General features: G+C 31.2%; 3 protein-coding genes across 3 annotated transcripts; 2 read left to right on the top strand and 1 right to left on the bottom strand.

The window, feature by feature from the left end:
* The first annotated feature begins 4,880 nt into the window (after window positions 1–4,880).
* On the top strand, window positions 4,881–8,531 carry LOC149375393 (uncharacterized). Its single transcript, XM_089589091.1, has 3 exons — window positions 4,881–5,498; window positions 7,671–7,707; window positions 7,838–8,531. Exons 1-3 carry the CDS (start codon window positions 4,943–4,945, stop codon window positions 8,484–8,486), a joined length of 1,242 nt encoding a protein of 413 aa, XP_089445217.1. The 5' UTR covers window positions 4,881–4,942; the 3' UTR covers window positions 8,487–8,531.
* A 2,081-nt stretch (window positions 8,532–10,612) lies between these two features.
* On the top strand, window positions 10,613–13,268 carry LOC149375392 (uncharacterized). Its single transcript, XM_089588544.1, has 2 exons — window positions 10,613–10,657; window positions 11,822–13,268. Exon 2 carries the CDS (start codon window positions 12,100–12,102, stop codon window positions 13,150–13,152), a length of 1,053 nt encoding a protein of 350 aa, XP_089444670.1. The 5' UTR covers window positions 10,613–10,657; window positions 11,822–12,099; the 3' UTR covers window positions 13,153–13,268.
* Window positions 13,269–32,108: 18,840 nt separating this feature from the next.
* On the bottom strand, window positions 32,109–67,657 carry Mctp (multiple C2 domain and transmembrane region protein). The gene is made up of 14 exons (XM_023392639.2): window positions 67,489–67,657; window positions 60,478–60,930; window positions 58,139–58,281; window positions 57,907–58,078; window positions 56,066–56,208; window positions 55,170–55,361; window positions 38,473–38,621; window positions 37,470–37,875; window positions 35,891–36,033; window positions 35,394–35,753; window positions 34,883–35,012; window positions 33,625–33,756; window positions 33,236–33,561; window positions 32,109–32,830 (listed from the first exon to the last, which is right to left on the bottom strand). The coding sequence occupies exons 1-14, from the start codon at window positions 67,541–67,543 to the stop codon at window positions 32,704–32,706; spliced, it is 2,931 nt and encodes a 976-aa protein (XP_023248407.2). The 5' UTR covers window positions 67,544–67,657; the 3' UTR covers window positions 32,109–32,703.
* Between the last annotated feature and the right edge of the window lie 4,432 nt (window positions 67,658–72,089).

Below are 72,089 nucleotides of genomic sequence, written 5' to 3'. Positions count from 1 at the left end.
ATTTTTCGTTATGCTGAAAATTTTTTCTTTATCCAAATAAAAAATCGTCGTGTATCACTGAAACACGCGAACGAATGCAAGATAGCGAGAGTTTGGTTGAACCTAATTAACCAGGAAGGAGACAAGTTTAAAAGTTCCACCCTTGAATCATACGGGCACTTGAGAACTTTCGAAACAGCCTCTGTTTCGTGAATTATACCACGCACCGAACAGCATGGTAATCCCTTGAAGTTTCGTGTATAATTAAGGAGCTGTGTGCATACCCAACTTTTGGAGTATCAACGTTTCGGTGATAACGAAACTACGAACTGTTATTGCTATTGTAACCGCGTTGCTTCGAATGTACAAAAATAATGTAAAAAAGCAGGGTATATCGGTCAGCAGGCAAAGTACATGGAATCAGGTGCGTCTTATCTGCCGGCGAATGATTAAAATTACGTCGACCGGCTCTCGAGCACCGGTGCACCTGAAACTCTCGATTTCTATTTTTATCTCGGGCTCACACGCGGGACTAAAGTTTTTCTTCAGCTGGGACGAAAGTTTCGAGAAAAAATTTCCGATGTAGTTTCTCGCATTTTTCCTTCGGCCTCGCTCGAAACATAAAGTTAAAAGCCAAAATGTCTCGGTGATAAGGACTTTCTCCTCCCATTTGAATACTGCAAGTATTGCTATAAAGCAACTGACTATCTTGTTTTGTTGGAGCAAAGTGCCATTTTCGAACCGTGTAATTAAAGAAACGCGTCAAGTAAATCAATCGATGACTTTCAAGGACCCCATGTAATTGCGGCTATTACAAGAATTAAACGCAAATAGGCAACAAAAAAAACATCAATCTTGAAGCACCTCGTTTTCCAACAATAAGCCGCAAAAAACCGAGCAAACTACAACTCGCGTGTAATCAGCGAAATTATAATATATTACGTACTTCTAAACAACAAAAAAAAAGGTCGAAGCAGCCGAACAACAATGGCAAACGGATTCGACTCTCTGGTTCTCACATACGTGCGTTTATGAAGCGCGCGAGGTGCGAGCTTTCTCTTTCGCATTGTTCGCAAGAGTTATGTCGAGCAATTATTATCAGCAACCTGAGCTTCTCACGATTTCTCAGCCCGTGTTTTCGGCAATTCTTCCCTTCGCGGCGCGTCCTTTTGTTACCCACTTGCCGACTCTCTATGCAAAGATTCTTTTACGTAATACTCCTCGGATGATGTACTGTCGTGCAGCGGAAAGTTCCTCTTTTGATAAAAATTTTGACAGGTTCGGTATCTTTTTTTTCCATACCAAGTGTTTTGCGTTGTTTTTTCAGCACACTATAATGCAATAGGTCAATGATTTGTGAGTACTTTCTTAACTTTCTTTGGGCAAGTAATTTGTCAAGTTATTTTGATACGCTCGCACGTAATGATGTTCGGGCTGATAACTGTGCGATTCTTATAATACGTAAGTATTCACGATTTGTGCGGAGTAAAAGTGATTTCTTGTTAAATTGTCCTGAACGCTTGACGAAAGCGAAAAAAAATTTCCATGCGCCTCGGTATTGCGTTTTGTTGGATGATGGTAATTTCATGTTGGATTTTTTTTTTTTCATCATCTGAATGTTTTTTTACGAAACTCGGTTTGTGACTGTTTTGAAAGCATAGACGATTCTTTTGAGGTGGTTTCATCCCAAAGTTTAAGCTTTGGTCAAAAAGAGCATCTTGCCCAGTCAAATGAAATGTTTCAGCTGTGATTTTAATTAGTGCCAATGTCAAATAAATTTTAGACTATTTTCAAACTTTTTTCGAATTTGTGTAACAATACGAGAAAATAACTATCTGTAATGAAAAATGTTTTAATCTTAACAAGCCAATACTGATTTTGTTGTTCACATAAACAGCTATAAGTTGACGAGCCTTAATTTATCAGAAAAAAACGTGTTCATCGTTAATAAGGAACGTTTATGAAAATTCAAAAAATAATTATATAAAAATTGTCTTATAACGAATGGAATTTTTTAAAATAAATCATAACTCATTACTCTTAAGTTTATTATTATTAATTACTAGCTCATTACTACAACTATTAAGTATTTAGTTATATAGTAAAAATCAGCCTTTGTTTATTCATATCTAATTGTGGTTGGAAAGTATTGTTTTCTTAAAAAATTGTAATCATGATGCATGATCAAAAGAAAACTTTTAAAAAAATCAACGATTTTCCTCATTAATGTGACCTATCATTTTTACCTAAACACGAATTTAATATTGAAATTTAAAAATTCAAAATAGTAGACTAAATGTTGTGTTAGTTCAAAAGAAGTAAACAATTATTGTATCTGACATCGACTCGACAACCAGTACCCGAAAAACAATGAAGACATATCAACTAGGGATATAATTTTACGAAATTACACCAAGATCCATAAATCCCTCAACTATATCGACACCTAACAACAAAGCGAGCTTTTGGCGTCTTCGATCGAATTGTGGGTACTTTACAGGAGTACACGCAACAGAGCCTGTCTACTAATACACAATATACCAGGTCAGATTTGAAATTGGGGGACACTGACACGTAATTCACGCAAATTATGGATCAGAAATTGGAGCCATTCCTCCTCCTGGTTCGGCTTTTTTAACCGGAAACTAAGTTACGGCGGAGTAAGTAAACACATACACTTATACCATTCGTGCGGTTATTAAATGCCTGGAAAATGAGAGAGAAATACGTGCGTTGTTACCGAATCGTATTCGGACACGTCACGTGGTCGGCTCCCTCGTTTCGCTATAGAAAACCACATGTAATTGCACGTCTCGATGAATACATGCATGAGCCGCACTATACGTGCTTTTTTGGGCCTCTTACTCGGAGCATAGGATAAGTCGTTTCTTGAAATATAACTGACCAACATTGACCATACTCTTGGGGAAGCCGTCCGCTTGAGGAAGGTGTCCTCTGGTTACGTAGCGTATAAATTACATCGTGGAAATATTGTCCTAATTATAAGACATGTGACTTACTATAATGTCACAAAATTTATAATAAACCTATGTATTACAAAATAAAATGGTGATTATGCATTTGCTGACAATTTTTTTTTCTACTAGACCTATTTTTAATAAAAATTATGATAATATTCACACTCGATCTTTATATATGAAATACAAAAACATAAAATAATAATAATTTATAAAAAATAACATTAATAAAGTAAATAAACCGAACAATTCTTCATTTTAACATACTAATCTTAACTTTTTTCAAACAACTTACAACTTAACCTGAAAAACACATTTTCTAGAACTAAGAAAATATTTTTTTATAACTGTTCCAAGAGTAAATATTTCTTTAAAAACAATATAACGTATTTTGTTACAACTTGAGTATTTATTTGTTAGAAATAAAAGTCTTGTGGAAATGAAAAAATGTAATCTTAATTCAAAAGAATATTGTGTTGGACCTTAATTTTTTTTGCGAAGAAATCAATTTTTTTGTACTATTATACTTTAGGAATTTTTTTGTGTGGATATTACACACTTGGTGGGTCTAATGAGTATTTTTGTTCCATACCACAAAACAAAGGTATATAATGGTTTAATTATCAGTACACGTATACTGAGAAAAAAAATCACTGTGCTACAATGGTAATCTGGTGTCACTCCGACATCCAGTGACCTTTTATACTTTGCAACTTAATTTTTACCACATTGGATGGTAATTCCTATTGTACAAACAGGGCAAACGATGACATCTTTTGAGATGGGACTTGAAGAACATGCTATTATTCTTTTCGACTGATTTCTTAAGTGTAACCAATATTTTACAACTATTTTTGTTTTAATACTATTAATATTTCTTTAACAGTTACTCTAAGGAACGTTTATTAAATTTTTTTGTTTTATCTACGAAATACAAAAAAAAATGTGATTATTAAACAAGCAGCAATAAATGCAGTGTTTTTAAGACTCAAAACTTGCTTACTGTCCAACAGTAAAACGTACAAGAATACCTATTAAAATATCATTATTATTATCACTTCAGTCGCTAGAAGTGTGCGATGCTTGAAAAAATGTTCACCATCAATGTATTTGTTCTTCAGTACCGTTGCAACTGCATAACCATATCTATCATTATGATTTCTCATTTGATTGCACAAAAAGAACATACTGTCTAGAATCACGTGGTAATTATTACTAAATTTAAATTTTTTAAATCAATATAATTTAACGTATGCGTGTGTATGTATATAATTTTAGTGTATACATGTATCTAGCGGCTGTGACGTGTGGAATGACAAGAGAGTTATGACATACATTTTAGGATTGTTCAGGTTAGAGGCAATTATAATTAAACAAAGAGACGAAAGCCCAATTTATTTTACGAAAAAATGTACACAGTAAGACTAGACAAACATCATTTTATTTTGTTTTAAAGTCTAAAAAATAATATTCTTGCCTCATACTTTGAAAAGTAGCCTTTATGGTCATATGTTTTTAAAAGTAGCTTTATTCTGTTAGACCAAGGATTTAACAATACTTAGTTTAAGTCTCGACTTTTATTGTGTGATACCTATGAGGTTTCTTTAATATACGTCTTAATAAATGAAAAGTACTTATTGAAAAAAATTTTTTTTGTTACGGTAAAAAATATCTTTTCTTTACATTATTGCAGCAACAGCATCTCCATATCAAAACATTATCAGCAAAGGCACTAAAAAGACTAGTCCAATCAATTGAACGGCGTAAAATTTTGTAGAATAAATATGGCTGACAGCTATAGAACTTATCTTTGCAACGTATGTGAAAAAAGTTATAGAAAGAACTATGAACTCAAGAGACACCAACGGATCCACACAGGTGATAGGCCCTTTGCTTGTGAAAATTGTTTCAAATCCTTTTCCCACAAAGGACATCTTACAGTGCACCAGCGAATCCATTCAGGCGACAAGCCCTTTACTTGCAAAATGTGTTTCAAAACCTTTACCCAAAGGAGTAATCTTATAAGGCATGAAAGAATCCATACTGGGACTAAAGCCTTCAGTTGTAACTTGTGTTCCAAAACCTTTTCCCGCAAGAAAAATCTTACAGTGCATGAGAGGATCCATTCAGGCAACAAGCCCTTCACTTGCAAAATGTGTTTCAAAACCTTTACCCAAAGGAGTAATCTTATAAGGCATGAAAGAATCCATACTGGGACTAAACCCTTTAGTTGTAACTTGTGTTCCAAAACCTTTTCCCAAAAAGGACATCTTACCATGCACGAGTGGACCCATATGGGCATCAAGCCCTTCAGGTGCGATTTGTGTTCCAATACTTTTATCCAAAAAAACAACCTAACAAGACATATGTTGGTACACACAAGAGTAAAGCCATACAAATGCGACGAGTGTTTACGAACCTTCGCCCTAAAATGTAATTTTGAAAGACACATGGGATATGTACACGCCCACTACTGCACCGAGTGTGAACTAATCTTCGTCCAACTCAGAGAATTGAAAAATCATTTGAGTCAACAGCATTGCTTCTTCATCTAGAAACTGAATTAACGAAGTAACGAAACTTCTTATAATTACAGTTTTAATTTTCTAGTTAGGTTGATCTCCTTATAATTATAATAAAAAGTTTTTTGAATTTATAGTTAGAATAACATTACGAAGATGTTGTTTCATGATTGCAGTGTGAAGCTGTTCTTGTTGATCATGTATATCTTTTTTTGTAATAAACGAGTCTAATCATAGTGTTTCTTTATGTACTTTTTATTAAACCATCTCTATTTCAGAAAAATAAAAAAGTAATTTTAAAAATCTAGGTAAAGCATCACGCAACAAATAGACGCAGCAGACCTTTTTCATGCAAAAGTTAAAATTATCGTTTGAGCGAGGCCAAAATAATTAAAAGTATAATTATGACTATTAGCTTACGCACAAGTTGTATAGACTGATTTTGACAGTAACTTGAAGTAAAAAATATTGTCAAGCCATACGAAAATAAAAAATATAACGAAGCAAGATTTATACCATAGCAAGAATTTCTAATTAGGTATAGATATTTTACTGAAATTATAGACAAGCTTTGTCATTGGACATACAACTCTGTTTTTTAACTAAATAATACGTTATGTAAAAAGATATTTTTTTATTGGAATTAACTTGGTTCTTACTATTTGATTACAGTTCTTACAATTGAAATTATATTCTCAATTTCTTCGATTTTTGGACCCACACGAAAGCCATCAATAAAAGTCATAAGTTTTAAGATTTTTCTTCGAAAAAATTCATTTCAATGCTTTCGCTAAAAAAAAAAAACTAAAAAAATCTTCTTTAGGAGTATGATTTCGTAGATTTTTTAACGCAGGATAAAATAAAAATGTTTTTATTAATTTTTAAGGTTATGTTACCTCTTTTTTGGAGGTTGCTGGGCTACAAAAAATCGAGTTAAAATTAGTCAGAAAAAAATTTTGAACATTAAAAAAAGACGTAACATAACCTCTCAAATCATTGAAAATTTTTTTTAGTTACTGCTACATTAAAAAATCTATGAAATAATAGTCCTAGTTACAATTTTTTTTGTTTTTTAGCAAAGAAAGAATTATTGTGGCACAGAAAAAATTCATTATTGGAATATCGACAACAATAACCTCGAAACAATAAACCTTATTAAAAGAACACGAAAAATCGGTGAATCGTAAAATATTCGTCAATTGAACATTTTTTTGCCTTGGTAAAACTTTTTTTTTTTTTTACGCACAGAAATGTAATTAACTAGAATTTAAATAATTTTAAGTACAAATAAAGTAAATAATGAACGTCAAAAGTTTACGTTTTTAATTAATATCTTGATACAAAACTTTAATCGATATTTTATTATTGTTATCTTACGATTGCAATTTCAGTAGTATTTAAATAAAATAAAAAAAAATTTTTTTAAATACCTGAAACACTTTTGATAAAACTCTAAAGTGCGTTGAAACCGTTATTTGTTATATTAATTAACAATTTATACATTTAATCACGCTAACATTTTCAAAAAGCGAGAAGTGATTGCTGTTCAACTGCATGTGGTGTGAACGCAAAAACATACCTATTAAGATATCATTATCAATATCACTACAACCATTATGAGATAACATTTTACAGTATGTTCTCTAACATAAAAGTATTTTCTGTTTAGTGTTTTTACAACTGCCTAACCATATTTAACACAAATCGTAATGTATCATTTCTTATCCATCTGCATAAAAAGGATCTTAAGAATAACCAGTAAGATTTTTTGTTCACCTAATACAAGTGATAATTATGTTCAGATATTTATATGTGTATATGTACGTATGTATATTTGTTAAAATCAGGAATGAAAAGAAGTTATATTCAAAAACAGTTTTAAGTTTGTTCAAATATAAAAAGTATTTAAGTCCGTAATAATAAACATACTACTTACAAATACGTAATTATACATACTGCATTCAAAATTGCTGTATAATTAACTTAGTGTGCATGTAGAAAAACTTTATTTAATTTTGTATCTATTGTTAGTGAATATCTTTATATTAATTTATCATATACAAAGTAAAAAGTGTTTTTCAATAATTTAATTTTGTTGAAAATTAAAGGCAATTGTTGTTAAACAAGTGGACAAAAAGCAGAACTGATTTCACTCATAATTCCACACAAAAACATCTTAGACAGTAAAAAGCACCCAATATATTTAACAGGAACACAGAAATAAAATGGTGAGTCTTATTGCAATAATCAAAAATATTATTGTTCCGTCACACAGTTTCAAAAGTCTAATGATCACGTTACAAAATTTATCTACATTAAAAATTGTCAGCAATAATAATGTCATATATTCTCAATCAGGTTAATCATAGCTGACATTCCAAGCTTCTGCAAAATATCGTTCATGAAAATGGCTGACAGTTGCGGTTCTCACGTTTGCGAAGTTTGTGGAAAAGCTTGCAAATGTAACTCTCAACTCAAAATACACCAAAGGATTCACACAGGCGACAGGCCTTTTACTTGTAAAAATTGTTTCAAATGCTTTTCCCAAAAAGCACATCTTACGGTGCATGAGAGGATCCATTCAGGCGACAGACCCTTCACTTGCAAAACGTGTTTCAAAACTTTCATCATGAAGAGCCATCTTACAAGGCATGAAAAGTTTCACATTGGTAAACTCTTAAGCTGTAACTTATGTTCCAAAACTTTTTTCCAAAAAGGACATCTTACCATGCACGAGTGGACCCATATGGGCATCAAGCCCTTCAGGTGCGATTTGTGTTCCAAAACCTTCACCCAAAAAAACAATCTAACAAGACATATGTTGGTACACACAAGAGTAAAGTCATTCAAATGCGACGAGTGTTTACGAACCTTTGCCCTAAAATGTAATTTTGAAAGACACATGGGATATGTACACGCCCACTACTGCACCGAGTGTGAACTAATCTTCGTCCGACTCAGAGAATTGAAAAATCATTTGAGTCAACAGCATGGCTTCTTCATCTAGAAATTGAATCAACAGAGTTACAAATAGTTTTAGTTTGATTTTCTACGAAGGTTAATTCATATTTTTACATGTATCATGATGGATTTTTCAATTTAAAGTTTGACGATAATGTTACTTTTTTTTTTTATCATTGCAATGTAAAGCTGTTGTTCTTAATCTTAATTAAAAAAGTAAAATCAGTATCTACTTTATTACTTTTTTTAAATCACGCCCATGCCTTGAAAGTTAAAAAGAATCTAAATATCGTATTACGCAATAAATGCCCGAATCAAGTGATTTTTGCAAGGGTGCAATTATATGATTACAACACTCCGAGGGAACGTGAACGTGAAAGAATGTTCCGTCTCTTAGTGTTGGGTTGACGAATAATCGTATACAATCCACGAGAGAAAACAAAGAACACCTCAGATTACATTTTTGTCTAATTTTAGTGATCTGAAATTTATCTTATCTTTTTTTCCTATAGGTGAGTAGTATACTATTTGAGTAGAGTGAAGGTAATTATAATACAAGTACTACTAAAAACACTATGTCCCACACCATATACTAAAATAAGGATCTTCACAGACTTTTTTCAGGTATGAGAAGTTAAACTTTACTCACTAATGTGGTATGAGACATAGTTCTTTATATAACTTTTATAACTTTCACTTTAAACCTACGTGTGGACAAAAATAGTGGTAAATCTTCCAAAATCAAAATGCTTTTCTGTCAACTCTAGGATTTTATTAAAAAAAGGATAAATAAAAAAAATTAAAAACAATTGAACATTGATTTAACACAGGAATACTAAAATTTGACGTGAGAAAATTTCGTTATCCATACATGATTTTTTCCTTGAAACAGAATGTGCTTAGCTGATATCATAGCTACAACGATGAATAAAAACAGATAAGAAAAGATATAATAATCAATGTACGCTTACCTTCAACATGGTATTGTATTTACTTTACTTTATCATTGACTTTAGAAAAAAGGAATGAAAGGCAAAAAGGTACAGTAACTCTTGCTCGTATTTACTGTCGATAAAGTGGATCATAGATGGACAACATGGCGATATCCTGGAGAGCAATATCCTAAAGTTGGCGAGGCCTCTCCTTTTTCAAAACATTAATAAAATTAAAACTTGACATTATATTAAATATATTAGATTTAACCTTCGTATTCGGCACGTGGTGTATTATAATCACTTTAAACGTACTCATTTGAAAGAAGCGTAATCTTACATCAAACTCTCTATGAGCATCAAACACGATAAATATGGTTTTGTAGTTTAAAATTTATTGGTACCTCATTGGATGGATAATCATAAGTTTAGTCTAAGCTGAATTACACCAATTTATTAGTATGATACAAGAGTGAATTTAATTGACAACTATTTATATGACAACTGTTTTTTTTTTTTTTTTTTTTTTTTTTTTTAATGATGGTATTATTTACTGGTTAACATTAACTAAAAGAGTTTTGATTTTATTTTAAATAAGAACGTTATTCTCACGTTGTTTCGACGTAACTTTTTTATGAGCGTTGATAAAAACTTTTTTAAATTGTTGAAGTTCTTAAAAATGACATGCTTTGACGTTTCGTTACTAAAACCATTGAATAAATTTGTTACTAAAAATTTTAAAAATTTTATGACTTTGATGTAATTTCCTAATACTAGAGCTGTAAGCTAATTTTTTCAGAACCTATACTTCGTATACTCATTCTTGTTTTCTAATTTTAGGTATGAACAACACCTATTATCATATCATTAGACTCACTATTCTAATCAGCATAAATGTGACACTTTTTTGGAATATTCTGAAATGTGTATGCAGTTAGAACTCTTACAACTGTTAAACTGCATGTATTAAAAATTCTCATCAACAAATAATTTTAAGAATATGTTGTTAAGTTCCCTGGTGATACCATATAAAATATATAATTATATAAATATAAAACAAACTGTCACAATTTTTTCGTTAGTGCATACATGCAATAATTCGACTCTTGAAGAATCAAAAGAAAATTTTGGTTTAAGTTTTTGAATTTGTTTTGTACAGATATAACGTATATTATTAAAGAGTCTGAAGTCCATTTAATTTTATAAAAATGCAATCCAATGATGTTAGCAAGAGCTTGTACATCACAAAAACTATTTAATCCATCATAAATTGTGAAACAAACGGGTAAGTTTTACTATTATACTAAAAAAATTTTTTTTAATCCAAAAAAAATTGTCAAATACTATTTATATACTAAGTATTTGAGTTAATTGCGTATTTCTTCATAGTCAGATAATACTAACCTCACTTCCGACATTTTTAAGCACGTGTAGCTATTTATGACCATTGGTGTAATGTTTAGTATACATTTATTTATTCCTCAGCTTATAAACACTTTTTCTACTTTGTTTTCATGAGCCTCAATTTTTTATTGAAGTATGTTTCATACTTATCGTAATCTACCATATTTAACAGTGCAAAAGCATAGTGTTCAAAATGATAACGTATAAAAAGTACAACACAAATAAATGAAAACTGCTTTTAAACAATGTAATAGATAACAAAAATTTAACTAACTTTTTTTCATACTCATGATCAGTAATACATTAAATTTTGTAAATAAACTTTTATAAAATGTCACCACATATATTATATTTTTACTCAACCAGTAGCATTTTGGTATTTTTAAGAGAATTTAAAAAAAATAAAAAAACTTAATGTTCTCGAATTTTTCAAATTTTAATTTATCTAAACTCATACACAATAGTTTTTTTGTTTTGTTTTGAAAATAAGCTTTATTAAGACCTTAAAGGCTTTTATAGCTCTCATACACAATAAATAGTAAGTATCAGACGGTATTTGTTAACAATCATAGGAAAATTTTATAGCTCAAAATTTAAACGATCAAATTCACAAAGTTTGTCTCGTTTTTGTCTCCCGTTCTTTAAAAAAAGTTTTTTTTAAGACACACCCTCAAGATAGAAATTATTCTAATATATATGTCTCTTTCTACTCACATATAATTTTTTCATGTAAATTATGGAAAAATCGTGTTACCTTCACTTAAATTTGTGATCACGATTTTTTCTTAATAGTATATGTACATGACATAGCGGGAAAAAAAACCCGATTTCAAGGATGTGGCTCGAAAAAATTTTTTATTAAAAACGACGGACAAAAATAGGATACTTTATTGGATTTACTCATACCTCTTTTTAAAAAAGTGATTTACTTTTAGAATAGAATAAATTTTCTACCTCTTAAAAAAACCTCTTTAACACAGATAAAACTCTTTCACCATGAACAAAAAAATTCAATTTATCGAACCGTTCTTATTATTCATTGCAGAAAAGGCACTTCCACATCATAAAATAGTCAGTAAAGCATCAATCAAAAATCTACTCTCAAACAGCCAACTGTGCATCAGCTTCTGCAGAATATCGTTCATGAATATGGCCAGCTGCTGCGCTTCTCACGTTTGCGAAGTTTCTGAAAAAGCTTGCAAATGTAACTCTGAACTCAAGGTACACCAAAGGATTCACACAGGTGACAGGCCCTTTACTTGTAAAAATTTTCTCTAAACTTACATCACAAAGAGAAATCTTACTAGTCATGAGATAATCCATATGGGTAGTAAACCCTTCAGCTGTAACTCATGTTCCAAAACCTTTTTCAAAAAAGGACATCTAACAGTGCATGAGAGGATCCATTCAGGCGACAAGCCCTTTATTTGCAAAATGTGTTTTAAAACTTTTACCCATAGCAGTAATCTCATAGCACATGAAAGGATCCACACTGGGACTAAACCCTTCAGTTGTAACTTGTGTGCCAAAACCTTTTCCCACAAGAAAAATCTCACAGTGCATGAGAGCATCCATTCAGGCAACAAGCCCTTTACTTGCAAAATGTGTTTCAAAACCTTTACCCAAAGGAGTAATCTTATAAGGCATGAAAGAATCCATACTGGGACTAAACCCTTCAGTTGTAACTTGTGTTCCAAAACCTTTTCCCACAAGAAAAATCTCACAGTGCATGAGAGGATCCATTCAGGCAACAAGCCCTTTACTTGCAAAATGTGTTTCAAAACCTTTACCCAAAGGAGTAATCTTATAGCACATGAAAGGATCCACACTGGGACTAAACCCTTCAGTTGTAACTTGTGTTCCAAAACCTTTTCCCACAAGAAAAATCTCACAGTGCATGAGAGGATCCATTCAGGCGACAAGCCCTTCACTTGCAAAACGTGTTTTAAAACTTTTACCTATAGCAGTAATCTCATAGTGCATGAAAGGATCCACACTGGGACTAAACCTTTCAGTTGTAACTTGTGTTCCAAAACCTTTTCCCAAAAAGGACATCTTACCATGCACGAGTGGACCCATATGGGCATCAAGCCCTTCAGGTGCGATTTGTGTTCCAAAACCTTCACCCAAAAAAACAACCTAACAAGACATAATATGCTGATACACACAATAGTAAAGCCATACAAATGTGACGAGTGTTTACGAACTTTCGCCCTAAAATGTAATTTTGAAAGACACATGGGATATGTACACGCCCACCACTGCACCGAGTGCGAACTAATCTTCGTCCGACTCAGAGAATTGAAAAATCATTTGAGTCAACAGCATTGCTTCTTTATCGAGAAAACGAATCAACAAAGTAACGAAACTTCGTAAATCATGATCGATTCTTTTTGATTCCGAGTGGTTTTGGTATGATGAGAAAAATTATTCAATTGGATGTGAAGTTTAAGTATCTTTTGCGGCTATTACTTTATTATTTCAATCTGATACTCCTACAATTATTCTTTATTTAATTATATACTTTAGTTCTTATTTTTGTACTTATTACATCGATAGATGTAAACCGTAATCTGAAATGTTTTTCATAATAAAGTTGTAAGAAGATATAAATGTTTGTTTTATAAACTTTTATCCACGAAATAAAATCCCCATGGTCTAAACAGCAAAATGCATTTGCCAAAACTCAACACTTGAGTAAAAAATAAGCAACAAAACTTATTTTTCGTCAGTAACATAATTTTTTGAAATTGAATGAAAAAACAGAAAGTTACGATCTCAACCAGTCAAGGTCAGCGAAAGAGAAAGTTCGTTCAGCCAAACGAGTGTCACGAGACATTCGTGATAATATGGGAAGAACCAAAGCCCGTGCATGAATAAACCAATACACGAGAAAATGTATTCCATCTGCGACCACGTCAGCCACACCTGTGCGCGCCAAAGTCAAGTCTAAGAAGGAGTAAATCTTAAGGCAGCGCTCGGTTAAGATTTCTTTCACGCATTTACAGTTATTTGGACCGGTCGAAAGCGAAAGAGAGAGTGAGGAGAGCACTGAGGACAGGTTCGCGTGGCCCTCGCAGGCATTTCGTATTATGACTCGCTTTTTATCAAATTAAACCGTGGAATGGTAATGTGCGAGTTAATTTAGCGTGCCGATCAAATTTTCCATACGGAAAATCGTTTTTGCGTTGACCGTGACGACAAAGGAGGTCAGGAGCATGGGCGCACAATTTGTTCAGTTTCGCGTCTCATACTCTTAACAAGTCCATGTGGCAATTTTTTAAAAGCGATTCAAGTAGGAAATATTTATTCGTCTGTTTGCGAATCTAACGTTTTATTGTTCTTTTCATCCATTACCTCAATCACTGTCCCGTCGCCGATCAACGTACACGTATCACTCAAGTTTGGAATTGAACTTGCCTTTTTAAAAGATACATAATCATCTTGAGAACTAAATAATTTTAGCATGAAAATTTTCTCCCAACTCATGGATGAAGACTTCAAAAATACTTTTCTTCGATGTACACAGCAGTTCAACCATGCATGAATATGTAAGAACGAACAAAATTCCCACGTGGAAAGTTAAATTAATGTCTTTATGCACGATTCACAATAAAATATGATAGTTCGGAAGAATTAGAAATCTTTGGGTGTAGTCGAAAGAGTCAAGACCAGCTACCCGGTTCACTGATCAACAGACTCTCGAAGAATTTAGCCGCGCGCTGCTGCTTAGGCACTGGATGGTACAGGATTGCCATTACAAAGTAGATCGACCGGATCTCCACTCCGACTTTCCACTCGCTACTGCTTTGAGATCGACATTGTGGGTTATATGTCGAGTGGTTGCCTTTCGTGTTAAATCTTTCTTTCTGTCGTACAAACTGCGGCCGTCGCTCATTTTGGTACTTAAGGAATAATGAGTTGAGCCCCTAGAAATACCTGTTTTATTCGAGGGTATGAAAATTAATTCGCAAAATTTTATTATATCCCCAAAACTTGTGTGAAAAAATGTTTTTGTTTTTTTTACCGAGAAAAGTACTGCACAAATTCAGGTTACTGAAAAAAAACCTATACTGTTTTCGTACACTATAAATTTTATTTGCTTTTGAGTAAAAAAAAGTGTAATGAAAATAATGCTTTTTATACGTACGTAAACACGAAAATTAATAAAAAGCGTATGACAAACATTATCTAGAGTTACCGATTTTCTTATCGTAAATTATTTCTAATTTAGCTTTATATTAAACAAATAAAGATTATTTTCATGTGTTTTTTTATCAATGTCAAAGTGAAGTTTGATGACAATTCATAGTATTCAAATTTGTTCGATGCTCCTGAGAAGTAAGTATACACGTCTTCGACGTCAGTAAAATTAAACACTTTTTATTTTCAAAGCTGCACAAAAAACTTGAATGTTTTACATTATCGAATGCATTAATGACATTAATGGGTTGGTCCGACATTTTCTCCAAATACAACAAATATGCCTTCTCTTTTTATACCTGTGAACATTTCGTTGATAAATTCAACAAGTCTTTGATGGCGTGCTACATGATAGAAATTCTTGAGGTTATAAATCGATAAACCAATTTAGATCGCGGTCGAGGTTATTACTTTCACCTTCCCGCAAGGTCGAGGACGTACTTTCTCAAATTTCATCTTGATTGTTTTCTCACCTGTGTTTCGATCAGCTTGACATTTACTATCTAAGATCATTATCCTTTTTCTTGGCATCGGTACGTTTTTTATATTTGTCATAAAGATAATACTTGACAACATAAACTTATTGTAGGAATACTTACAAGTTTTATAAATAAAAATATGATGACTGGTTTAACTCCTTAAAAACATTTTTTTTAAGTTTTTGAGAATATTGATTTTTTGCTGTTACAATTCTTCCTAAATAAGAAAAAAAAAATTTTTTATATTAAGAGATTATTTTAGGAACCTTAGTAAGATATAAGACTACTTATTAAAGCTATAATAAATGTACATTTTAGATCCTAAGCCAAAATTTTTATACAGAATACTAAAATATGTTTTTAATTTAATTTAGTATTTTGTTAATCGGATAGTTCAAAACTATCGTTAAAATATTATTATGTTTCGTAAATAAAATAATTTTGAAAATAAAATAAGAATAATTTTACTTCAAACATGTAAAGAAAACTGTTTATTAAGAACTATAAAATCATAACAATAAATTATAACAAGACTTTATTTGCTCACGAGCCAATAATCGAGTGAAAAGAAACAAAAATTTTCATCTTTAAGTCATTGAATTAGATCGAGTGACACATGCGACTGATTATATTTTCTTCACTTACATTAAATAACTACTTATTCAATAGAAATAAGATATAGCATCAAATTTTTATAGAAACAAAAAAATTACAGCGTGGAATAAAACATATTTAAAATACATAACTATGGGTTATTTTATGTTCTAACATAATTTTCCATGGCCTAGTCTATTGTAAGTAATTTTCTATTAAAGTTACAACAGAAATTGAACAATAAAAATCTATTGATTTTGTTTTAAGTGGAAAAAGAGCCAAATTGCCGTTGTAAACTTGTATCCCATTAAAAAGTTACTACTTTTGATGACACCCAGAAGCAAAGTATGACATAATACACATTTTATAATAAAAAAAAGAGTTTTTCAAAGAGTTTTAGACTATGAAGCTGGTGGTCCCAAAATCTGCTGAAACCAATATATCAACAAAAATTGCTCTTGTGGATGCACACTATTAAATTTGGGTTCTCAATTTTGAGTACTTTGTATTCTATGGAAGTCAGTATATTGCAAAAATTTTTTTCTATTTTTTCATACCAATAAGCCAATGCTATTGCCTCGCAAATTAGTAAGGTCAATCTTTTTAAAATAAAACCTTAGAGCCCGTTACGCTAAAGAACGTCATGTATTTTTCGAAGCGCTTGGTTTTCAGCTCAGAAGATGATGGGATTAAAATATAATTATTACGTACATGATACATAAAATACATTAAATTAAACAAATTAGGACGAAAAATTAATTTTTATGAGAAAATCATTTTAAAGGAATGGGTATCCAACGTCCGTTAGTTGCAAAGTATTTAAAAATAAAGTTTGCTTATATAATTTAAATCTATAGATATCAAAACATTAAATAGAGTCGTAACATTTTAATTCTATAGACTATTTAGACGATTTAAATTTTTTCTAATTAATAATTGTTTTTACGTGATTTTTAAAACGTAAAAAAATTATAATAATAAAATAAAATAAAATTCAAAATTCGTAGTTTAAAGTATTAGTTGTAACGACTGCCACATTAGCAATATGAGACATACCGAACAAAGACTAAATTAGATCAAGACAAAGACTGTACATCGAAGTTACATAATAGATATGTTTTGTCACAAAATGCTGTTTACTAATAGTGTCTCATTTAACTTGGACACAATAAAAATTTTAAATTCAATTTAGATTTATTTTGATGCTAGAAAAAAATTAATGTCACTCATTAAAGGTATGTTTGACAGAGTAACATTTTTTTCCTTTACAGAGTCTGTATTGATAAAAGTCGAAAATTTTCATCAATAAAAGGATTTTTGTTAAAATACTTCCATTATTTAAACTTTAAGGGTACAGCAGTATAAACAATTTTACTTTTAATCATAAAAAAGGTACTATGACGTGAATTTTCATGATGTGAAGCATGTACAATTATTTAAAAAGACCATCAATTGAAATTTTGCAGCTATCAATCATCTGCTATGTATTGAAACATAGAATTGTTATTATTTTGAAAATAGTATATGCAGTGTAACCGTATATGATAGAGTCACACTTATCATCTGAAAAAAATATATACTTTGTTCATAATAAATGCAATTTTTTTCATACTCGTTTTAGTCTAACATTAGAAAATTAAAAAAACACTCACCGATACTAGAAGTGACTCGTTTATTTGAAAAATATTCAAAGCTTTAAACTTAATATTTGAACTTTTGCATCGGTAGGAAAATATCAGCAGCTAGAAACAAGTATTCTAATTTATCAATTACTTTTCTGCAAAATTCTTTATCTTTGAATTCTTACCTGATGTGTTATATCCCGATATTTTACACTATCATTGCATATCAAACAATTAATCAACGTGACGTTAATTTTTTCACTCTGCATAATTAAAAAAGTTGTACAAAATTTCATCTTTAAAAATAAATATTTGTGATTAGTATTGTGTTACCTGTTTGATTACCGAACTTGCAGACCTTATTAACAGTAACGATGTAATAGAGAAGTGAATAAAATATAATATTTTCATTGTTATTTTCTGCATTGGAGGAGTAGTTTCAACAAGCAGTTTTATTAATTTACTAATATAATACATACAAAACATGAAATTATTCGCGATGGATAAAAATATTGGTAAAGAGTAAAAATCAGACAGATTATTAGATATTTCCACTAATGACATGTACATTTTCTGTAATTTTTTTATGATTAGTAACTTTTCTTGTTCATTGACACAGTCCAATGAATTGGTACTTATTGCAATACTAGACTTTACATAAAAAATTTTTAAATTATGATTAACTATTTTAAATAAATCTTGAATGAAAATAGTGAAAAATATATATTGCAACATGGTTACATCTATTATTAAATGGCAAATCACTTTTATTATAAGGTAGATTATTTTCTTTGCCTTTGGGATACGTACAATTCTTTCAATCGGTCCATGTGTGATTATAATGTATTTCAACATTAGAAAACAAACGTACATATTATTTTGTGATATCCAGTCCTTATTTTTCTTGTACTTAGTTAACTCTCCTATTGATTCTTTGATGGAATTAAATTTTGTAAAAAATTTTATGGCTGATTTTTGTTTAACAATACTTTGTATTAAAATCAAATCCACTGATACAAATTTAGATGTGGTGTAAATTTCTCTACAAACTTTTATGATACTTAAAGTGTGATGTCTAGCTAGGATTTTATTCAAATGTTGAAAATTGTAATACTGTCTTATTATGATTACTGTTAGTAAGCAAATATTGTAGGCTGTCCCAATGTAAGTATAACCAAACGACCAACGTTTGAAAGTATTATTTCTTATGGGGGTCTCTTGAAAACTCATAGTTATAGTCCCAAGCATTCGACTACAAAAGAAAAATAATTTTAGTAATGAAAGTTTGAAATTCCTTGTCCTCATTCTTGACACCAAGTTAGAAAACATCGCAGTTTTTGACTGAAAAAACAGAAGTAACCTAATTATGAGAAAATAATTCGGATATAACACTTAGTTTTTAAAGTAAAAATAGTCACATAAAATGACGTATGTTACAGAGAACAAGAATGTTGAATGAAAAAAAGTAGATATGTTATACACTGCTGACTGTTATTATTGATTAGTTTTATTCTATTTTTATTAGTCCAGTTCACTTGAATTCTAAAAGGTAACTAAGTTTGAAAAATACACCGAAAGAATATTATGAATCCACTTATTTTTTGATAACTCTTTTTCATTACGTCGGTTCATGAATTATTAACGTTGTTCTGAGACAGCATAAAAGGCATTGAAGAACAATTTTAGGTACTACGTACAATTATTTATGATACATAGAATATCATAATAATTTGGGACTCCCCAAGATTTTAGATTTTATTGTTAAGCCTAGATGTATAACTATGCTGTACGGTGTTATTAAAGTTGAGAGGGAAATGAAAAAAATCAAATAAAAGTGTTTCCATTATTCTGATTGTTTAAATTCTCATGTCTAATATTGATTGTTTAAGCAGGCAAATAACAAGTCCACGTTTTAATAAAAAAAAAATTAGGTGCTATCTCTACGAAAGCCATATCTAGGCCAAGAACGTCACTCATTTAATTATATCTACTTTTACTCATCTATTGTATTATTAACAAAAACCTATTTTCTAAATGATATAAGCACTGTGAAGTATAAACTCACTATAAATACTGATACATTTATGTTTGGTGACTCAAAGTTTTTGTAAAATTAAAAAATGTTAAATTATATAAAAAAAAAAAATTAAAAAAGTTGTCGACAGTATTTCTAACCCATTTGTTTCTCATCGGCTCTTTTTAGTTAATACACGTGTATTGATTTATAAATTATTTGTATACTTGAGTGCACATCGTATATTGCAGCACATCTAGTATATCTTCCAGTACATACCAGACATGAGTAACGAGTAACAACAACAGTATATTAGCGTCATTAATCCTTAAAATTTTACACTAAACTATGCAATTTAGGGGTGAATAATTGCACTATCGAGTCTATTTCTACAATATCGAGAGTATGAACCATAATTCATGCACAATTATCAACAATAGTGTGATGCATGTACACAAAATATTTTTCTCTATAATTTTACTCAGTACTATAGCTTAGAGAATTCTCAACATTTCAAACACTGTTTACTTTTAACACAAAGCATATTCAATACGTAATAAAAAAATTAAAACTAGTTTGGATCCAGACAAAATATATGTCAAAAGTACGTTTGTTTTGGTATAAGATGTTAGTTAGTAATGGTCTTCTGTTTAACTTTAGATTAAATTTTAATTTTTAATATCAGAAAAAAATTGATATGATGAATAAAAGGTGTGTTGAACAAAGTGAAAACATTGTTGATACTTTACACAGTTTATCTTTATTACTAAAAGATAAAAATATTTAGGAATATAAGGATGTTGACTAAAATATTTCAATTATTTAAAATTAAAAGTTGCAATAGCATAATATAATTTTGCTTAAACATCATACAAAAGATACTGTGCTATATTACCTAAGATTCAATGATTAAGAGAATGGAACACTATTTGAAAAGCCCATGCTTCAAGATTTTGCTATCAATCATCTGATACATATTTAAATATAGAATTGTCATTATTTTGAAAAAGTCTATGCAGTGCAACCGCATATGATAGAGTCACACTTAGCATCTGAAAAAAAAGATAATATACTTTTTTATAATAAATGCACCAATTTTTTTCATACTCCAATAATTTTTGACATTAACATCTAATTTTAAGATGTTACACATACTATGATTACTGATACATTTATACCTCATGACGCCTGATGACTTAAAATAGTCGTAAAATTAAAAAATTTATTATTTATAGAGTATCGGGTTTTAACAAGTCCTGCAATTTTTATTTTTTTCGCTTCTCCCTCCATGGGCTTCACTGTGATTTTTTTACATCTTTAACGACTTGCACACAGCGAATATCCTGCTGATGATGAGGGTGTAGCAATACACAATGGCACCTAGAGCTTGCATTCGTGTTTTATACATATGTATACAATTGTATACTATATTACAGCCATTTGAAGGCTTTACACTGTAAATCCAAGCGTGTTAAATTACATGTTAAAAGTGTGTAGCTAATGTTTTTGTTTTTCATAAGATACATGGTGGTGACGTGGATAAGAATTTTAAGAACAACTAAATCTATGGTACACCAAGTGGTTAATCAGTTCTATTAAATTGGACACATTTGACTGGAGAAGAATTAATGTAGGAAAGCTGTGGAGTGAAAAAACTTGTCAGTCAAAGATTTAACATGCTTACAAGTGTGTGGAATTTGTGATAAAAATTTATTTGTGTAACTATGTTAACGTAAAGTCTTACATTTTATTTATGAGTTTTTCATTCTCTAATTCAAGAAATGGTTTTGAAATCCTTAATACCGTATAAAACTTCATTAATTTCTTCTTAAGCCACTGTAAGCATATAAAAGAAAATTTACCTTTTTGACTTACCTTCACAAGACGCGACTCATATCTCTCTACTTTGCTCTGGATATAATTTCACTCTCTCCACCCCTCAAACAGGGCCCAGAGCAGGTACCATGACCAGAAAGACTTTTTAACCCCAACCTGTGCCCAAACTTGTCAGCCTGCATTAGTCCAAGCTATCTATCTGGTTTTGACGTTTAATTTATTTCTTATAGTATTAAGCAAAAAAGCCAAAACTCTGATTAAAATTTAAGTTATATTTAGAGGATCGGTTTCTGTTTACTGGACTCATAAGAACGTAACATAAAAAAAAATAGAAAATTTAATTGTTTGGATGTAAGTATTAAATTTAGTAACATGTATTTATCTCATTCAAAACAAACAAATCCATCCTCACCATGGCCTTTCCTAAGTGTTTCCAAAGGAAAAGGTAACTTTGGCCAGTGCTCATCAGTGGAAAAGTTATATCAGTTTTCCTATCGATGGTAAAATAAACATCATAGTATTTTAAAATTGATCAGGGTAAAAAAACTGGTTTAAAAAAATTAAAAATGTGCAAAACTTAATTTTATTTTTACGTGGCACTGAGGATAATATTTAAAAAAATTAAATTAAAACTATGTAACCTTATAAAAAAAAAAAAAAAACTTTTGTCAAATCACTGTTTAACATTCAAATGTATAGAACAACAAAAAATGTTCTGAAAAATAATAATTTTTAAATGATTTATAAAGCTAGAATCAATGGTACTTTGGCATTAAAACCCTCTAAGGATCAAGTAAAAAAGGAAGAAAATGAATTAAAAATCGGTGGTTTTTAAATAAGGTGCAATAACTGACTCATCCATTATTTGGGACAGACCGTACGAAAACTTAAAACTTGATTAGATTCAGATAAAAATATACGTCGAAGTTAGATACTATGTTTATTTTGGGTTAGATTTATGTTTTATTTTTAATATCAGAAAAAAATCAATTTGATAAATAAAAGGTGTGTTCAACAGAGTGACAACATTTTTCATATTTCACACAATTTATCTTTATTAATAAAGGACGAAAATTTTCATGAATGTAAAGATGTTGATTAAAATATTTCAATTATTTAAAATGAAAGGGTGCAATAGTATGAAATAATTTTGCTTTAACATCATAAAAGGGATACTGTGCTATGGTACGTGAGATTCAATGATTTAGAGGATACAATACTATTTGAAAAGCCCATGCTTTAAGATTTTGCAGCCATCCATCATCCGATAAGTGTTCTAATCATATAATTAATATTAATTCAAAAATAGTCCGTGGAGTGTAACCGCATACGATAGAGTCACGCTTAGCATCTGAAAAAAAGATAATATACTTTGTTTATAATAAATGCAATTTTTGTATACTCTATAATTTTTGACGTTATAGTCTAACTTTGAAAAATTAAAAAATCACTCACCGATACTATTAGTGACTCGTTTATTTGAAAAAAATTCAGAGCTTCAAACTTGATTTCTGAACTTTTGCATCGGTAGAGAAAAATCAGTAGCTAGAGATAAATATTGTAATTAATTAATCATTTGTCGATTAAATTATTTATCTTAAAATTTTTACCGGGTATGTTATACTTTGATGTTTTGCTCCATCATTATACTTGAGACAATTATTCAATGTGACGTGAATTGTTTTACTCTGTACAATTTAAAAAATCGCATGAAATTTTTGACTTAAAAATAAACATTTTAATCTAGTATTGTGTTACCTGTTCGGTTACCGAACTTGCAGACTTAAATAACAGTAAGGACAAAATGGCAGAGTCAATAATAAATAATGATAGCTTAGCTATGCTATATACTGGAGGATGAATTTTAACAAGCATTTTTATCATTCTGCTGATAAAAAACAAAAAAAACATAAAATTTACCACAATTGATAAGAATATTGGCAACGTGTAAAGACCAGACAAATCATTAGATATTTCAACTAATGACGTGTACATTTTTTGCAGTTTTATTATGGTCAATGACTTTTCTTGTTTACTGGTACAATCCAATGAATTTATTTGTGCCACACTATTGGAGCTTACAAAAACTTTTTTCAAATGACGATCAACAGTTTTAAATAGATCTTTTAATAAAATAGTGAAAAATATATACTGCAACACAGTTACATCAATAATTAATTGACGAGCTACGTTTATAATAAATAAAACTGTTTCCATTAGCTGTGGGTTACGTACAATCAGTCTAACCGGTTCAAATAGGATGATAGTATACTTCAATAATAGATAACAAACATATATTTTTTCTTGTGATATCCTTAACTTATTTTTCTTGTACTTTTTCAACCCTTCTATTGATTCTTTTATCGAATTAAATTTTGTAAAAATTGTTATTGCTGCTTTTTGTTTCACAATACTGTGTATTACAATCACATTGACTGATACATATTTAAGTGTGAAGTAAATGTCTTTGCAACGTTCGACGATACTTAAAATATGATTGCCAGCTATTACTTCGAGTAAATATTGTATATGAGAACTTTGCCTTGCTATTAATATTGTCAATAAACAAATATTGTAGGCTATCCCAATGTAAGAAAAACCAAACGACCAACGGTTAAAAGTATTATTTCTTATGGGGGTCTCTTGAAAACTCATAGTTATAGTCCCAAGCATTCGACTGTAGAAGTAAAATAGTTTTAGTAGTGAAAATTTGAAATTCCTTGTCCTCATTCTTGACATTAGTTTAGAAAACATCTCAACAATAGAAGTTTTTAACTGAAAAAATAGAGGTAACATATTCACAAGAATATAATCTGTAGATAACACTTACTTTACAGAGTTTTTGAAGTAATAATAGTTACATGGAATGACGTATGTTGTGAAGAATAAGAATGTTTATTTCAAAATAAGTAGATGAGCTATGCGATATTGACAGTTAGTATTGACTTGTTCTATTCTGTTGGCATCAGTCTGGTTGACTTGAAATCCAAAACATGACTAAGCTTGGAAACTACGTCGAAACAAAAAACATTTATTCCTCAATAACTCTTATTTCTTATTGTGTCGATTCATCAATTGGAACTTGATTAGAGTTTTAACGTCAAGAGACAAGATTTAATTATTAAACCTATATTATGCTGTATCTTGTTATTGAAATTCATAGAGGGATGAAAAAAATAGAAGTTTTTCCATTATCCTAATTGTTAATATACTGATGTATCGTATTGACACTTTCGTCTTTGACACATTCATCTTTTGCATTAGTAAGAAACCTCTTTTCTATCAATAGGACCAGTGAGGCATACACTTACTATGATTGCTGATACATTTATGTCTGGTGACTGAAATTAGTAGTAAAATCAAAAAATGTATTATTGATGAAGCAATAAGTCTTTGTTGTAGTTTTTTCGCACCCCTCAGCTACTTATACACAGCGAATATTCTTCTATACGCCAGGGTAAAGCTTGGATCAAAATTTCACTCCTTTATGAATTACCAGAATATTAAAAATAGTTTTTGTGCAGATGAATACAGTATCCAATAATTTTTCACACAATACAATGCACTGATCTTCCAATCAGTAAAAAAAATTTCAACAAATCTCTTAAACACTTTTATAGTACGAATTTTGTTTTCTCAACTTAATTCAGACTACTTAGTATGGTTCGTCCTACAACTTTCTCACCCCAATTGGCAAATGCTCTTTTAATTCAAGCAATATTCTAATTTTTTTTTTCTTCAAAATTTTAAATTTTCATTGCATTTATTTAATTATTTCATCATGAAGTCTTACATTTTATTTATGAGTTTTTTATTCTCTCATTCAAGAAATGGTTTTTAAGTCCTTAATACCGTATAAAACTACATTAATTTCTTCTTGAGCCACTGTAAGCATATAAAAGAAAATTCACCTGTTTGACTTACCTTCGCAAGATGGAGCTCATTTATCTACTTTGCTCTGGATATAATTTCACTCTCTCCACCCCTCAAACAGGGCCTAAAGTAGGTGCCCTAATTGTCCTAACATTTTTTGTTGTGAAGTAAATCGTAGGCTGATCTGACCCATTACCAGCCTGACTTTTTAGCTGCAATCTGCGTTGGCTCAAGCTATAGTTATCATTTAAATTATATTAAGACAATGGGTGTCTGTTAAATGCACATTGCTAAGTATTAAAATTTTTTTCAGCATAAATAAATTGATAAAATAAAAAATTTCAAAAATTATCAAAAGCAGTGAAAGTTGAAATATTTGATTCCATAACTCGAAACCATCTCCTTCGAAACGGCCAAATCATTCCTTGCGATCGCCCTTGCAAGGCATATTTGAAGGAATAGCTGTTATCACTCTAGCCAATGGGTATCTGTGGAAAACGCTATTTTTGCTACTAATTGAAAAAATAAACATAATTATGTTGAAACAACGACAAAGTTAGAAAATACGAATTTATAAATACTAATAACGTACAAATCAAAACAAAATCACAATAATAATTAAAAATTGTAAGAAATCAAACTATAATGTTTTAACATTGAAAATCGCAAAAAATCGTACATGACTTTTTTCTTTGCCGAGAGTGCAAAGTGATTAAAGGTCGCAAAAGCAAGCCCGAGGGCGCAAAGAGCTTGCCGCACTTTGTGCTCATAGTGAAAAAGAAAATTGGTTCCTTCCACTGAGAAAACTAAACATATTATCATTAGGTTTGGTAAGTTTGTAAACAAAAGCTATTATTTAGTTTTGCAAACAGATAACCAAAGATTGCAATTTTCTCATACAAAGAACTATTTTTATAATAGAAAATAGGTATTTATTTCTTTAATAATATAACGTTTCATTTAAATATATTTTGGTGATTGGTGTAAAAAGTATTTGTAAATATTTTCTGATTTACAGAATAAAGCTAAAATACCCATGTTTTAAAAGCTTTATTTATTTCGATGTATATATAATTAAATATTTTTCAATATTTTTTTATATTAAAACTTCCACCACTGAAAAATACGGAGACGCAAAGTAACAGACAATCGTGAACTATGCGTATAAATTCTGACCAAAAATATTGAATCTATTTAAATTACAACAATTATTTTATCCTTAAATTACAAAACACCATTCATATAAATATTGTATTTCAGAAAAAATAATGTTTTTGTCTTGTCTATTGATTACTATCACAATTATTTAATTTGCACCAATTATTGCAATTAAGAAGATGAGAAAAATTGTAATGTTTTAATGTATTTAGTAATTCTTGTTTGAAGTTTTTGATAAATATTTATGTATTTATTGAGGAGTAATTAAAAACTGACTGAAGTTTTTTTAAAGATTGACTACGTGAGATACCTACTGTTTTTTAAAGTTGACCTCTAAGATAAAGACTTGGATTAATTATATAAATATTCATGCAGCTGTTATTAAAGTCTTAATCTAAATTCTATCAATGTATTTCTTTTATCACTTTGCTTCAATTATATAACGTTATATTACATTTCTTCTTCAAGTTAATGAAATATATTATTCTTGATATGTTTACAAAAACGTAGTAGGGTATGTATTCAAAATTTTATCAAGTTATGTACTCAAAACAGCTTGTAGCTTATTAAAAATTAAATTCGTTGCTGGTATTATGTATGATAAATGTATATTCATAAATTAATTTATTTTTATTAGCTAACTAACATTTTACTAACAAACGTCTTTCAATTCAGATTTGTCTCTCATATTTGGTACGTTACAATGCTTGCAATAACAAATAACAAATTCTAAAAAGTAAAGTATAATATACACAACGTTTGGTAAAGTCCAAGTAAGTTACTTGCAAAAATTCAACTAGAAATATGTATAAAATCATTGTTAAATTTATGCGTGCAAAAATTTATTTTTAGAATATTTCTGAAAGTGACTGGTAAAGTGTACGAATTACTTATTTATTAATATTGTCCAGCAAAAGAAAAGATGCAAGATGTTAAAATATATTTACTCCACTTTAAATAATTTTACTACAAGCTACTGTAGTTTAACTAATAATTAAATAATTTATGGGGACTTTATACACAAAAACGACTTTATTAAATTTAATAATTTCTAATTTGGTGAAATGTGATTATAATTATCTTATAACAATTATTCGATTAGTAAAACTTAAAAATCTAAACATTTAAAAAATCAGTAACGTTTGTTCAAGTGTAAAGTATTTAACAATTTTTTTACATTTACATATACATATAATTTCAATAAACTATACAAAAAACATGCGTATGATGAAGAGTTTTATTTTTGTTACAACTATTTCTTGCAATGACCCAAGAATCATAGTTGGTTTATATGTATTACCACACCATTAGGCCCCCTTGTATATAAAATTTGTTGAAAAACAAAGTAATGCCAAAATCCTACATATTCAGTAGACTGCATTCAAATTAAACATAATAATGGACATAAAATTTTAATATAATGCACATGCAATTAATAGATGTAACATTCTTTTAAAATATAAAACATTAAATTGAAATTTTTACTCCTAATTAAAATATTATTGCTATTTAGTTTTTACGATTCTATAGAGTGGAAGAAAAGAATTCAAGGTACGGAATAAGCATCATCAAAATAAATTATTATTATTTATGCAGCATGCAGCTAGCATGCAAATCATGGAAATAATATTATCTGAACACAATTAAGCAAAAATTGTTTGTAATAAATTTTTTTTTTTATTTATATAATAAACATATCCAAAAATTCTAAATATTTTTATAGGACAAATGCATAATATAATATATTACATTAGCTAAAAAAATCTTTACTTTCAGTCAGCAGCCCATGTATCATTGGCTGATTTTTTGGAAAATTATGCAGTTTATTCCACAACATTGCAAAAAGCACCGTAGCATTTAATTATACAATGGAATTGAAATATTAAAAATATAAGGTATTTCTCATATGTATGTTTTAATTAGTTTTTTAAGTACATAACTAGTAGCTTTAATGATCAACTGAGTTAAATAATGCAATGCATAATTTTCACTTCACATTTAACAATCTTGATGCTCTCTTTTTACATTATCTATTTATACGTTAAGTATGCAAATATTTTTATAAATAAAGTATGAAGAGATGATTGTAATAATGTGGAATCGTAACATGTATTGTACGAGTGAGCTGTAGGTAAAATAAGTTATTAGTAAAAAAAAATTGTGAACTATCATCAAAATGTATAAAATTCTTAAAGTGCACTATCTAAGTATGCATCTACATCTATATTAAGTGTCTGGTTTGTTTCTAAAATGGTAAAAAAAAATTAGCAACTGTTTGTGAATTTTTTTGGTTTGGAAGCAAGGAACTAATATGTAAATTGTTTTTCGCAGATAATTCATTTAAACTTTAACAATACCTTTTTCACAAACGCTTAAACGATTACCTAGTATAATCACTTTTTGTTTCATCAAACTCTCACATTTTAGTCATTGTATTTTTTAAGAGCAAAACAATTGTAAATTGCTAAACACATATTGTATGCTCAATCTTAAGCGAATAGTATAATTGTCTTACAGATAGGAATAGGTAAAAATATATTTTTTTAATTTTTATGTTATACACTTTATATAAATACAATATACCTTAACGCAATTCTAATGCCTCAGCTGAATGATAATATTTTTTTTAATTCAAATTATTTTTATGATGTAGCTGTGGTTTAAAAGTTGCGCTGTAGTACACTTGACATTGTGCATCATGAGGTAACTATGATTGTATACGTGTATATGTATATATACCCACGTACATTCATACATAAATATGTACACAAAAAAATTAGTTGTGATTGATAAATACATTTTTTTAATATGAGAATATATTGTATCAGTAGCAAATGAAGACACTATTATTGACATATGATTTCTAAATTTTTAATAAATAAAATAATTACCACTAAGACCAAAAAATATTTTTTCCTATTCCTATGATACAACAACATTTTTTACTCTTAACCTACGACATCGATGGACGAAGTAAAAAATGAACTTTCATTAAAGTTCATTAGCTTTAAGTTTAACTACGTGTGTATCGCTATATTATTTTTCTTTTATTTGATTAGATTTAAGTAGATAAGGAAACTCTAGTAAGTGACTTTTGAGAATTCACGATAAGTTTTTTAAAGATATGGTTTTGTCTTTCGTTTCACAATATATTTTATCATTGTGCTTAGTAAAGTTAAGTTTGTTTCGAATTTCGTGCGATTTAAATGCTATATGTATTTTTGCTTTTGACGTTAAAAATATCGGGCCATTTCAAACCGACAATCTAATTAACAAACAAATTTGTAATTAGCTATTGATGCATAAGAATTAGAAATTTTGTCGATTTGTAGATAAAACTTTAAACTTTGTATCATTTTAATCATCTAAAATTGTAGTCAAATATTCAATTTATTATATTTCAAACTGGAATTTCTAGTTATACATTTGTTGAAGTAGATATGCTTTCGTATAGCTAAACTAAAAACTAACTTTTAATTTAATGTCGAATTTTATAAATTTCAACCTTTAGTCTTATTATTCTTTAATAACATTTTTAAACACTTTAAAAATATAATATTTCAACAATTAATACGTAATTTTCCATTTAGTATTTCTTAAAATATAATTTGGCCAACTTTATGGAAGTCTTTATTTGTTAAAGAGACGAAAAATAGAATATCGAGTAGATTTAAAATTTGTACGTATTTTTGAAAACATTACTCATTCCTACTTATTTGTAAAAATTTAACAAGGTGATGTACAAAGTAACATTTAACAACATAATGCATAATTGGTCTTGAAAATTGGTCTTAAAAAATATAACTGCTAATTACAAATACGATGGTTAATCTAGATGGGGAATTACAAATTTTATTCAGCCCTTGCAGCTTAATTTTTAAAACCTTTCGATTGCAAAATCGCGATCGCACGAGTTTTCGAAGAACTATGAATACAGCAGCCATTTGTGAAAGTGGAAGCAAAAATCGTGTGAATTGGTATAAAAAAAAAAATTTTTTTAATTGTCTTTAGTTGAATGATACACGTTTTAGTTCATTGGAAATCGTTTGGTTTTGTATGTTCGTTTCACACGCAATTGACAAACTATTGTTCTTACGTTTTATACGAAGAACTCGCAAAAACTTGTTTTACTGGTGAACTAATTGTAATTATTTTGCAATCAATTTTACGTCAACATTTTATTCCATTTCCAATAAAAATATACAAATAACTTTAAATTCGAAATATATACTGTACTTGTACCCAAGATTACAAAAATTGACCAGAAAATAATTAATAGCTATTCACCTAGTGCTTTTTATTGCTTAAGTGTTAATGTTATTCTTTTCGTCTACATACTTCGTTTCCGTCTTTGGACGCATAGTCTCGTAAATGTCGCATATACTTTAATATTCTTAATAAGGCAGCTATTTTTAATTTTTTCGTGCGATCGTGCTTTATTTTTATTTATTTATTTATTTTTTTTTTTTTCAACCTTTTCAACATTATCTAGCTGTGCAGACATGGACAGTTTGTACAAAACAATTTTTTCTCTTCCAACCAATCAATAAAATAATAATTGTAAGCTAAACATTAACACCAAGTTTTAAGTGCATGCACAAACAAGTGCACATTAACAACTAACTTATTTAATTTATTTATCACATTACGGTACATCGTTATAAACTATAAATTCGTAAATAAAGAAGCAAATTGCATTTAATCAAAATAAAATGTCAAAGTTATTAGATGTGTACTTTGCAAAACGATTTTTCGTGTAAATCTTAGACATTAATGAAAATGTTCGTTTCTTATTACAATACTGATAAAAAGTAATTAAAATTTATCCATCGATAACATGCGTATAATCTGAATAATATTCATATTTTCCCAACTGCTTCTATGTCCTCCAAAATAGTATTATATGAAATATTGATAAAATACTACGTTTAAATGTTTATTAAGAGTTTCTGATTTAATTTTTTATTTTTGCGTATTATTCAGATACCTTTTTCAATGTTAAAAAAATTATTATGTAGTGAATATCAATACCATATTTTGCATCAATATAACGTTTTGAATGCTACATTCAAGAACAGTTAGTGATCAAATGTAAAATAAAACACTATTCAACATATCTGATGAATTTTCCAGCAATCGAGTGTTATAATATTGACGTTAGTTCAAGGCAACGATGCTCTCAAGCGATCCGCATAAGCTTTGAAAATTTATTCTAAATTTTAAGGGGTGAGAAGGGATTTTTAAAAAGAATTTACAGAAATAATACAATTATTAACAATTTCTGAACCAAACACAGATGGTTTATTTTTTCACTTTGTTTAACTGAGAAAGGAATTTTTTAAGTCCTTGACGCATTCTAAATGAAAATTCTTGTACGTAAAATACATATTAAAAAAATCTGAATCCAAAAAATTTTTTATTTCAGCGTTATGTAGCAATTTTGACCATCGATAGATTTTTTCAACGAATATTTTGTGAAACAATAACAGCGGGTATTTCAATTAATAAGCCTTGATTTCTGAAAAAAAAAAAAAACCTGTTTACAGTAACTTTAGTAACCGTTGCTGTGACTTGGCAAAAACATGAATACATGGAAAAACATTAACCAACTGTGTCTGCTCACAGCAATCAATTGCGATCGTTTTTCTGTTGTGATTATAAGTATCCACCATAAAAAATTGAGCTTTCAGGTATCACAAAGCACCCCTGACATTGGGATTAAAATAAACAAAACCACCGAAATCGACGACAGACGTGACCATATTTAAAAACAACTTTGGCTCGTCACCGATCAGAGGCAAACTTCGCAATGGACCAACCACACCAAGAACAACAACCTGTCCATGCCTGCGTCGATTTCCAAATTAACCCTAGCACAACACACAAGCCCGGCAACCCACACGAACGATTGTGAATACAACAATTATCATAACGATAAAAAAACGATGATAACAACTTTTGCGTTCGAAGCAACCAGAGCAACAGCCTCGAAAGGGGGCGTCGCTCGTCAGTCGAGATCCGGCGCGTCCGGCTTTTCGGTTGAGCCCATGCGCTGGCGCAGGTAGTCGAATTTCTGGCGCAGCAGGGACCTCTTGAGGTTGCCGTGCGCTCTGAGGCCCGCGACGTCCGGCCGCGGGACGTACTGCTGCTACGCGGCCTGCTTTTGATGGCGCCTGCGCAACTCCCGGCGACTCGAGCCCGTACCTGCGCCCGGGTGCCCGCCACCGCTTCCCACTGTGCTCTCGCAGTCGGTCGTTGGTACTGATTTCAGCTCTCTGGAAAATTTTCAAGTTTAATTTTTCTTTTTTATTCTTATTTCTCCTTTTCTGTCATCTAAAACCATGGATTCTATTTTGGAGGTTGTCGTAAAAAAATAGTGATGGGGCCTAAATGCTCTACTTAAGGGACTTGGGATCCAAGAGAAACCCATTTACTAATCTTTAAAAAAAAAAATGACGATTATTAAAGACAAATTTTATTTTCGATTTGTAGAAACATTTTATTTGGGTGGAAAGAAATCCCCCATTTACTAAAGCCTACTTAATCGTTTTTTAATAAATTTTCCCAACGAGAATTAAAATAAGACCACTTGAGGGTTCCTTCTCGTATCCCAGTTGGTTTGTAAAAAATTCACTATGTGACAACAAATAATAGTAGTACAAAGGCTGCATGTTGGTTACCTATAGTTGAGCAATTCCTCGTCATCCGGTACCCTAGATATGAGATCGAGTAGTTCGTTGTTGGGCACCGAGTGGGGCCTGATGATTTTCCGGGCAAACTTGTTGACACCCCAGCCGAGTATGAGATACCTTATGGGTATGAAGTAAAACACCACCGATGCACATATCACTATGAACATCGCGAGGTAGCTCAGGTAGGGTACGGTGAAGTTGAACAGGTTCTTCACCCGCTCGCACAGACTGGCTATGTAGCCGATCGAGTTTTGCACGGTTTGGGTAACCTCCTGTATCGCCTGTAGACGCTCCTTCAAGCTCTTTTTCTCCTCCTAGTCAATGAACCCCCACAGTTCATTTATCGGCAATTGAAAAACCATAAAAATACAATGTACCTTATCCTTGTCATCGTCGTCGTCATCGTCGTCACCAGGGGTGGTCGGGCCGTCATCCGATCCCCCGTCCATCGACTCTTGGACGTGAACGGTGATCTGATGGGGAAGAGGAGCTCCAGTCAAAACTGCTACCTGTTTGCAAAGCGAGGAGTTAAGCGCGTTAAAGCTGCCCTGTCTCTCTCAGTTGCCTTTACTCAGAAGGTACACATGTCAGATCCATCTGTTTGATTATTCGATATGACATGCACTTTGCTTCAGGGATACGTTTTTACTTGGTGATGATTATGACCTAAATTCGTCGAAACTGACTATAGATTCCGGTGTTGCGTGTATTTGCGTTGTTTTTGAAATTTTAACGCCCCATCCCACAATAATTTCAAGATAAATTAAATAGATTTTTCTTTTGAGCTGCAGACTTTTGTACGTGTTTAAAATTTTTTTCTAAAAATATAGTACATTATTGGAGCAGGAATATAATTTAATTTTTTTTATTTATTATTTTAGAAAAGAAAAAAATTTTTTTTAGATGTGGAATTATTTTTAAAATAATTTAAATGTTTATTATAATAATCAATGATAAACTATATTTTCTAAAAATATAAGGGACTATTTTTTTACAGAAACGGTTGCGTTTAGTATTTTATTATTAGTAATGAAAAAATTATATTTTTCAGCAATAATGTTACAATAGGTTTTCGTGAAAAAAATTTCAACTCAAAGTGTTTACAAATCAATAAAAAAACTGTACCGATGTCTGCTTATATATAATTAATTATTTTATTTAATATGGCAAATAAAAACATTTGTTGATTTAATTGTTTTTTTTGTGAATAGTAATATCTATAATATATAATATTTAACCAATTAATTATTAACACGAACAACTATGCAGCTATTTTTTACATTTAGTCACTTGGTTATCCATGTCAATAATTATCAATTGGCTCGATATTTTGGTTGCACTGTTGAAAAAGTTGAATATACATCTTGATCATTACATTCATTTGAATCTTACAATTGTCACCAAGTAAAAAGCTTACGTCATATCTCATATATTATGTATATTTACAATTATATACAATATTTTTACAATTGAAAGAAGAAAGATACAAGTGTCTCGATGTAGTCATAAAAATAGAAAGAGAAAGAGAGAGAGAGAGAGCAAAAGTCGACGCAAAGCAAGGTAACAATTAGCAGCGGAGTGTCAGTTACAACGAGTGCTCAGGCATTAAAAACGAAAAAAATTCTAATTTCTTACCACGTAATACTTGAACAAAATGAGCAGAGCAGCTGTCGGTATCATGTAAGGCTCGAAGTAGTAGACACCAACAATGAAGAGCACAAGGGCTATGATGCTTCGCAGCTTGCTCTCCCACTCCCAGCAGCTCCTATGATTGGACGAATGAATAAAATTTAAATGGAAAGAAAAACAACTCTCACTTTGTGCATTGTTGGAAGCAAAAACTGTATCGTTTTCCTCCTAGATAAGTTGATGAGATCAATTACTTTTTGGATTACACCTTTTACATTTTTTTTCCCACTCTTTTTGCTTCATCGAAAATATTGGTGTAACAAATGAGGAATTTATTACATATGCAAATCTTGAAAAAAATAAATTAAAATTTTTTAAATTAAAACTGAATTGTGTATAGTATCGATTGTAAAAAGATTAACTTTAGTTATGCACACCATCAAATCTATTTCCTTGTAAATCTGATTCATAAAAAAAAAAAAAATGTGTTAAGACAAAAGCAATATTACAAACTCACTGTATGTATTTGCTCAAATCGATGAAAATGACGATTATCGCCTTCAGCCTCATAACGTTTCTAAGGAAGACCTGCCGTTTGAACTTGACCTCGGGCTCCATGTATTTCTTCTCCTTGGGATTGAGGGTCCGGACACAGGCGCGCAACATATTCCAAACCACTGTCAATTCGAGCAATATCTGGGGACTGTTACCCTTGGCCCGGCATCTCAGTTTTTTGTCCTTCAGAGCGTACCAGCGCTTCTCACCGTTGCGCACCTTCAACAGAGGTATCGCCACCTTGCCCAAAAACTCGACCTTGTGATCGCGGTCCTCGTCGTACACGGTTATTTCTAGCACCGAGTTTATGTCTTTCACGTTGCTGATGAAAAACAATACAAATACAAATAAATATGTGAATTTTTTTTTTTTTTATTTAATGAATAAAAATCTGTTGCGTGAAATTCTCGGCAATTCCATGCATCGTTATTTTAACAGCCAGTGTCAGGTGTCACTCACAAAGTAAATATCTTCTGCCAATTGGGTGCCAAAGTTTTGTACTCCGTCTGGGTCTGCAGCCTCGAATTGACAAGTTCGAGAACGCAGAATGGATCGCTCTTGCCACCCAAGTCCGCCGCTGCCAATCCTTGCGCTCGATATACCTGCAAGTGCATCGGTTTTTATTTTTTTCAACTCTTTTTTTTAAGTTTATGTGAGAGAAATATTTTTTATTGGATGAAGTAAGCTTTATCAAGCGTAAACCCTAAAGTCAGCGGGTCGATCTATACAAAAAAAAGACCTTAAATAATCTTTCTGTTAGGTTGCTGGCATCGGCTGCCAATCTCTTTTCAAGCGTGCGAAATAGCACCCAGATCCTCATTTTTCTTTTTCCCACTTGCTCGCTCACTTGGTCACTCAACTGACAAAATGTATAGGTACCTCTACGATAATAAATTTTTTTCTTAAAATACGAATATTTTTCAATCCCATTCTACATAGTATTTTTTTTATTTTATTTTTACGAAAAAATAAAAATATAGATCATTAATTTATATAAAAATTATTTTTGAATAAATAAGTTGCGTTTTATTTTACATTTGATCTCAATACTTTTGTTTCACTTTTTTTTAATTTTTATTAATTTTGATTTTATTTTTAATATGAAATCTACTAACATTATTTATAGGTGTTATAGTAAAAACGTTAATACTTGTACTTGTACAAACTTTTTTTTTTATTTAAAAAAAATTGTCTTTGTTTGATAAGTAATTTAGATATGTTTTACAATGAAACTGTCTATTAAATTATATTGTGTGTGTATTTTTCTAAATTTTTAACAGGTTTTTTTAGTTGAAAAAATTTTACAATGTTTTTTTGTGATTTTTCGTTTAGTATCGAAAAAAAAACGAAATTATTGTTCTCAAAAATTTAAAATAATATGGTTGATTACTTAATAGAATCTTTGTTATTCTTCAATTAATATTAAAAAGATATTATAGCTATATTTATAAATTTTTATATCTTTACAACATCAAATACTTAAACTAGTTGAATTGTTGATGTATTTCTTATGAAAAAAAAAAAAATATATACATAATAGTAAAAGTTAAAAACAGTTTTCGCCAAAAATTAGTAATTAATTAATAAATTTGAGCAAAACAGAAGTTTGACAAAATTATTTTTACTTTTTTATGATCACTGTTATCTTAGAAAATTTAATAAATAGAAGTTAGTTGGTTTCTTTTTAATGTAAATTGTCAAAAAAAAAAAATAATAGTAATAACCAAACGCTTTTAAAAAGCGTATAAAACATAATGAGGGACAATAAATACAGAGATTTATACCAAAAAAGTAAAAGAAATATTTATTTAAAATTCGGAAAAATGTGAAAACTAAATTACATTTTTTAGTGGAAACAGTAATAAAATAATAATGAATTATTTCATAAACGCAAAAATACAGCCGATTTTTCTAGGCTATTGAACTCCCATAAAAAATGGAACAGAAACCATTCATAACACGTTAGGGATGTTTTTTCTAAAATAAAAAAAAATAAAAATTTCTTTGCATCAAAGTATGTTCTTCGTATGAAACCCACCTTGATCGTCAAATGCCCAACGTCCCGTATCCTTTGCAGCGTGTTAGCGAGCGCGTATCGCTGAATCATCTGCGACCGCTCGCGTGGTGTGTCCTCGTGCGCCGCCAAGTCACTGATCGTCTCGCTAGCCGTGGTACCGCTGATGGTCAACAAAAGAAAAATACTACCAGCACCGTCCTCTAGCTCGCGCCACAGCCGGTGGGTCGTTTCACGCTCGAGGGCGGCCAAGTCGATGACCACCCTGCCCATCAGATCGTCCTGGTGGCTGCGGTCCCGGTCCCACACGGTCACCTCGAGTTCTTGGCCGAGGTACGGGTCCTCGTAAAGGTGAAGGTCGAACTGTTCCAGCCACACGGGGCTCAGCGTTTTGTTCGCCACCTTCGATTTGTACTTTTCTGAGCCTAGGCTGGACGGAAAAATCTTGCGTTCATCAAACTCGTTTTTATTTTTCATTTCGTTAATTCTTATACACTCATTTTTGAAAATAACGTTTAATTTAAATTATCAGCAATTAACTTAATATTTAAAAAACACTAGCGTGTGCGTCTGAAGTTACATTAAATTTAAAACGAGTCATTGAATTACTTTGGCAAAAGTTCATCCACGTGCGCAACAAGTTGCTCGTTAAGAGCATCCTTCTTTACGAGCACGTCTTCCAAAATTCTAAACCAATATTGATTTGCAAGAAAAACTGGATATCGACTAAAAAATTGTCTATTTTATTTGTTTTGTCAGGTAGATTATCAAAAGTGTTTTTTATTCTTACACTTATGAGACTGATAAGTTTTTGACGCCATATCACGTCTCTGTTAGTATTTGTTCATTAGAGAAAAATAAAAGTTTGTCCTCAATTTTTCGGAAACCTACCATAGTCTATTATTTTTAAGAAAATTGTGATAATTTATAAGAGCTCAAGTTAATTATGAGAGCCTAAAAACCTGTACCAGCTAGAATTTCCTTTTTCCTCAGTTGTATAAAATATTGAAAAATAGGTAAATCTCACCGAAACTTGACGTAAGGATCCGAGAGGCCGTCGATGTCCATTGGCAACAAATTTTTCGCCTCGACAAGGACGATCGTTACGACCGAGCTCCATATCTGGGACTTTAGTTTTCTGTTAACGTCTGCCAGCCGGCTGCTCTTCTGGAAGTACTGCACCAGCGCACAATATTCGCATTAATCCACGAGATTAACGAGATTAGAAAAAAAAATAAACAAATGAAATTGATTCTTATAAGTAATATCTAAGAATAAATAAGAAATATTGCCTAAGCGATGCGTGGTTGATACAGATGATAACCAGAGGTCAGAATAATATTAAAGTGCCATCGGCCAACACAAACAGCTAGACCCACCCACCAAACCACTCGGGAGATTAAAGTGTTATTTTCCAAGTTTTAATTTCATTTGGTCTACTCATATTCCTCGGAAAATTCCCTTTGTCGCAGAGTGTCCTCAAGTAATAAAATATTTTGTGCACACCCAATATCGTTTCGTACAATCTCATTAAACTTTGATTCAAGCACCCCAATAAAAAAGAAGGAAGCCAAAAAAAAAAAAAGTACCCTTTGAATGTCCTCCATTTTGTCGCGGAAATTACCCTTGATCCTGTCGAAAAAGTCGGGCGAGCTGGAGCGCGAGGTCGAGCTCTCCTCGGCGTACTTTTCGCACTCAGCCTCGACAATGACGTCCGGCCGAGGAGTAGCGGGTGCCCCTGTGGCTTCCAGCCGAGGGCTCGTCGAGTTTTTTCTTGGATTTTTCAGCGGCCTCTCCAACACCCGCCGATGGCACGTCTGGGCTCCGGGTTCCCCGTCGTCTTCGCGCGACACCGCCGACGAAACCTTGACGCCAAGGGTGTATGGGTTTCAAAAGCTTACTCTTGACCGAGAGAGATTTTTTTTTGTCTTTGGTGTTGATGTTTGGTTTTTTTGGGGGAGGGGGCTTTGTTGTTGAGGTGACACTGAGATTTATATTTTTATATTTACTCTTGAATCGATAATTTTGATAGATTTACTGCTACCCAAAGTGTTTGAGCAGGTTTCTTTGGTTTACGGAAATAACAATTTGTTTTCCATAAAAATTCAACTACAGTAGCCAATCTATCTGCATACTTATTATAATTTTCATGAGATCAAAATTAAAAAAATAAAATAAAATTAGCTGTGAGCTTTAAGTAAAAATATATGGTAAACGACGAAGCAGCTATCTAGGTTTTGGCGTAGAAAAAAAAAAACAGGTGAAACGAATAGTTACGTCGCTGCTGGTTATTCAACTACTGCTAATGAACTGAATGCCGGAATATAAGCGTAATCGTGGTAAGCCGATCGTGAAATTTCATGACGAGCAACTTTAATCGCAATCGCATGAAAGTTTCAGTCATGAATTACAGAGGTGTACTAATTAGTACACTTGGAGTTGTGATAATAATTTACGTAATCATTTTCATTACAAAATTTTTTCATTTGCAAGGAGATAACTCTTTTAGCAATGGCTATGGCACACGCGTAATAAGAAATATTTCGTCAAGGTTTCAATAAAAATAGGGTACGGTGTATAGATATTGATGTATCGAGTGATGTTTTCACGGTTGAATAAGAAAAAAAAAAAAAAAAAAAAAAAAAGTACTATGCGTAGTGATACACATAATGCCCCCTTTGTTTGTTTAAAAATTTACGCCTTCAAGTGAATTCGTAGATGGTAAGTCACCATTGTACAAACACCATTTATTTAAGGTAGCTTTTCACACCTGTACTATCTATTTACGCGACATTGAACTATCGTTAAAAATATCGGGTGACGAACTGTGAAGGACGTACCATCTTGACATGTAACACATTGATTGTAGCCCATAAGAGTAGGTGGTTGAATACTTTGTTTACATTTCGGTGAATATATTTTGTCAATGAGTAATTGCTGGTCACACATTTTTCGGAGTACCAATGAGTTTAGCGTCAATAAACCTTTATCGTACATTTCATGTTCAGTATTTATATTTTCTATAAGCGAATGAGTCTGATAGATAAATTTCATACTATCAAAAATACTGACATCTTCTTTCTGTTGCATAAGTTTCTAATTGGATTTTTTAGAATTTAGTAATTTATGAATTTTAAGCTTTCGAAGAAGTATAGTAGACATTTGATATTGTCGGAAAAGAAAATCTTCCTTTTTGTTTATTCGCAGTTTTTATTCTTTAAAAAAATTCAATTCACATGATATAACGTATTCGTAATACCCTTTCAAAATGCAAAATGTACCACATTCAGTTTATTTTTTTCCAGCGTTCCTTATTTTTCCAAAATATTTACACACGGAGGAAAAAGAACTAGGGTCATTTTTACGATAAAACTATAGGACATCTTAAAAATCCTAGTATCGGCAAGTACCGGTAATTTAACGGTAAAAATTACCGTAGTTCTTCTTCCTTGGACTCCTCGTCTCCAGCCGTTGAAAAAACCAAACATCAACCCTCAGCTCGGCCGAGCCAAAAAAGTGAACGAACCCACACCAAAAAACAAAAAAAAAAAGGCTCCTCACATCGCTACTCCCTTCGGTCTTCTTCGGTACCCCAATGACCTCGCCATCCGAGTTGTACCCCCTGTGAGTGGGTTCCGGCTGCGCCTCGCACCTCTGCCTGTGCCTCTCCAGCACCCAAGCCTCGATGGGCTGCAGGAGCCAGGGCCTCCTCTGCACGCACTCCTCCCAGGCCCTCTCCATCCTCATCTCTACCATCTTGTCCACCAGCTGCACCCGCCTCTCGATAAGGGCCCTCAAAGTGGTCTTTTTGAACTTCTCCCTGGCCCTTGCCGCCTCGACCGTGGGCTCTTCCACGGCGGGTGCCTCGTGCTGCTCCACCGACTCCGCGGCTATGTCCGGCAGGGACGCGTACTGGCTGAGGAGCTCCGGGTGCCTGCGCAGGCCCTCGGCTAGGCGCTCCATCACGCGCTCGGATGTCGATGGTGTGGGCTCTTGGTGCACGGGACGGTGGGAGACCAGCGAGCCCAGCGACGAGGATTTGCTGGGCAGCTCTCGGCTGATCAGCCTTGGGTTTTGGGGAAAATCAATGGGTCATTGGTCAGTACTTTTGAGGACAAGTGTAGCCAGGATGTACGCGTTTTTCTCCCCCTCTCCTCGGAGCCATTAGAAAAGTTCATTGTAGAGTCACAATGGCCCTTGTACAACGACGATTATCATGGCTGGATGTACTTTTCTGATTGTCATTAATACGACGCAATATTTACTTTTCTTCGATGTTTTGAATATTTTGTTTCATTGGCACTGCTCGGTTGCTGTGCTTTTCACACACAAATTGTCCTGAACGCATTTAAATGTTTGGTTTCAGTGTAAGAGCTTCTACTTTGGGGCATTGGACCCTGTGGAGGGCAAACTATACAGTCCACAATTATTTAAGTATAATCAATCCCCGTGATGTTTAATTCCATCAACAAGTAATGTAACTTTGTTTTTTTTGTGGCAAACAAATGATTTGTCTACCTTATTTGACACATTCTTAATAATAAGAAATTAATTTATAAGTACATGGCACCGATTAAGATCCAGGCTTTTAAAAAGCCCCATTGACCTTTTTTTTCATTTTTATTAAATTCCTTGATACCTTGCAATACATCGGATAACTTTTGCACCGTAATGTCTCGGAATTCAGAATAAAAACAGCTCTTTTTAAAAAACTATTTAGGTCAAAATATGTTGCCCAACAAACTATTAAAATTAACGCTTAAACATTGACCTTCCATGTTGTACTTCTGAGTATTTGTTTACTACTTAGAAATGATTAAAAATCTTATCCTTAGGGTAATCACCTCAGGGAATTTTTATTGGTCTACTAAAAATTTAAAATAATCCACATACATAATTTACTTCAAGCAATCTAAATGCAATATGGTTGATTGAGCCAGACTTTTCTGCGTCTGCCTCATTGACTGATAATATGATTATCTTATAATCTACACCATGTTCCAAAAGAAACCTTACCACGTGATAATTTTGAACTAATGCAAGCAATGCGTGTTTTGCCATTAAAACTATACCCACTGGTATCAAGAAAGTAATTTAATAACAATAATTGATTTATAATAGAAAGACAAAAATTTTAATCAAGATTTTATGCTCAGTGAAAAAGTACAATTGGCCACGATATTTATTGATAAAAAAAATAAAAAATAAAAATATATGCAAAATAAACAAGACTGTACAGAATATGCGCTGTTAATGTTCTAAATTTCATTGTTCTTTCTATTCTGGATCTACAAATGTTAATTACAAATTTTTTTTTTAATTTAAGAAAGCGTATAAAAAACACTATATAAAGCTGAATTTAAATTTAATATAAAACTGATGGAATCGTCAAAAAAATTTTCTTTGCTTGAATTTTCTCCATTATTAACCTAATTACTTACTAGATCTAACCTAATTAATCCTGAAACATACATAAGTTACGAAATTTTGGAATGTACTTCATACAAATACGATTTCACTTAAATTCCTAATAATTTCCTTTTTTTATGCTACCCCATTTTAAAGATTTATTCCTAACTACTTTCATCGAATCAGCTCTGTACAAGCCGAACGTAAACTAATTTTCTGAATAAATTAATCTTCTTACTATAAAAAAAAAGTCTAAATCACATTTAACATGTTATATTCAAAGTTTACAGTACCAAACCATCTCAATATGTCACACAACATCAAAGAACTTGTAATATTGCATACCTTTTAAGGTTCAGTAAATATGTTATAGAAATCATAAAATAACCATTGACCTGCGTCAATATTGTATCATTACTTGTTGCAATACGTAAGTTTTATAACTCGAATGATTAAGCTAATGACTCTTTTATTACTGACTGAGAGAGAGAGGGAGGGAGACAGTAAAGTTCGGGATTCCCGACTAACTATAGTTTTTACATCGGCTTGTTTTAGTGTACACGTACGTGTACTGTAATACAAGTACATAAATAGGGATTATTTAAGACAAATAGAGGAATAAGTAACGAAATATGACCTTACAGCACTTTTTTTTAATTCAGATATTTTTCATTCTTGCAATTGACTTATCACTAGAACTTAGTACAATATTGAGTTTGAACTAATGTAATTTTAAAATCGTGGGAACTCGAGGTAAAATATGTAAGATTTCGATGATGAAGTAAAAGTTTTGATACTTTCAGCACAGAAAATATTGTTCTATTCAATCGGTAAAATTAAAGAATCTCTTTTTTGAAATTATTCTACAGAATAGATACAGTATGCAGTATTATTTTGAACAAGATAAATTTCCAGTAAATTTATTTAATTGAATCTTTTTGTTTCAACAACTCGTATATATTATTTATTAACTGATAAAATTAAACCCAAGATAACTAATTTTTAAAATATGAAAAAAAACATGTAGTTTAAAATCTCGAACATTGTGTCAAAAATAAACATAATAATAAAATGTAAAAATATAAAATAAACATAAAAGATAAAATGAATAATAATAATTTTCATTATTATAATTATTATTATATTATTGTTGTTTTTATAATAATTATCAAAGTGGTGTAAAAGTTGTAAATTCATTATTACTTCTATTAATTCATACCATATTTTATAAAGTTATAAAAAAAAAGAAAAAAAATTGAAACAGAGTAAAAATAAATTGTTTAATACATTATAAGCCTACGTCTAGTTATATTTAAGTAAGTACTGAAGTAAGGAAGTGTTACGTAAAATAAAACTTAACTAATAAAGTTTTATACGTGCTGTATTTTAAACTTTCTCGTAATAAATCAATTTCTTTTTATAGGTTAAAAACTATTTTCTTGCTATTTTCATTTTTTTTTAAGTTGTAACACGCCTTGATTACATTTTTTAGTACAGTGCATCGTAGAAAAAAAGTATTTCATTAAAAATCACAACTTTTTGTTCAATGGACGTACCTTATTTGTTCAATTAATGATTATAAAAGGTTTTAGATAATCTTACCTTCGATTTTATTCAATATTTTTAGACGTATGGATTAAAATTTATATGGATGGTTGTTGTATCATTTTAAATGTTACTAGGTATTTTTAATAACTAGGTAGTCAGTGCACCTCAAACCAATATTTTTCTTTGATTTTTTAAAATATATGAAAGTAAAAACGTATATCCTACGAAGTAACGCAGTTTAAACATACTGAAAAACCCGAATGTTGTCTCCACAACTCACTGTGATAAAGAAGTGACTGACTGCGACTCACGTCAAAGTGACTTGTAAACGGTATGAAAGTTTTCGTAGCTTGTTCAAATAGCTTGTCCATCAGTTATGTAAATGAAATATTGAATATCACATAAATTTACTTCAGGTGTTATAGTATAATTATATGAATAAATTAATGTTGCAGTTCAATTATTGAATATCATTCAAGTGCTTGTATTCAGAAGAGTAAATATTTTAAAATATTACATATAATATTTATTACTTGATAACTGACATAAAAAATCTAGGATTATTTATTCCAAAAAAATGAATTTTAATAATAATAAAAATTTTATATAATATAAGTGCAATAGTGAGGAGGAATAAATTTGTTAATAAGTGTTCTGTACTAAATTAATCGATACGAAAATAAAAAAATCATGTCATCTGCTGCTACTTCTGACTTGTGTGTTGGAACCTTTCAAAACCTTAGTGGATTAATAAACATCAATAGCTAGTATTATTTATAAGTAGTTAGACATGTGGAATGTCCAAGAGTAAAGATAAATAAATATTTGTACAAGTGTATTTTCTATAATCAATTAAAGAAAATTATCAACAATAGGCCAATTATTCTCATACGTAACGCATATAAATTAGTATATTATTATCGGACAGACATTTTGCACGTATAGTTGTCATAATAAATATTTTGTGGAAAAATTTAGAAGCTAGACATGACAAGGGTATGTGTATGCTTTCCGGACGAAGAGTGATGTAAGGTCAGATTTTGTTTCTCAGAACTATAAATTAGCGTGTTGTAGTTACGGTTGTCGACTAGTGTTTTTGAAATTGGAGATCATGGCATGTAGACCTTTGTCATTTTTTCGAAAAATTGTTTCTTATTCTTCATAAGTTAAAAAAAAAACTTTATCACTGACAATGACGAAAATTGATAATGTGTACATTATAAAAGAAGATAATTAATAATACATGTAAGCGATTAAAATATCAGCTGCCTTGGATAACTTTTCAAATACTTGGCATTAAAATATTTTCCACAAAAAATTATGCTTGATTTTTTTTGTAATAAAATTTTTTTTTTATTACTACTTGTTACACTGTATCTAAAAAAATTTTGTACAGCAAAAAAAGTTATTTTTATTAAAAGAGAATAAAAAAAATTTAATTTTTGTTCAAATCTTTTTCTCAAAAACTTAATAAAATTAGAAACATTTTTTACTATGTTTCTTTGAAAAACTTTTTTATTAAGCAATATTAGTGATGAAAGTTAAAAAAAAAAAAAAAAAAATTCAGACAAAAAATTCGGTGTCTTTCGAAAAACTTGTAGTTTAAAGTTTTTAAAAATTTGTGGAAAATTGTACCCCAGATGAAAAAATTTATTAAACGTTTCATGTATTATCAATACGTCAAAACTGCTGACTCTAGTAAAATAAAATTAAGTGTAAATCAATGACGTTTAAAATGTTTTTTTTTTTTTTTTTTTTACATCATACCTTGATAAAATGATTTTTTTAACTAGCAAAAAAACCCAACGAGTAACTAGGAAAATTTCTAAAAAAAATTAGCTCTTCTTTAGCCCGAGGAGATTACACTTGATGTGCGTGTCGACAAAAAAAAAAAAAAAAACTTGATAACCTCACTTCGAAACACAATAGACCCTGCACACGAGTATATATTTTCGTCCCATGAGCTTATCAGTGTCACGTAAGAAATAAAGGAAAAATAACTGTCATCGAAACCACTTACTCGTAACTCTCATCCTTGGCGATCGACGAAAGCTCTTTGGCAGCATACTTGCGCTTTTTGAAACACATGGCACCGTACTTTTCGCGCAGCTCCTTTTCCGCATCCTGGAACTCTTTGCGTCGAGAGTTCAGGAAGCTCTCCGTCATCAAGGCTCCAAATCACTTTTCTGTTGTTTATTTTATTTTATTTTATTTTTTTTTTTTTTTAACTGTCACACATGGACACTATAAAAATACAAAAATAACAAGCCTTCTATAATCACTTGCATTTAAAAAAACGAGACGATGACACTGTGCATCAGACAGTATGTACCCAAGCAGAGCATCCAGTGTTTGCGCGACGGTATGCACTTAGCCACGCTGGCCTAAATATAGAATAACAACATATATATAGGTGGGCACGTAAGTAACGCACCGTGTTGGCTTTCGCTTATCGGTACAATACATACACGGGCATGACACACGACGACCTGCACCGCGAAACGAGGAGAAAGAAAAAAAAAGGGGGTCTCTCTTTCTTGAGCGAGCCAGCCGCCTATACTGAGCCTAATGCCTCGACTGCGCTTCGCTAGATCCTAAGCCGACTCAAGCCGATGCTATTGATGCTCCCCTCCCTGCATCGCGTCTATCTCTTTCTATCTCTCTTTTACTCCCTTTTTACTACCTACCTACGCTTCTTTTCTATCATCTTATATTTTTTGGGTTTCATTGTCTTCTGGGTATACAAGAAAAAAAAAAAGATCCAGCGTACAGCTGACCTCGTAACTTAAAAAAAACAAAAGATAAAAGGAGAGGTCAATGACATCACATGTGTGTGTGTGTGTCGTCATTATTTTTTAAGTCAGTAGTTTATGGGTACTTACGTCTCAAGAATTTTTTTTATTACGAACAAAATTGAATTTCGTTCGCCGTTGGTAGTCAGAGCGCATACATCCTAATTTTGGTCATATTTTTTTACTAAATGAAAGTTATGAAAATTTGTGCAAACTTGAGATCCTTAGGTCTTGTAATCGATATTTTTTTTTGGAATAATATTTTTTCTATTGTATGGTAAAAGGAAAGATTTTTTTTTTGTTCTTAAAGCATTTTTTACTATTTAAACTTTAATTATTAGTTTTACAAAATGTGTGTCTAAAAAAAGTTGCAAGCATTTAAAATATGAACAATACCAGCGTAATTTGTCTGCAATTGATTCTTTTGATGACTTACACATTTGTAAGACCGTATAAAATGTTATCTTTTAATTTACTAATTATTGAGTACAAGACTTTTTCAAGCTTTTATTTGCAATAATTAATCTTTTGTACATTTTTTATATTTTTATGGTTTTTTATAAATTCTTTTTTTTAATTTTTAACTACATGCATTATTTTCTAAATATAGTGTTCTATTAAATTAATCATTTTTTATCATAGAATAACTATGGTACCTAAAGTTTTTATTTTTTTTAGATTGCTTAAAAGAAATGTATTTTCATGATCTTTTGTTAATTATTAAATTGAAAAAAAAAAAAAAATGTAATAACCATTTCTTTCAACGCCTGAACGGAACTTAAAATGATTACATCTCTTTAATAATGAAAATAAGACGGAATGAGTAGAAAAAAAAATAATAATAAAAAAATTATAAAGAAATTAAATTTTAAATATCAGTACTTTTACTTAAAAACCTTGAATTAAGTTAGAACCCTTTTTTTTAATCATATAGTGTAGATTACATTTTTTTCAGAGCTTTACGTCATTTACTATTTGTAATTTCGTATCACCTATACTCTGAAAGTGTATTAATTTTTTAAAGATTCATCTTGTGTTAGCAATTAAAAATCTAAAATTTTTAATGTGATCTACGATCACCTGATTCCTTTACATTTACACAATAGACTAATAATTTCATTACAAAAATATCTTAGTTAAAATTTTGTGGTTTTAAAGTACCCAAGAAAAAAAAATTTTTTTTCTGTAGGTCAAACATAAGAGACATTAGACCACGATTTTTCTACTAAATATGATGGCTCAAGACTTTGCTTTCAAGATACGATTAAACAATATTATGAATTAAAAAATTTTTTTAGCTGTTATTTTGGCATGATTCTATCTTTAAAGATATACAAAACGTTTTTCGACCTTTAGTAAAAAAATGTAAGTAATTAAAAATAACGAGTATTATTAGCAATTAATTTTTTAATTAAACAGCTAACAAGCATACCATCAGAACGTGTACTACCATCAGTGCAAAGATAAATATACATACTCATGAACTATCACCTCTAAAAAATCACTGTGGTTACGTAGGATATTTATGGAGTATTTTGCTGAACTAGGCTTTTGGGTCACGTTGTAGATACTAGGGACTCCAAACTCGAGTCGGATGGTAAAACAACTACAAGATCAATCGGAGCAGGTAACGCTCAAAACTTTTTTTTTCCCTTCTGTGAGTAGAACAACCAGGCGAGCTTTTCCCTCGAAGTTCCACTGAGCTATGCCCGAGAAAGGGGAAGCAATGATTTCCTTGCGAGTATAACTGTATCAACAAGGAATCGATGTCAGTAATGGCACGAACGATGTGGCATGTTACGTATGATTGCCCGTGACAGCGACAATACAAGGGTCAGAGAAGGGCTCTTGCTTAGAAAGGGGCGAACGTTGATGTCCAGAATAGATTCGGCCAGACACTGTTGCATAAAGCACTTACTGCGCACTTTCGTGATACGGAGTGGTGCTGCAGAATTACTGATCTACAATGCATTGAGTAATCCATGATGTTGTAATCTAGTAAATTACATCCCAGAATTTCTCTTAGAGGATAATAAACACTACAAATCGGTACAACTTTTATTGATTTTAAAAAACTATGGATAACATGTTTTAACTGATTTATTCCAATTAGGAGCTAATTGAACTAGCACATTGGTAATTATTAATTGGTAATGATTAATCAAATCCAATAATTTTAATTTTTCAATTTTCCGTGCTTACAACTACTCCGATAACGTACCATTTTTCTTATGTACGAAAATATACTACAAAAACTAGTTCTACCTTTTTGTCAGACTTTATTTAGTTTTAAACTCAACAATTATGATTAAACGGTGATTTTTAATTAAGAATTATTTTAATTAATAGTTAAATTAATTGATAACTAAAATACTAAATAATTCAACGTCACTGTTAACTAAACAACTTCTTATTAATAATTTAACTTTGTTTTCCAAAAAAATTATTGAATTAAAAATGTTTATTTTAAACAATTGAAATCAAAAAATAACATATTAAATAAAAAAAAATTTATCAGTTATTAACATTTAATATTAATCATTAGTTAAACATTAATCAAATTATTCAGAACCTTGCTGTTAATACTGTCAACTGAATGCATGATTAATTAGGATTATGGTACGATTTATTTACTAATAAAAATTTGCTCTTTCTTGGAGATTTAAAAATTTGCAGTTATTTATACAAAGCAAACTTTAATTTAACTTACGTGGATTAAGAAATATAAATATTATACACAAATCGACCTTTTACTCTGAAAAAAATTATCATATTATATTAAAATTAAAACAGTATTTCGTAAAATAGATGCATGAAGAAGATGCACAAGCATAAAGACAAAAAGGTATTATTGATAATACTTATATTGTCTGGATGACTGCTTATTTGTTGTTATAATTATCATGCCCACAATTAGTTCATAATGTGACGTATCTCTTTGAAAACTAAATATTTGATGAGTCCATAAAATACTTTCCAAAAAAGAAAAAAAAAGTAAAATTTATCACCCTGCATTTAAAAAATTAGTCATCCATGTGATTTCGAGATCTTGTCGCTGTTTAAAAAAAAATGAAGATACGAAATTATCACGCATCATCGGCAAAAACGTCGATTAAATCGAGCAAACAACATCAGGTAAATCCACAACTTCGATAAAACAAGACGGACTGCACTGTAAGTTGGGATTACACGATTACTTATCTCCTGTAAGAACTGCAAACAAAGTGTTATCTTGACACTTGATGCGACTTTAAAGAATCAAGATATGAAGGGAAAAAAAAAGTCGAGCGATTATCCACAAATCCAATAGTTAAAGAGTCACGTTAAAAAAATTGAGTTGGGAAAAAAAAAATGAGAGCTCAAAGCCACATCGGTTAGAGGCCCGTTTAGCGCCACTCGACCCCGAACTCGCCTTCCTTTACTTCTCTCATTTTCACGTCTCCGCTCCCCAAAGGGGCGATACACACACGAGGCAGAGTCCAATTTGCAAATCACGCCTCGTAAGCGTGTGTCAATACACGCACACACACAAACCTTGGGTAAGGCTTCGTGCCCGTCAAGAGGGACATATACATATACGCGGCTATACACCTAATTATATTCCGCACGCCTGACTGTTTATTACTGTACACAGGGGGTGTGGAATGTCAGAGGCGTGTATATGTGGGAAACGTCATGAATCTGTATGTAATCAAAGTGACGCGGGCTCGGGGTGATTTAGTTGCTGGCACTATATTCGCTTCGGGGCGCTTGGTTTTTGTTTATCGCTCATCTTTGCGTGATCGTGTTTTCAGACGTTACGAGGTAAATTAAAGGGAACGTACTCAACTTTTTTTTGAATTATGTTTTTTTTTTCTCCGGAGATTTTATTTTTATAAGCATTGTGAAAAAAAAAGATAGGGTATGTAAGATTATTTTGTTACACTTTTTTGTTATCACTAAATGCTTTATTTTGGTACGAAAAAATTTGGCTAGGTACATATTTTTATGAGTGGTAGTAATAAAAAAAAGAAGATTCCAGCCTATACATAATTAATTATTAAATAGATAAATAATAATTAATTGATCACATGATTTTGTTTTTTTAAATCGTGTCGTACAGTATTTGGGCTGTTTTTCGTTGTTTCGATACTATATGCTCACTTCACAATACTTTAAGATTTAAAAGCAATGTGCTTTTATTCCAGAAAAAAATATAAGCACGATACGCAACTTCCTCATCTTGGCCACTAGCGGGTTGTAAAAGGCAAAAAATTTGTTAAGTACTCCAATTAACTTGTTGCGATAAGATAAAAAAAAAAAAAAAAGGAAGTAAGGTATGATTATAAAACTACGTGATATCATTTTTCTTAGAAAAAAAGGCAAGTAACGAGAGCCTTTGTCGCTTTAAAAACGCCAAAGGGGCACATAGATGCAATTTTAATTGCACGCGAGCACGCATGTACTTCGTGCAGTAGACGGAACCTCAATTACGGAGGGAACCAACTATTGAATTTTCCTTTGGTATGCATGTAACATATAATGGTACGCTTGTAGTAATTAGCAATTGGAAAATATAGCGAGGTGAGAGTGTAATGCTTGAATGACTTGTCTATCCTGTGGCCGTGATGGTGAAATAAATTTTGAATAGAATGAATGAAACGTTCAACGGAAGGCACTTAGATTTTTTTAGATCTAATTTAAGACATGTTAATATTACTTTTTCAGACTGTTAATTTTGCATCCGTAACATAATATTTTATTAGTAATTGAAGCTGGGGCATGTATACTTTTTCAAAATACTTTATGTTGTAATTTTTAAGTCTAAAAATACATTAAATTTTTCGTGGTAGTAGTTCTTTTTTTTTTTTTTTTTTTTTTTTTACTGAAAAAAAATACGTTAGATTTAAAAAAAAAAAAATATATTTATAAGAAAATAAGTGCCAAAGCATTTAAACATATGTTAAAATACTTTACGGTATTCTTTTTGCTTGAAAAACATACAACAACACTTTTTGGTTGAGTATTGAGTGAAAAATGATGAATTAAGAAATTTCAAGAGAAAAATTGATGTATGATGCATTTCTGAAAAACTGTTTTGTTTTGAAGTGTTCAAAAGTCCATTTCCATTCAGTATACTCAGAAGTGGCATTATTGAAGAAATATAATACTTAATTTTTTATATGATTGAAATAAAAGTATACATAAACTATATCTATAAATTTCCCACTGCGATCAAATAGAAAAAAAATTGATAAATTTACAGGTACAGTATTTTTAATATTTTATTTTTGATACAATATTTAAATTAAAATGAAATACAATTTTTTGTAGCAAGTATCAATAAGAAATTCTATGTAAATTAGTATATGATCAAATTATTCATAACATTTCATGAAAAAATAAATTAATAGTTAAATTAGTATTGTACCAAAATAATGTAAGCAAATTATTAAATGAAAAAAATATTTATGGCTAATTTTTTATAATTTTACATAGTAAAATTTTCTTTGCAGTTTTCAGGAAATAAAATTCCTTACTCAAAATGAAAAATAAAGTAATTTAGTTTTATAATTTTGAATACTGTATTGGAAAAAAATCTCATAAAATATTTTTGATGTAAAGTAAAATGATTGAAAATGCTTGTAATTATTCTTTTAAAAATTTGTTGTTTTATTTTTACTATAATTTTATTAAGTTAAAAAATCAATTTTTTTTCAAACACGTTTTTATTTATAGTTTTCACATACTAGTAACAGCTTTTCCAATATCTATGAAAGTACTTACAATTTTTTATCCTCGTGGCGCATTTTTTAAATTAATCAATAAAATGTGTACCACTTGCTAATAGCAACGTATTAAGAATACTCAGTACTTAACAAAAAAGAAAAAAACATCAAAGTCCACTTAAAAGAGGAAAATTTCCCATATTTAGGCAGGTCGCGTGCATTCTAAAAATAATCCTCCCGAGAAAACGTCAAACACTGTGCAGACAAGTTTACAAAGAAGCCACGGATCCTCAAAAAAATGCCGAAAAGCACGTCACTTCCAAATAGAGCATCTTTCTCTTTCTTGACTAACTTTTTCCTAAGCCGTACCTTACATGCGCCTATTCTTTTTTTTTCTCTGTGCTACTGAAACAAAAAAATCCAAGTCTCTCGCGTGCATTGTAGGTCGCAGCTTTAAGATCCGTATTATGCAATGCGTGCAGTTAGCGACGCGACATTTTTAATGGTATTGAGGGAGAATTTTTTTTTGCTCAAAAGTATATGTTGATCAGAGCAGCAAATATATATTTTATACTTATCTGTACCTACGGGAAAAATAATGTACTTATATCAAAGGTTTCAGATTTTTTTTATTACTCATCATCAAGTAAATACACGTGAGACCTATGAAATTTTTTAAAATCATTTTGAAATCGTCCAAAAAAAAAAAAAAAAAAAAGTAATCTGTCATTATCTGACTACCTCACGTAAGAGTTGATAAGTTCTTAAAATATAGATGACCCATCATGTTGGACGATAATTATTGTGTCACACTCCCCACAGCACAACACCCATCAGTGGTAATTTATCTGAGTGATACCTGACTTTTAATAATTACGCTTCGACTCACACGTTTTTAACGAACCGTTACTGATGGATGCAACCCATTTTTTAACCCATTACTTTTCCGAGCAAAAATTACGCTATCGATTTACTTTTTGTCACCGCTTGCACAGTAAAATGTCCCCTGTAGAAAAAATGGAACCAACCATTTAAATAATATATGTACCGATAACTTGTGGCAAGCTATATTTTCTAAAAAAAATAACACTTTTTTTGTAATAATTTTCATCGAGTAATGTATCAACAAGTATAGTGATGAAAAATAATAAATAATGATCAAGCAAAAACATATTGCTTAACATTTTCGAAAACAAAACTTGGATTTGAATCGTTTCAAAGCCTAAAAAATCTATCATTCCCAAGTTTGTCAGTACATCTCAAATATTCCGATTCTCAAGTGGCAGTCGTAAAAATAGAAACTACTTGTTTCAGCCTCGATCAAAAGCAATTGAGAAATACGTGCAGCCGCTGATTCGAGATCGCGATTACGCCCATCTCTCACATCGAGTGTGTACTTGGCTTTGAAAAATTGTAATTTCCAAGAAAAAAAAGAAAAAATCTCCACCAAAGCTCGAAATCTCACGGAAACAATCGAGACGCAGCCAGAAGCGGGGAGTCTCTCGCGAAAATGGCTCCAACTCGATAATAGCGATTGTCCACGCGATGGTAAATTATTCATAAAGCCAACAACAACAGCAACGCACGTGGTGAAAGCTCGAGCTCCGCATTGCGAGGAAAAGGGTCCACGCGAGCTTGGCAAGTGCTTCCGGCAGAGCTGTTGATTATAAAATTTGCACGCCACCTTAATCGCCATACGTCGCTTCGTGTAGATGATGTTTCAGTACGGGGCGTTTGCTGGTGTGGAAAAAATCGAATCTCCCCATCGGTTACGCGCTTAGGAAAATTCACTGGGTCGAACAGAAGTCGTTTTGCGGCTCGACAATTTTTTTTAAGGGATTGGGGGTCTTTGGGGGGTCTACTTTTTTCCTAAAGTAACTGGCGATCTTTAAAAAAATCAGCTAGAATACTTTCTCATTTTAGAAACGTTTCATAATAGAAAAATTGTAAATATTTCATCGTATGACTGTAACCACACAGATACGTGCTTTCAGATTTAAAATCGATGATAATAATAATAACAATAACAATAACAATAATGTATATTTTCTATACCCTTCGTCTCCTGTTTAATGCACAGTTGATTGTTAAAATAATTAATTACTAAAATTTTGTACCAATAGACAACATGTATAAGATTATGATAAATCAACTTGTTAACCACACATCGTATGACAATATTTCTTATTTAATAATAGCGTCGTTTGGATTGAAAATAAATCATGTAAAAACGTAGTTTGATACAGGATTCGTTATTTTCACAATACCTGTTCTTTTTCTTGCTGGTTTCTCGGCCAGAGGGTGGCAGAAATGAAAATCTCTCCCAGATGTTGCCGTGGCCTGTTGGGATCCTTTAGTTCCAACGTAATGTCTTTTTGCTGTCCTAATTCCAGCTGCGTTAAATCCAACAAGGCTGCGCCCATGAAATCGTCTTGCAAGCCCCAATCGTAATCGAAAACCTAAGAAAGAGAATCCATAAATGATTGCTACAGGAAAATGTGCTTATTAAAATTCATCAATAATGTTAGTGCTGTATACAAATAAATGAATTCAACAAAAAAACATTTATACAATAAAGCCATGAAAAATCCTAATCACTTTATTTCATAAACCAACTATTTCTCTAACATATGCTTGCACAACACTTGCGTATTATAGCAGAGTCAGCACACTTTTTTAAATACTTTGTAATTAAATTTTTTTTCTAAAAATGTCATCAATATTACTTGTACTGTAATTTTTTTTTTTTTAATATTGATTATAATACACAGCTTACATTTATCTTATCAGCAAAAATTATACGTTGTGTTTCCAAAAACATTTGTGAAAAAAATTTTTTTTAAAAATGTTGAATTATTTATTCAAATAATCAAGACTTATTTCTATTTTTTCAAAACTTATCGCATTTTTTGTGCTGCAAATACTTTTTTAATATTGCGTAAATATAAACATATGTGAGTACTTATAAAATTTTGCTTCTAAAATAATAATTCATGTTTTTGGCAATTAACTTTATTTTTAATGTTGGGAAATCCATGAAAAAATTGTGCCCAATCATGGCTATAAAATACTCTAACAAACAACCAACAGTATTTAAAAATAAAAAAATTTACAAATAAACCTAAAACATTTAATGCATCAAAAATTCCTTTTCAGGACAAACCTTAAAATTAAGAGGTTGGAAGGGATCCTCAATCGGCAATGTAACGCTCTCGTCCCACACCGGATTCAAATCTCGATGAACCGTGCGCGACTTGTGCAATAAGCGACCGGCGCATTTGATTTTTACATAAGGATCGCTGGCTCCTGCGAACAGTAGAAAATTTTTTTCACCATCGTGGGAGAAAAAAAATACTTAGTATGCACTTTAGTTATTGTTATCATGCTATGTTCACACAAAAAAGGAATAGCATCGATTTTCAATTTTCAAAATAAAAAGCTTGAAATCATAATTCGTAAGGCGATTTTTATGTTCTCCATTACAGAGATTCGCTTACGGCCAAATATTGATTTCCAATCGCTGCCGAGTGATTTTCTATAAATTGGTACATCTGCCACGCTGGTGGATCAAATAAAGCGAAATAAGTACCTGCTTTTAATGCACGTAAATCGCAAAATCACCTTAAACAGCGATTAAATTGAAATTGACAAATATTTGCTCCAATTCCAAAATCCTATGCAATAAAAAATTCTCTAAAAACGAAACTGTAAAAAAACCAGGAGGAAGGTTAGCAAAAAAAGTACTATCTCGAATTTTTCCTCCGTTGAAATGTCAGCACAAAAAAAGAGCAAAAAAAAAAGAAAAAAAAAGAGAGAAGAACCCATTTGAACGAGGTATATATGCATCTGGAACGACGACACTTGAGCTCGTATACATATACATTCACAGCGAAAATCCAAAGCTCCCCATTCAATCATGAAACCCTCTATTTCCTCTGTTGTGCGTGGGTGCTTTGATGTGGCGCCATAGAGACTGGCAGTCTGAGCTTGTTGTTTTGCAAGTACACACAACAGCATGAAAAGCCTTTATGGAATATAATTCAAGAGGAATTGCGAGCTTTCCCCTCCCCCCATCCTCACTCTCTTTCATCAACTGTGCTTTCAGCAAATGTCCATCTCCATAGGTCACTCGTTATTTCCTCTGTTAGGTGATTATAAACTTTTTCTTATCCACGCGAAAACTGATGTTTTTGTGATTTTTTTTGCAACTGGTACATACTTGCATACATGCATTTTCTTTATTGTATTGCATGAATAATAGATGCAACAAACGTTATTTCAGTCGAAATAAAGTCACGCCACAGCATCAATCAAATGAACGTGAAAAGCCGCTGGAATTAAATCCATCGCGGAGGGGTGGAAAATAAATGCAGATTGATTATACGGAGACTCGGGGGGGAAAGTAGGCCGTATAAATAAGTAAACGCTTGATAAGCGCGAAATACACGCTGTTGGCGGCACTGGTTTTGCAAAAATTTATTCCTCCCCTTTCCCGAGTGTTGGGAGAGAAAAATTATCCTGCGATCGTTTATCTCTCAAACGTTTGTTATAAAATACGTGTTTTTGTTTGTCGGCGCATGGAAAGATAACCCAAATGTCGATAATTTGAAGATATTTTCTGGATGAGCCGTGCAGTTGATTGGCTTTATCGAATTGTTAAAAAAAAAATAAAATAAAATGTGCCAATCACATCGCTGATACGTCATGGATGAAATTGGTTTTCCTTTATTTTCCACAGATTCGTCGTACAATTGCAAGGTCAAGACTTTTTTTTAATTAATTACATGAAATTGGAATTAAATATTTTCACCGTAATACTATTTACTTAGAATTAATATAAAAAAAAAAAATGTAGTAAAAATTAGACTCCCTCTAGTGACACGAATTAACTAATAAAACGTAAAAATGTCTACAAACGATTACAAAAGCATAGCGATGACAATAGTTGGAGCTCACGAAGCGTACCTTGGCAAAATAAATCAGGCAAAAATCCTCAAGACTCACCGCATCGATCCATGGCAACGAGGCTTGCGCCCCGCCTCAAGTGCAGCCTGAGCTGAAAAAACGCGTACTGCCGGAGGGCCAGCTCGCGTTTCCTCGCGACCTCGTCCTGCAAGATCCCCGTAGGCACCCCCTCGCTATCCCCCTCATTGTGCTGTTGTTGGTCGTTTTGTAGCTTCTGTGGTTGCTCATCTGGATACTTTTCAGTTGAGTCCCCCACAGTGGTGGAGGTGGCCGTGCTGGTGGAAGACGTGGGAGGAGGTGGGGGTGGTACGGACGGATGCTGATGGATCTTGGGCGAACCGTCGCTGCAGCGACCCGAGCCATCTTCCTGCAGTGTCACTACTTTGTCTCGGCTCGAGCGCGCCAGTGGGGATTCTAGGTGTCAAAGTTGACAGTTGTTTTACAAACATATGGAGCTATGGAGTTTTTTTTTTTTTTTTTTTTTCCTCCGAGGTGAAATTCACACGTGGAAAGAGTCAGGGTTATAAGAAAAAACAATATAGACGAATTTCGCCAAAAGGTGATACCTGATTCGTCAATAATAATATCATAAGACATTGTTTTTTCAACTTTAAAAATTTGTACTGAGCCATCGTTTAGTTTTTTGGGTTCAGGATTTACATACTTTTTTAATATATGTATCGATAATCATGTTTTCCTACAAATTCTTTGAATCATACTTCACATGGCTCTATGTGTATTCAATGTTGAAAATTTGTTTGCATCCATATTTTTGTTATTTTTTTTTATTTTTTATTTTTTTTCATTTTTTATTTATTTATTTTTTTAGAAAATACAAACTTATTGCAATATTTTACAGTAGCCTTTAATAGCTTAAAAATCTCTTAGAAAAAATTTAATTTATTTATCTTGCCCCATTCAGACGCGTTTATCGCCAAATGTTGAAATTTTATTTATTTTTTATTCGCTTTTTCCAAACAAAGAGATATTACAAAGTATATAAACAATTTTTTAATTATTGACTACAACATGTTTAGCTGTTTTAAAAACCAAAGTCGTATGAAATAAAAAAATTTTAATACTTTATGCTGCGACCACCCATTTTACATCAATCATTAACGTGAATAATTCACGCATTCCTCCTCGTAAAAAACGCGGTAAAAAAGCTTCTTACAATTATTTTAATTTTCAGATTTTACTAAAAGAAACGTAGCTTTTTAAAATAAAAAATACAAACCAAACAAAAAAATATTTTAAACACGACTTTCCAGGAAGAAACAGAGGTACAAAAGCGTCGGAAAATCAAGGCTCATTCAAGATTCAGAGTGTATTCGTAAAACGCCTTTCATTTCCGTGCCTCCCTTGCTTCTTCAACTTTTCAAATTCTCATTGCTTTGAAGGCTTGTCGGTCGAGAGCTCGGGGCACGTGCTCTAGCAGTTCTTCGCCCTGGGGTGCAGCTTTTCCACAATCAGTAAAAAAATAACGAGGAAAAACGAGCCTGCGAGAAAATATTTTTCAAAAGCAGAAAAACGTGAGTTAGGAAAAATTTTCCTTTCCCCCGAGAGTGGCCGTGTAACGAAGAAAAACGCGTGGCTCGGAATGCTCCAACAATGTGTACGCGTTTACATTCAAAACGACAGAGATGGTCACTCCAAGAAAAAAATAGCAAAAATACTCTTAATGCAACTCGCAACTTTGTCATCTTTTTATGGACACAGTTTAGAGAACTTTTACGTCTTCGTGAATATAAATATGAGCATAAACAGCAGTTCTTAGTCATAAAAGCAACAGGTTTTATAGCAAATTGAATGATGCGTAAAAAGTCGAAATCGTATACGCTAAAAATAATCCATTGCTAGTTGATCTTTGACGATAAAATAAGTGCTTTTGCGAAATTTTCTAAGATACAAGTCTAAATAACAATAAAAATTTGTCGAAACTTTGGACTTTTGTAGCTCAACAAATTCTAATAAAATTTACTTTGAGCATACACAGTGTCTTGGAATAATACAGAAGATTATTTATTCTGTTTATTTTACGTTAAATTTTCAATTTTATTTTGTCAATTTCTTATAAATACTTTTTGAAGTATATAAGTGAGTTCTAATTTTTAAAGTTAATTATAAATATTAATAATTTTAGAGTGATTTTAAAAATTAATCCTAAATGTGTCTACTATTATTGTTCAAGTTAATAGTAGTTTTTTTTAAGTATATTTGTAGTAGTAATAAAAATAATAATTATTATTATTATTATGCTAGTTGTAATCACAAGAAACATTAACAAGAAACTAATTTTAGATGTGCAGTAAGAAATAAAAAAAAAAATCACAAAAAAAATTTGGAGTAGTAAATAAATTACATTTGAACTCCTACACTGAATCTTGGATCTCTTAACAATGTATTAATAATTTTACAATTAACAATAAAATAATATTTTACCAAAAAGCTAGCTCTTTACTGCAAAGTTACGTACATTTGCAATTGAAAAAAAAAAAAAAAAAAAAAAAAAAAAACACGAATATAACAGTTAAATTACTTGTATTGTGATCAAAGCCGTGAAAAGTATAACATACAGTAAAAAAAAAAAAAAAAAAAAAAAAGGCTCACCAGGATGATTGAGGTAGTGCCTAGCCGGGCTCTGGGTGGCCGAGGAGCTGCGACTGTGCTCGGAAGAGTAGTCGGCCGCGTAATCGGACTCTTGATTCGAGCCCGAGCCAGCCTTGTAGTCCGCGGGGTCCCTGGTTTTCTTGCGCGAGTCCTTGGCGCGACTCTTGACCCAGTGCGACTTCAAAGTGGCGAAGAACGTGTGGGTGCGCTGGGCCACGGATATGTGCCGGTGCTGTTGCCGCAGGCGCTGCAGGACCCCGTGCTCGGCGCTACCACCGGCCGAGCTCGAGGTCGTCGTGCGGACGCGCCGGTGCTCCGGTGATCGTCCCGCCGAGGAGCTCTCACCGCCGCTCTTGCGCGACCGCTCGCGTAACTCGGTCGCGCTGCGGGACAGCTGCCGGCTGCCGTTTAGGTTCAGCCGCGTGCCACTCGGGTCGTTGGCGTTGGGTTCGTCTGCGAGGATTGTTTTTTTTTTTTTTTTTTTTTTTTTTACTGGTATTGATTTGCATTTCAGGTGAGAGAAGTTTTGATTGGATTTTGTGGTGGGCTCTCGTTGGTATGGGAGCAGTTGGATCGATGAGGTTGCAGGGCTTTGGTAGTTTTATCGATTGGACGAGCTTTTTTCAAAGCTGGAATAATTGGTGAATAAGTAAAATATTTATTGACATTTTTTTGATGTACTACCGCCTAGTTGGCTCTCCGTGTCAGAATCAATGTCGGTTTGACTATTGAAAGCTTTGGATACATCTTAAGTATTTTATTATTTGTGCAGTAAATTTTTTGCTCATGTATTTATTTAAATTAATTCAATTTTACTAATTACTGATTAACTCATTCATGCACACATATGTTTCTTCATGAGTTCAAGCAGCTTTTTATCATATTTTCACATGTGCTTATATTTAATATATTTTATAAAGCTAAGTCAGTGCAGTAGAGTTTGCATAATATCATCAAATATATCTCGTCGATTAGTTTGGATAACAGAAAGATGGGTTTGTTATTAATTAAACATCACTAGATTAAATTGTCTGTTTTTGCAATATCACTTCATTGATAGAGAATTTGAAATTCATGCAATTTACAAATAAATTTTTTAAAATGCCAAAAATATTTTTTTAATGTTTTTTACAAGATGCTCGTTTAAATAGGATAGTTTTGAATTTAGTTTAAAAAAAAATTAATAGATCAATGTGTTTCTTTTTAATTTGACAAAATATTCTAAAAAACCTTAGTTTAAGTTGGCGGATTTGGTAAGTTTATAAAGATAAACACATTCATGTAAGTATACTACATCTAAGAATAATATTCTTAATGAATAAAATAATATTCAATAAAACAATTTATATTTAATGAAATGTTTAATTTAATATGATATTTAATAAAATAATATTCTTATTTACAATACTCTTATTTAATCATGAGAAATTACTTTTTTCTTTCACTAATAAATTATTTACTATGTGGTATTTAAAACAAATTTATTATTAAAAACTTAATCCTGTAATGAACTAACGTTGCTTTCGAGAAAATATTTTTCTAAAAATTTAAGAATTTAATATAAATTAATTTGTGATTTTTAGTCAGTTTTTAGTCTGCACGCGTCAATTATCCATCATGTTGATTTTTTCATTTTTCCAAGATTTATTACGGATTAAATTAGAAATACATAATTAGTAATAAATTTTAATTATAGTAATAACAAGATGGCACAAAAAATTGTTTAAAGACAAAAATTCGAGTTAAATCGGACGTTGCTTAGTCTGAAAAAAATAAAAGTAGTCCTTCTGTTATGTATTATTCAAGAAAGAAAAAAAATCGAGCTGACATTCAAAAAGTTTTCTGCTCTCAGGATTTGAAAATAGTACACGCCTGCGTTGCATTTTTCACTTATATCGACTATCGATGCCCTTATTTCTAACTCGTCTAAAAATAGTTTATGCACTAAATAATCACGTCATCGCATGAACAATATGCTTTTCAGGATAGTAATTATGTAACATTTTTGTTATATTGTACGTGGCATAATGTTATTTATTTATATAGTTCTCTTCTTTTTGTAGGCACGATTACTAACACAAGTGCCTTATATGTTTGCCAGAGCAAAAAGTGTAACCACCACGTCTCATAAAGACATGTAAATCGACTATCAATGATAGTTTCAAATCCAAAAAATTTTGTTGAAGGGAAAATTTTCACCAGACTCCAGATTACTTAACTTAGAAAAATTAAAATTAGTTTTATTATCCTCATTATTAGTAGTATAACCCTTATAGCAATAATTTATTTACAAGTACCTGTAACTATCATCCATTTAGTAGATATATGTTACATTTTAAATTATTGTATAATTATTCATCGCAACGCTGCGTATGTTTTCATCGCAAATACTTTTGCTTTGCAAGGATTATCAACTACAAAATATTGCAAAAATTATTAGCATTGTACCCAACAAACAGCTATTTTTCTTTTACAAACTCATGGTGAATCTTACACGGGCTTCAAAAAATCATATTTCAAATGTTAGCTAAAGCGTTGTTGGTATTGATATTAAATGTGGTTAGGCACAATTTGCAAGTAGCATTTAGTGCGGTTAGTACTTGGATGGGTGACCATTCGGTGCTTGCCGATTCACCTTTGCTGTGTTGATTTCGAAGACCGATTAACTATTTATCTGTCGTTGCGCCAGCGTGAAGGGGAGAGTTAGCCTCATGTTAATACATAGACACCTGGTCATAACTTGACCACTTTTTCTTTTTTTTTTCTAAATAATGTTTACTAATTTTTTTTTTTTTGTGTTGTATATTTTCATTTTTACACATATAAGTTGTGTAGAACTTAAAAAAAAAAAAAAAATTCTATATTTTTTGTGTTTTTTGAAGATTTGCTATATGCTTTGATAATTAAAGAAATCTTTTTAAATACTTAAATGTAATAAAATTGATACTAATAAATTTTTTTTTTAATTCAAGAACTCATCCCAATATGGTGATACTTTTTACTATGGTAAAAATTATATAGTTGTTGTGCCTTGGACGAAGAAATTTAATTTTTTGCATAAATTTATCCACTTGTTGTGATACATAAATAATATTTACATGCTAAATATTTTTATTCCAATATAATATGTGATAAGAAAAGCTTTAAAATAGTCCAACAATGTGTGATAAATAATAAATGTGTAGAAAAAAATTATTAAGTCTGTAAAAAGTATGAATTTGTGAAACCTCAGTCGTTGAGAATCTGACAAATTCTTAAAATAAACGAAATTAAATGAAAATCAACTTAATAAGGTCCCATCAACAATTTTATGCTATTAGTTATGGACTTGTAATTTTAATACTCTTCAAGGGATAATTCTTTGCGAATTAAAAAATTTTCTCCAACAAAATATCTTGCATGTAATAAATAGTACAAAATTTTGCAGTCTGTCGAGATTCTTAACATTGAAGGATGAGGATGAATCAATTAAAATTAATAAATGTTAAATATGGTATAAAAAAAATTATCAAAATAAAAATTTCAATCGATTTTTGTTACACAATATCCTAAATAGTGTCAAATAGGCTACGGTCATCTTTCAGATGTTACCGTAAAAATAGTTTGTACAATTAATTTTAACATTTAATATAAGAAGCCACATAAATATATTTGTAATACTTTAGTGATCTATTTTATCTATATCGCGGTTGAAATCGTATAGTTATTTTTGTAACTTCTAAAGAGTTCCATACAACCTACGATTTTTCAAGCTAAGATAATTTTTCATCCATTAAATCACTCAGGTATTAATTGTCACTTGTAACTTGCCATGTATTTTGCAACATCTCGCATCCGAGCAAAGTATCACCATCCAAAATCCTTAATATGCGTTGGAAAAAATTGTATTATCATCATTACAAACCAAAAGATCCAGAAGACTCTCACCACCTAATCCTCGTGGATTTCCCAAGAGCCGAATGCGACAAAAAGATGGGTCGGAAAAAGGATATCCCCAAACCCAAAGATAAGAATAAGTAAGCCCTCCTTTTTTCTCCTTCATAATATTTGATCTGCGGATTTTCCAGTGCTAGCCTTTCCTTCCTCGAGTACTTGCAAGAGTAAGAGGAGGACCAGGAAAAAAATGTCACGCTGGATAATAAAGTATCAGTGAACTCGCGCGAAAAGAAGACGAAGCGTGGCAGGCTGTACGCAGAGCTGAGGTGATTTCTTAGAGCTTCGTCGCGGTTAATTGGATTTCCAGTGCTGCACTGACTTGCTAGTGCATTTGACGCTTTCAGAAGTGGAAGAATATTTTTATGTGCATATGTGTTTATATGGGGCACTTGCTGCCACCACATATGTAGCTCTACTATGTGTTTTGGTTCAATCGATCGGACTCACCGAGCTGTTTCCTGTTCAGGGCTTCTCGTGGGATTTTCTCACTGTTTACTTTTTTTTTTTAATTATTTTTATTATTGTTTTTTAATAGAAAAACAAAATTGTGATATTTTTTATAAAAACTGTTCAGATGTTTTTTTAAGCAAACCATGATAATTTCTAAAGTTAAAGTAGTGTTTTCAAGGGTTCGTAGTCGAAATTTTTTTTAAAAACTATACGAAGAAAAGTACTAAAAGTATGCGTTTCGATGATAGTTTTTCTAAAAAATATTTGAGAATCGATTCGATTGTTTTAAGGGGTGATCGAAAAAATTACAACTTGTAACACATAGACAGTTTGAATATTATTTTCTCTATCACCAAAAAATTTTTTTTATTTAAAAGTATTATTTTCCGTGATTATATTATTATTTAATTATGGCAGTAAAAAACCTCAGAGTAACTTTTTAATTTTATAAATGAAATAATTGTAAAAATAAAAACTATCATAATTTTATTTTAAAATTATCGGAGTTTAAAAAATATTTTGACACGACCTAAATTGATAAGCTCATTTCTTCTGGAAATAATTAATATTGCCCAAATTCTGTGCATAATTATTTATGAGGTTGAAAATACAGCTATCGAATTTCTATAAATTATTAAATATTAAATATATTAATTATACATACATATTATAATATATTTTATATTATTAAATATATTACAATTTATTATTTATTATGTATTAATTATAATAAACAATTGCAGCATGTAAGGCGTAATATGCATTTAATTCATTTATTACCTCGTCCAATATTTCTACGTGACACGAAAAAAATTTCATTACCAATCACTGATATTTAACGTTTTAATAAGGAACGAACTTTTTCTGTAAAGTAGCTCTTACTGTCTACTAAGAGCATCACCTATAACTATAGGATCACACTGCTCATATCTAGAAAATTTTTCAGTATGGATCTTTTTTACAGAAACTTTACTCATTAAACTATTTTAAGTGCCATTTATTAAAACTTTTTAAGTACCTCTTAAAGTTGAATTGCTTTACTTTGTATGAAATTATTATTTAATGGTCTTTAAATCGCAATTCGTAACAACTGGATTTTTATTTTTTATTTCCCATATTGTGAAAAAATTAAAAATCCAAGTAATAGGTATTCTTTTCCCTTCCAACTACGCTTTTTCGCTCTCAAAATATTGAAAAAAACTTTACGAGTTCGAAATGTTGTAATAAAAACTTTCGCAAGCTGAAACAGACGGAAAATATCCAAAGAAACCTTCCCACTCTTCTCAGATGACTCGAGCAGGAACAACCCAAACAAACTTTTCCCAAGTCAAATTTAAATACTGCATCACGAAACCGAATCAACTCTCAGCAAAGCGAACATCGTCAAGTTTTCAAAAGTAGAAGAAGAAATCGGAAAGAAAAAAAATTCACAACGATTTTCTATAACTTAGTAATTTCTTATTAAATAGTTAATTATTTTATTGAATAGATTTTCTCTTACTTTATAAAGATTCATGGTATAGGAAGGTAATTAAAAACTAAAACTTTGAATCTCACTATATTCTTACACATGGGCGTTGTAATTTAATGATTAATTATCTACATTAAACAGTGTGCAATTAAAAAATGTGGCACTTTTTTTTTACTTCACTACCAACAGCAGCTAAATGATTTTATTTGTGATATTTGTGTATGATTATTTAAATGCCTTTATTTTTACTTCATAACAAATTAGGGTTGCGGTTCATGACAAATTAAACGAGACCCTGTAAGATTTTAAAAAGTTCCCTTTCTTAAAAAAATCCTGAAAATTTGAGCATTATCTTGTTCTTAATATATTCTTGTGCAAGTAAATTTGACGTAAGTATAATAAATATTTTCTAAAGAAATATAGATCTTGTTGTCAAGTATTGAAAGTATCAATCTCTAACAGCAAATAATTTTTAATCTTGAAAAAAATGCTTTTCCAAGATTAGAAGTAATTTTTCTAGTTAAATATCTATTTTATAAAAATATTTATTTAATTATTAATAGCGACAACATACGAATAATTAACCATTTTATTTAGAACAGTAGGTTTGACACGCAAATTTAATACATTTGATTTTCCATCTTTCAAAAGTAAACTTGATTCATAAGTTATTTACGTATAAAGTTATTAATAGTTTTTTTTAACAGCATACTATTATTATCATTATTATGATTATTATTATTATTAATTATATAAAACAAGTAAACTCCAAAAATTTATCAGGATCAAGTGTGACTTTTTTAATAAAAATTATCAACACATAATTGTAGCGTACCTACCATAAATACGTGAATTATCAACAAAAAGTAATGATCAATATTTTAAGGAAGACCAAAAGTTTTGTTAAATTTTTATTTTTATTTTTTGATATAAGCTGATTGAACAAAAACTTTGTATCTGCCACATACACGGAATTCAAGAGCGAAATAAAATAAAAATCATGAGTTAAACACTTCGAGAAGAGATATTTCTTGACTTGTTGATCTTGTCATTGTCTCCAGCCCTTTGACATATATCCCGATCTGATTTTTCAAGACAAGCCAAGACCAGCATGTTATTAAAAAAAAAAAAAAAAAAAAAAAACAACTACTCACCATCCACCGGCTCGGCATCCTCGGAACTGGCGAGCAGTTCGACGCTTTTGCTCATCCTTCCTCTCTCTCAAAAGAGATATCCGGATGCTCAAAATTTTCTTTTTTTTTTTTTTTCTTCCTTCCCCCTCGGTTGCCTAGACCACCCTCGTTGGTAGCACCACTTGCTCCGCCCGAGTCACCATCGGCCCTTCCCGTAGCCGCCGCGTCGAGCGGGCGAGTTCCTCTTCCTCCTCCCGGCGCCGTCTCTGGCGCGTCATCGTCCTCGGCAGCAACGACCGATCGATCACGCCCTGCAACCCCCTCGACCCCATCCGACTCGTGTACCTACGGCAACTCGATGATGCTGCTACTATTTCGTTTTTGATACTGTCACGGGCTCCAGAGGACAGCATGAATCCTCGTGGTTAGCACTGCTTAGTCCCCACCGGCACCTGGGGATCTGAAAAATGTGTACATATTTTTTTAAGAGGAAAATTCTCGCATCTTTCGTAAATAGTGCTTTTACGAGGAAACGCGGAAATTTGATAGATGGGCGTGTAAGAGAAGGGGGGGGGGGGAAACGATATTTCGAACAGAGGGTTTTCTCCTGAATGGGGCTCGAGAAAGTGGGTCGCTCGTGTGATAATATTGTTACCACGGGCGCACTGTTCCATATCTTTTTTTTCCCCCTGTGTGTATTATTACTTGTAAATGGCATTTTGGTGTTTTTTTTTTTTTTTTTTTTAAGACTTGAATTAGAGTTTGGTGTTTTGTGTATCATATTTTACAGTGAAAATGTCAGAAAACAAGGAATAAAATAAGGGTAGTACTTTGCGAAGAGGGTTGAGAACAAAACAAACAGCGCCAGCTGGTCCTCGTGTCTTGCAGGGGTGGCGTTCATTAAGGATGGTCAGTATACAGTCACGTGACGGAGGGGTGATGAAAGATACCTATGCGAGGTCGATGTTTTGTTTACCTTTAACATTGATTTTCTACGAAATGCCCTCGTAACGTGTCACGGAATTTAGTTCCTAAGTCTATAGAATCAACAATCTATCAACGAATTTATTTATATATATATATATTTTTTTTTTCATCGTGTCTTTGTATTTTTTCAAAGTTTTACATGCAAAAAGGAAATTTAATTTTTGTATTTATTTTTCTTAAAAAATTAATCCATTGAAAATACTGCAAGGTATACAATTTACGAAAATTACTGTTATTTTTAATTTTCAAGTTCCTGTATTGTTCAGTATCCCTATAGCGTTACCGTACATAGCTTCACGACAAAAATTACAGTCGTTTTTCTTTACAAGATATCATACTGAAAAATCATAGGAATAAGATCCTCGATGTATTGGTAAATAATGTCATCGATGACTGTTTTAACCATCATTCTAACTCTTCAAGCTATACAATTTTAACTGTCAAAACAATAATCTTTACTGTAAAAAATAATAATTTTATCCTTTTTGCCAACTCGCATCCAATTTACTGTGTGGAATGGTCATTTTTGTTTGAATTTTTCAACAATTTTTACTATTTTTTTTCTCTCAGTGTACTCATATAGATATGGTTTAATATCTGATAATATCCCTCATCAAAACTTGCCAACCCTATTCGAATGTGGTCCTGTGCGAAAAAAAGGGATTTCTACTAATGCACGTGAAAAAGGTATTACATTTGCACTCGTAACAATAGCTATGATATGCTACAAAAAGCTACAAAAATGGAGTTGGATTGTGATTCTTGAAAAACCTCATAAACGTAAAGCGTATAAAGTATTACAACTAAAACAACAAGTTTCGACGACACGAAAACTACGGAAAATAATAATCGCCAGCTTGGAAATAAGAAATTGCGTAGGAAATTATTTCGCGATGCGATTAAAAAGTTGTATGAAATAAAACAATAAGGAAGCGAGTGGAGTTTTAAGTTTACAAAAGTGGACAAAGTTCCGGACTTCCAATTGAATTAACTGCACTTGCCCAGCGGGAAATCGGAATTTGTGTGGATTGATAAATTAAAATAAATATCCGTTGAAATTGAAATACTAACTGAAATTACGCGTAGGAAGTTTGAATGTTTCAAGACTGTTTTAAACATTAAAACTTATGATCCTCCTTTGAATAAACTCGAGTTCTTCAAACTGAATTGAACAACCTGATTGGTTCTAAAGTTGTCTCAAACAGTTTTTCTTAATATCAAATCCTACATGTCCGGACTTTGAAATAATTATTTTGTGCCTTTCTTAAGACTTTGAAATAAAGTTTTTATACAAAAAAATTTAATGCATCTTTTGTGCCACTCTACTCTTTATATAATAATCAACAAAAAAACACACATTTTTTAAGGAAACGGTTCATTATAAATCATTATAAAGTGTTTGCACAAATGGTTAAATTTTTTGACACATTTTTTTTCTCTCTTAAAACGTAGTAAGCAATTATTCTGGAAAATCCCGTTCAACCCTGTAACGTAGTAATAAAAATGTTCAACACATGTATTGCATTAGGAAAAAATTTTAACGCAAAGTATTTAAAAAAGCACCAACGTCAAAGCCCATAAATCTTGTTAATTTGTTTTTTCAAGCTAATTGCAAACAGTGCCAGCGTCGAGACAAAAGAAGGAAATAACGAGCGTGCGTGACAACACACGAGCACACTCCACGTGAAGATTTCTGTCCACACGAGAGATTGCATAACAGCGCGTACACGGGTGTAACTACCCCGGTGTGAAAAAGCACGGTCTTTACGTCCGTAAAAGTTCCAAGAGGACACTGTTCCCGCTCGCTACTTCCTGCATACTCTTGTGTGCGAAAATGTCTTAAGCTCGAGATGGTTTGGCGCTATTATTCTTCAGTTAACTTTATGATAGTGATGGAGCCAGAAACGTTAACAAGTAGTCCTAAATTATTTTTAAAAAAGTATTCTGATATCTGGGTTATGATATTTTTTAATTTTTAATTTTTTTTGAAATATGTTAGTTGATGATAATTGATTTTTGTAAAAAGAAAAAAAAATGTCACTGTAATACACTTGAGCTTTTATTTATTGAGAACCTACACCTGGTATGTCTCTCCAATAGAAGAGTAGAGGATTAAGCTGGATTTGAGCTAGATTATCCAGATTAACCAACACGAGAGTCCAAACGAATGCTATTATTCAGGATAAATCGATTTTCGCACCAAATTCATTTTAACGCTACGTATTTTATGTATCCTATGTTTAATACACGTATCACACGAAATAGTATTGGTATGAATATTCTTTCATACACTGAAAGAAAAAATAATAAAAATAATAGAAAATTTTTAAAAAAAATTACCATTCTGAACAGTAAATCGGATGCAAAGTGGTAAAAAAGGAGAAAATTATTATTTTCGATTTACTAGAATGGTAATCTTTGCTTTTCTATAATTTTTATTACTTTTTTCTCTTAGTGTACATAGCTGGTGGGCCAATTTTTCTAAAAATACAAAGCATTACTTGGGTAGGAAAAATTTGAGTTTATCACTACTAATGACGTATAACAGAACGCTCAAGAAAATTGGTCCCATCAGCAAAACTAATGCTTTTTTTTAAGAGAAAAAATTGAGAACAAAAATATTTTAAGCAGAATTCATTGAAAATAACGTTAAAATATTTATTCATATATTTTGTCATGAACTTCTTCACCTGAAAATGTATCAAACGAATTAGAAAATGTTGGTTAAGCAATACAAAATTTGACGGAAAAAAAAAAAAAAAAAAAAAACACTGTGGTATTAAGGTTTATGTTTACTACTGAAATAAAAGTATCAATTATTATAATTATTATAGATTCAATGGAATTTTAGAAATAACATAAATTATGTCAATAAAGTTTTGATTGAAGCCAAAAATCGCATTGTTAATGCAAAAAATGAATAAATTCGATTAAAAAAAGCATCTCCACTTTATGAACTTTAATGAACACAAAGCGAGTACTTCTTCAAAGCCCTCAATAGCGCCCACTTGACCCAATCCATCAGTGGCCCGAAAGCACCTCCGTGTTAATCAAATAATTCACATCTCACTCATTGAACACCACAAATTTGTCGTTTCACCGAAGGCCTCGAATCACGCTTGAATTATTTCCAAGTGCGAGTCTTGTATACTTTTGAAATCTTGTATTATAAAATTATTGCGTTTGTTTTACGTCATTTGTTTGCTCTTTACATCTGAAAAACAACAGCGTGAAACATTTTTCTACTTTTGTATAATACTTTATTTTTGTTTGTATGTGTACAAAAATTTTAATAAAAATATTTATTTTTAACCCCAAATATTGGCCTATGGTGAATACATTTTTTAAAATAATTATTATTTACAAAATACATTGATTTTAAACAATCTATGGGATGGATTATCAAAAATATTTTTTACATACATTTCTGTTTACAGTAAAAATAACCGACGAAAATAGAGCTCATCGAAACTTATGAGTGGGTACACGTGACGCCACTGCTCGTTAAAAATGATGCAAGGTACGACGTAATGCGAAGTTTATAACGAATTGAATTTGTATACGAGGCAAAAGAAAAAATAAAAACTTGTCCGATATTTTTTAAGTACACATAATAGATCTGATGGATTACTTTG

The sequence above is a fragment of the Copidosoma floridanum genome, unplaced genomic scaffold (genome assembly GCF_036245765.1).
Source record: "Copidosoma floridanum isolate Cflo_tuat_1 unplaced genomic scaffold, Cflo_Japanese_pri ptg000007l, whole genome shotgun sequence".
NCBI lineage: Eukaryota > Metazoa > Arthropoda > Insecta > Hymenoptera > Encyrtidae > Copidosoma > Copidosoma floridanum.
This window is presented reverse-complemented; position numbering and strand designations above follow the sequence as displayed.

Bases quoted from the DNA above. Each gene is read 5' to 3' on its own strand.
- Mctp (XM_023392639.2), bottom strand. From the start codon at position 67,543: ATGAGCAAAAGCGTCGAACTGCTCGCCAGTTCCGAGGATGCCGAGCCG. The intron at 58,079-58,138 runs GCCACCTCCACC...CAACCACAGAAG, and splicing joins CCACGTCTTCCACCAGCACG to CTACAAAACGACCAACAACA. The intron at 32,831-33,235 runs GTAACCAACATG...AAAATTTTCCAG, and splicing joins GAGGAATTGCTCAACTATAG to AGAGCTGAAATCAGTACCAA.
- LOC149375392 (XM_089588544.1), top strand. From the start codon at position 12,100: ATGGGTAGTAAACCCTTCAGCTGTAACTCATGTTCCAAAACCTTTTTC.
- LOC149375393 (XM_089589091.1), top strand. From the start codon at position 4,943: ATGTGTTTCAAAACCTTTACCCAAAGGAGTAATCTTATAAGGCATGAA. The intron at 5,499-7,670 runs GCTTCTTCATCT...GACAGTAAAAAG, and splicing joins TCATTTGAGTCAACAGCATT to CACCCAATATATTTAACAGG. The intron at 7,708-7,837 runs GTGAGTCTTATT...ATTCTCAATCAG, and splicing joins AGGAACACAGAAATAAAATG to GTTAATCATAGCTGACATTC.